The following is a 71,073-nucleotide window of genomic DNA, read 5'->3' on the forward strand; positions in this document are numbered from 1 at the left end:
ACGAGTGTCTGCCTGAGCAGCCCCACTGTGTGCCAGGCATGCCGAAGTGGAAAAGCCTCAGCCTCTGTCCTTGTAGAGCTCACCAGAGTCTCCCATCCCTGCCCCAGCACCACCTTACCTGGACCAGAAGTGATGGATGATAAGTAGTAGCTCACCCAGGCCCCCCATCAGAAGTAGAAGAGGGACCCAGGTGCCCTCTGGGGCAGAAGAACATGATCCAGGCCAGTGGTCATTTCACAGTGAGAAGGAAATTTGCTGTGGGTGGTGCCTGCAGTACACTTGGGTGCCCTCTCCAGCTTGATGTCTTGGTGGGAGAGGAGGTACGGTAGGGAAGGCTCATCCCCGCCCAGCCATCTGCTTGAGGCATCCAACACACATACCAGCACCTGGACGATGCGTCCTTTGCCAAACCTTGTTAATAGAGGAGACATGACTGCCAGCTGGAAGCCACTCCTGTCATGAAGGAGAATGTGGCGATCTTGTCTCGGAGGAAGGCAGCTTAAATGGGGTCGGAGTTGGAACAGTTGTGGCAAACTGGAGTTCCTGGGGTGTTTGGGGAGAAGTATGTGTTTCACCCCCGCTGTTCCCACTGTATTGGCCTTTGCACTGTCCTGGAGGATTTCTCGTGCTCTTAGTCAGGAGGGTTCTGCCGGGTGATCACCCCAGTGATAACGATGATTATCATAGTGGCCAACGTATTTTGACTGTTTACTCCCTGCTAGGCACTGGGCTTAGGGCTTTATAGGTATTATCTTATTGCAGCTTCATACCTGCTCTATGAGAGAGTTACCATTGTTCCATTTTAAAGATGAGAAATGTGAAACACAGACTGAACAGCTTGCCAGTAAGCCACGGAAACAGGACTCAAACCCAGGCAAGCTGGCCTCAGTGCACGATCGTGACCACCATATGATGATCGTGGCTCGTGCTTGGGCCTTTATATCAACTTGATTTGGGTCCTTACAGATGAGTAGGATTGAAATCAAACGACCTTTTGGATCCTTCAGTAATCTGGGTGATTTGTACATATGGGCTCGGTCTGCATCCTGGTTGACAGGGTGACGTGGATTGACCATTTGCTCCTTGACTACCAAGCCACCGAACAGATCACTTTTCGGACATCCAAATGTGGGCAACATCTGGCAGACTGGCAGGGCTTTTCTGGCTTTCATCCAGAAGTTTCCCCTTTTCATCCCATGTAGATACAGCTGGGACTTGGCATACCTCTGGACATAATCATATGTGAGAACTTTCTGTTTGAAATATTATTTGCTGGTTTTGTAATATCATCTTGTGACTTCACAGAGGCAGGATGCTGGTTTTGGTTCCTCTCTGCAATCCAGGCCTGGGAGACATTCAGCTAAGCTAGAGAGAAATCAGGCTTTGATCTCTCCGCAGCCAGAAGAAAAATAACCCCCTTCCCTTCTCCAACCAGCGAAGCTGGGAGGAGGCTGGCTGGTGAAGAGCATTGTAGGTTAGTAGCTGCTGCATGTTCCCTGCAAGGGTTCCTGACTTGGTGACCTGGTCTTCCAGAGGCTTTGAGTGGATGATCCCAGAGTAACAGAGCCAGAAATTTGTGATAAACAGGGACGAGTCAGCCAAGAGGCACTCTTGGGCATTAATGCTCATGAGAATAGATCTGGGATGTGAAGGTTCATGGAGCCTTACAGAGGAAAGGAGTTCAAGACACCACAAAGTTAAGATACTGATGATTTAACAGAAAGTCCTTATTTTATATAGCAAGCACCAAGAAGTGAATGAATGAAGATGAATGAATGAGTGAATGGACGCATAAACGTAGAATTGGTGAATGGGGCCGAGAGACTTTGACAGCCAGGGCCTGGGTTTGGCCACACCTGACCCCAAGTACTGACAAGGCCAAGGATTCTGTTCTTGTCCGCTGGAACACCCTTCAGCTCACAGTCAGGGAGACAGAGTCTGAATCCTTGAACCTTGCCCTCTCACTGCATATCCCATCCCCACCCCGTTGTGCAGAGCCCTCTGGCCACCGGGCTTCTCTGGCTCCTGGCCGTGGCAGGGATTGGAACCCAAGAGACTGCAAAGCTGATGGAGGCTGCAGCCCCAGCACCCTGAAAAATCTGCAACCCTCTTCACCTTCCCAGCTGCTTCCCTAGCCCCAAGCCACCCCGTCTTCTCTGTTATCACACTTCTGTGTCCTGGCTTTTTGAGCACTCCAAATGACAGAACTAGGACATACCTGAAATCTCATTGAGTCCAGCCCTCCCATTTTACAGAAGGGCAAACTGAGGCCCAGGAAGGAAGAACGACTAGCCCAAGGTCATGAGCAGATAGGAGACTGAGCCCTATCATTGTGGGAGGATTTGAGGGAAGTTCCTATGAGGCCTTGGATAACACTGCATCACAGAGCAGGGTGGGGGTAGGACAGAAGGGGCCCGACATTCTGGAGCCCAGGTGGCTTCATTGGGTCTTTCCTGGCGTCTGAAGAAGGGCCAGGAGCAACAGTTCTGAGTTCCTGGGGCCTTGAATCTCCCAAGCATTGCATGGGAAAGGCAGCAGAGTTGGGGAGGGGGGCTACTTGGGGTCTGTTCTTCCTCTTGGACCCTCTGCTCCAGCAGCTGAGCTCCAGCCCTCTGTTCTGTCTCTGTAGGCAGCTACACCATCATGGAGGGTGGGCTGAGGGCCAGGGTCAGACTCCCCACCCTGCCAGGGGCCTCTCTGCTGGCCCCGGCTGTGGAAGGGCTCCGAGTGCACCTCCTGGACTGACCCCTCCCTCCCCACTATACGCACCTGCACTGCCAATCAGCAGGGTAGCCAGGAAGCACTTCCCCATGCAGGCACGGAAGGTGTGTTTCCACCCGGCCAACCAAGGTGATGAAGTTGGATGTCACCCCCTGGTGCTTTTTCTCTCCTCCCTTCCCAGGAGCCAGGGTTGTGCCTGTGGCCAGAATGACTCCTGGGGGCAGAGGCTGGGTGGGGGGATGGGGGGCAACATGTGCGCACACCAGTGGGGATTGGGAAGGCAGACTCTAGCACTGTGAGAGTTGTCCAACACGTGAGACTCAAATAAAACCTAGTATAATGAGACGAGTACTGAGCTTATCAGAAGTCAGGTTCAAATAAATCCCTTTACTTCTTTTAGCCTCAGTTTTCTTGCTTGCAAATTGGAAATACTTCCTAAGACTAGAAAACCTATATGAAAATCACCTACAAGCTGTAAGTTGCTGCAGAGATGAAGCATCATTCAGTCCCTCAGGATGAGAGGATCAAGGACAGGATCAAGGCTATGGCTTAGGGACACGAGAGCCCCAGCAGTCGCCAACATCTCCTTGCTGTGCTGCTTCCATCTGGGGCTGGCCTCCTTGGCCTTCCACGAGCCCAGGCAGCAGGGGCTGGGGGAGCCCCAGGTTCTCAGAAGGGGAGATTTGTCCTAAGGCTTCTCACTTTCTTTCTGGGCAGTGAGGCTGGGGATGCAGCCCCTTTCTACAGCTCCATCTCAAACCAGTCATGGTGGCCCGTCGGTGTGTCTGAGCACTTTGCGTGTCTGCTTTCTATCTTTCAGCTTCCAATTAGCCCTCAAGCTTTGCTTTTGTGGTATGGGGCCAAGAAGAGTCTTGGAACGTCCCCAGACCCACAGATGTGGTCTGGGTATGTGGGGGGAGAGGAGGGCTAGTGAGTGGTCTCCAAAGCTTTCCTCAGAGCTAAGGACTGGCAGGTTACCACCTGCTATGTCCCAGCGAAGCCGATGGCACCCAGCCAGCACACTTTATTTGGCTGTTCCTGCTTCTTGGCTTGATGATACATCAGGACCCAGCCTGGGTGTCCCTACCCCCATCCAGTTATATGTTGGCTTCTGAATAGGGATGAAGGGGAACCCCTCCCCTTCCCCTGCCCCGCCCCCTCTTGGGCAGCAGCTAACAATCAGAGGAGGACAGTTTAGAGGGCATCTCTCCCAACCCACCATCTGACAGATGGGGAACCACCCATCCAGAGAGGTTAAGTGACTTGTTCTAGGTAACACAGCAGGCTGGTGGCAGGGCAGGTCCCTACTCCCAGCCTCCAGGGCCACTGCTGCTGCCCCAGGACCCCTCCCCCACTGACGCCTCCTTTCTTGCCCCTGAGCTTGAGCTCGCAGGAAGAGGAGACGCAAGGGGAATTGTTTTACATATTTGTTAATTGGGTCTCAGAGAGAGAGAAGGGCTCTGAGCTCATCAGCCAGGAAGGAATCCAATTTGGCTTTTATGGCCATTGTTACTGGTTGTATTTTGTGGGGATCTTTTTATTTTTTATTAATCCAGCGGTCTGGGGGCTGGGGAGCTGACCAGCTGCTGGGCCCCGTGGGCCTTCCTGCTCCCACGAGTTCCAGGCTGCAGCCAGGACTTGGGACTGGGGGTGGGGGAGAGGTGGTGGGAAGGGGCGGCCTGGACAGGTTGACCAAGGTATGCAGTGAGGGTTTTCAGGAACCTTCTGATCCTTCGGGCGAGGGGTGTCTGGGGCTGTATTTCACAGGCTCTGTAAGTATCGCTGGGTTTATTAAGCTTTTTTTTTTTTTAATTTATTTATTTTTGGCTGCATTGGGTCTTCGTTGCTGCGCGTGGGTTTTCTCTAGTTGCAGCGCGTGGGGGCCACTCTTCGTTGCGGTGTGCGGGCTTCTCATTGCGGTGGCTTCTCTTGTTGTGGAGCACGGGCTCTAGGCACGCGGGCTCAGTAGTTGTGGCTTGTGCTCTAGAGCGCAGGCTCAGTAGTTGTGGTGCACGGGCTTAGTTGCTCCGCAGCATGTGGGATCTTCCCGGACCAGGGCTCGAACCCGTGTCCCCTGCATTGGCAGGAGGATTCTTAACCACTGCACCACCAGGGAAGTCCCCTATTAAGCTTTTATTGGCTTTTTCTCAGAAATGCAAGACTGCTTGGCAGGCAGGCCTGATGGGTCTGGGCTGTGAGGCCTGAGTTGTGCAGGCGAACAGGGTGGGGAGGGAGGGACAAGAGTGGGTCAGTGAGTGGAATCCCCTTGGGCAGTGAGGCAGAGTGGCTAAAAGGATGGGCTCTGATTCAGGCCTGCAGAGGCTCAGATTCCAGCCCCACTCCTGCTGCCTTGTAGAGCTGAGGCAGGATCAGACAAGGCGTAAACAAGTAAAGCACCAGTGACAGCACACAGCAGTGCTCGGTGGATGGGAAGCCCCTTTTCTTTCGCTGCCTGCCCCAACAGAAAGAGCTGGATGGCAGAACTGGATGGCTTGTGTGTGTCCTTTCTCTGGACATAAAGTACTATTCCTGGCCCAGATGACATCATTTCTCCCCTCCCCATGGCTGAAGGAAGGGGTGCTTGGAGGAGTGAGCCCTGGCCAGAAATCCAGGAGCCTGAGTCCATCCCTAGAGCCGGGGGTAGGACAAGCCTGAGGAGAGGCTAGTGTGAGCCTCAGCAAGGGGAAGGCCAAAGGCAAGGTCACCTGCTGGAGAAAGCCACTGGGAATAGGGGAGGGTGGCCAGGGCAGCAGGGTCTTTCACAGAATAGTCCGGGAGTACCTGCAAAAGAATCACCTGGGGAGGTGGTGTAAATACAGATTCCTGGGCCCCATCCCCTGAGCATCTGATTGATGGGATCTAGTGTCTGGCCCAGGAGTTTGCCTTTTAACAAGTGCACCTGGTGACTGATCCATATTAAAGTGTGAGGGCCGATGTAGCAGAGAATAGAAAAGTCAGCTCCAGCCGACTTGTAGACCTGGCTACGAGCAGGGGCCAGGTTTGGGGCTCTTCCCATCTTTGAAGCTCATCATGACTGTACTAGCTACTGTGACTCAGCCAGCAGGGTGTCACCACCCCATTTTTCAGATCAGGAAACTGAGACTTGCCCAAGGCACCCAGTTAGTGGCAGAGCCAGGGTTTGAACCCAGGGCTGTCTCTCCCCCTTCCCCCCAAAATCAGGCCCTGGTGCTCTTAACACCTGACACCCCTCTTAGTGTTGGGGGACCAGTTCTGTTCCACTGAGCCCACCAGAGAGAGAACACACAGACTGGGGGAAGCTTAGGTCCTGACCATGAATGTTGGGTTCCTCTGGCGCTGGCTGGGATGTTTCCCTGCGTGATATATTGATGAGATCAAAGCTGGTTTGCCTGATATATATCGAGCTGTTGGGCTTCTGAGTCAGTGCCCACAGTTTCCTCGCCGGCTGTCCACCTGGGGAGGCCAACCGTCCTTCATGTGCTCCATCTCCGCAGCCTGTCCTTCTCTGAGAAGTGAGGCTCCTGGACGGGCTCACCACGGAGCCCCTCTCCCAGATCCCTTCCCTCTCCCACCCGCCCTGGGCTCCCAATAAATAAGCCCAGACTTTCTTTGGGGGGAGAAGTGGTCATGTACATCCCTCTTCCTGCCCGCTGTTGGCAGATTTAGCCGATAGAATGGTCTTTCTTAGGGGGCAGGGGGGCTAATGGGGAGTAGGTGCACGTGTTTGCTTCAGCTGCAGCTGTGAAGCCAGATTTCTTCAGGGCTGGGGCAGGGAGGATGGGGGTGACAGGTTTAGGGTCTTCTTGTTGGGGAAAAGGCTCAGAAAGCCACCCAGCCACACTCCTTCCTCTGTGGATTTGAAGGGCATTCACTGTCTCTGTTGCCCTTTTCATCTGAGATTCTGGATAGGACTTGGGGCTTCTTGAGAGAAGAGTCCAGGAGGATCCTAGGATCCAGCTGCTGGGATGGGGCTCCCTGCTTCACCCCCACTTTCCCTCTGGGGGAATTATATTAGTCGGGGTCCTCCAGAGAAACAGAACCAATAGGATGTTGGTTAGGTAGAGAGAGAGAGAGATTGAGACGAGTTGAGGCATCCCGACATCTGCAGTTGGCAAGCTGGGACCCACGAGAGCTAATGGTGTAGCTCCAGTCTGTGTCCAAAGGCCTGAGATTCAGGAGAGCTGATTATGTAAGTTCCCGTCTGAAAGCCAGCAGGCTCGAGACCCAGGAAGAGCCAATGTTTCAGTCCGAGTCTGAAGACTGGAAAAGACCAGTGTTCCAGCTCAGGCAGTCAGCAGAAAGCATTCCCTCTTACTCAGCCTTTTTGTTCCATTCAGGCCTTTACCTGATTGGATGAGGCCCACCCACACTAGGGGAGGCCATCTGCTTTACTCAGTCTGCACATCCAGAATCATGTTTGGTCAAATGTCTGGCATCCCATGGGCCAGTCAAGCTGACACATACTATTAACCGTCACATCCATGCTTTCCTTGAAGGGAAGGCCAAGCATCCAAGGCTGGTGGAGACTTCCTTTGCATCATGCCCTGAGCTGCCTGTCACCTACGAAAAGCAGAATTGCTGAGACCTGCGTGCTTTCAGGTCTTACGGGGATGCTACAGGCTTGCTAAAGGGCAGTGGGTTTCCTCAGTGAGTATTTACATCTCAGCTCGCAAGGAACTCAAAGGCTGCTTGGAATGGTGAAAAGAACATGGGCTTCGGGATTAGTAGACCTGAGGTTCAAATGCTAGTTCCATGCCTTATTAGCTGTGTGACCACAAGAGAGTCCCTTAACCTCTCTGATGGTTTATTACTCTGTAAGATGGGGATGCTTATAAAGCCTCCCTTGCAGGGCTGATATATGAGAGAAGGTGCTTGCACATGGTAGGTGCACAGCTAATTATTATGTTATGATTCTCTTCCTGGGTGTCAGTTTCTGCATTGAGCTAGTTGGGTTTCCGGCTTCATCCCATCTGTGTGATTTTGACCCGGTTTTATGACCATGTCTCCAATGTATCTGCAGCCTCCTGGCCTGAGATGGAGTACTCAGGTATCCAAGAAGAATTTGGAATTCTGGATAGCAGGCACATAGCTGGGGCATATGGAGGCTGGCAGACTCTTAGAAGATGGGGTATTAGGATTTAGGGCAGTGACGCCTAGTAGGGACCAAGCCCTCGTCTTTCCTTTCCTCTCTTCTCCACCTCTGATGAGCTAAATTCACCAAAGTGGTAGATCCATAACCAGAGAGTGGAGAAGGGCACAATGTCCCCACTGCAGCACATCAGGAGGAAATGGAGCTGTTTGACTCAAAATATCTCATTTTGAATTTCTGCCCAAATCTCTCATCCCAAGAGTAGGAAAATCAAAGACCCCAAGATGTTTCCAAGAACCAGAGCTGAACCAGGGAGGCAAAACACCCCTAGACGGGAAGAAAAAGCTGATTAGCTCCTAATTACCATTAAATTATACATACATATACGTGCTTTAAGCCGAATCTGCAAGGCTAATGTGATTTTTTATTACATTTTAATAGTCTGGCTGGGATGGGGAAATGAAGAAGGAAGGGTTCTGTTACCCTTCGTCAGAAGGAGGCAAGTTGTAAACAGGGATACAGGCAGCTCAGGCATGGGGCCACATCCCTTGGAGCCTTTCTGGAGAAGAGCAGGGCCCAGTGAGGGGCTGAGGGTGTCTGAGACAATACCGCCTCCCACCAAAGCCCCGTTCTGTCTGGATGGGGAAGTCCGTCTGGCTTGTGACTTGAAGAATGCCTCTTTCCTCGACCTTAAAAATAGCTTCCCTATGTTGGCTCTTTGGGTACCCACGTTATCTTCTGTCAAAGAGTTGAAGGCTGTTAACAAAATCCCTTCTACACACATACACACATGTTCTATTTTTAAATAACAGCATTATCCCAACCCTAGGGCTGCCAAAAACTGCCTCCAGAATCTGGTGATGGAGCAGATGGAGCACTCCTTTGAGCCAAGTGTCCCGGCTCTGCCACTGAAATATGACCTTGGGTAAGACCCTTTGCTGGGCTTAGTTTCTAAGCTGTGAAATGAAGGAGTGGGATCAGGTGTGCTCTGACGTCCCTTCTGAGTCTGATAAGACAGGATCTACTTCCTGGTCATTTTAAAGACTCCTCTGTCCATCTCAGGGGAATAGAAGATTCCACACTCACTCACTCATTGGGCATTTGCCACCTCCTGCTCTCCCCAGGTCCTTCTGCTTTCTAACCAGGATCTCTCTTGCTGCAACTCTCCATGTTGCCTCTCCTTGGAGGACAGAACCCTCCCCCCTCCCATGCCTATTATAGTAACTCCTCAAAGAGTTGAAGGCTGTTAACAAAATCCCTTCTACACACATACACACATGTTCTATTTTTAAATAACGTTTATTTCTGATTCTAAAAGTCCAGCTGTACCCGATCATTGTAGAAAAATTGGAAATAGACAAGTATAAAGAAGAAAATAAAAGTCACCCATAATCCTCCCAGAGAGATAACCACTATTAATGTGTGGGGGTTTTTTTGTTTTTTTTTTTGCGGTATGCGGGCCTCTCACTGTTGTGGCCTCTCCCCTTGCGGAGCACAGGCTCCGGACGCACAGGCGCTGAGTGGCCATAGCTCACGGGCCCAGCCGCTCCGTGGCATGTGGGATCTTCCCGGACCGGGACACAAACCCGTGTCCCCTGCATCGGCAGGCGGACTCTCAACCACTGCGCCACCAGGGAAGCCCCATTAATAGGGTTTTTTAATGCATATATATGTAGATTTTGTTTTTCCGTTATAAAATTGGGATAATGCTGCAAATGTGGCCTTGGGTTGCCCCAAGCCTGGCCCTTGAAATTGGGCCAGGTTCTTTCTTCTGAGGCTCCTCAGGGTCTGCTGTTCCCTTGTAGGCTGCTGTCTCATTTGCTTTTCTCAAGAGGAGGGAAACCATGGGAAACCACGTTCCATGAACCTTGGTTCACGGGCACGCGGGAGGCCCAGAGTTTTGACTGTCTCTGAGTGTGTGTGTGTGTGTGTGTGTGTGTGTGTGTGTGTGTGTGTGTGTGTGTGTGTCAGAGACAGATGGGGAGGGAGGGAGAGAGCAAACATGTCGGTCACTGAGCAGGGGCGCCCTAGGGGAGATCACAAAGGCAGATGACAGTCCCTCGTGACCACAGCCCTACTTTGGGCTCTTTGTCTGAGTCAATGAGAGGTATTGAAGGAACCATCCTTATCTCCTTTCCATGGTGCAGCTGGAGCTCTTCACTAAGCTAATCAATTCCCATAATTGGAGAAAGGAAAACACATTTGCGATTTGCTGCCCACCCTGGGAGGGGCCGCTGAGGACAGGGTTGCCAGCTGAGGCATTGGTGTCAGACCCCAGCTGCCAGCCGGGCCTCCCTTGGTTTGGTGGAATCTCTCAGACTGCACCCACCCTCCCCTTGGCCTGCAGACGAGGGCTTCTCAGAGAGTCTGGAGGTGTCACAGCTGGAGGGACCTGGGCTTTTACCATCCCACTGCCAGATGGGAGAGACAGGGTACCAAGAAGGGATGGGACATGCCCAGGGCATGAAACTTTCCAACACAGAAAGTTGGAGGCTGAGCTGGGTCTGGAGCCATGTGTAATTTCCCACCTGGCAACTTTCCTTTTCAGGGGTAGACTGAGAAGGCGGGCATGGTGGTGGAGGCGGGGAGGGGAGTGCTAGACAACTCATCAGGTCCACTTCCACCTCATCCATCTCATCCTCTCCAAGATCCTTCCCACCCCAGGCAGAAGAAACCATACTCTCTGCCCTATGCTTATACTGTTTGGTGTCTGACTGTCCTCTGTCCAGGGGAAAGTTCTACCTAATATCAAACCTAGCTTCTTCAGAGATTCCCTTTCCTTCCTTCATTTAACAAATATCTGCTAGGCACTAACCTCCCTCCCCAGAGTATTTTAGGCCACAGGAACACAGCAGGGAACATGACAGCGAAGTCCCTGCTCCCTTGGAGTTCATGTCCACCGAGCTGTGGGGCTCTCACTGGGAGGCAGAATGGGTCACTTAAATCTAGCAAGTATAGTCTGCAGGGCACAGAGTCATACATATGCAACAGGGCTCCATTGCAATTGTTCAGTTACTGTTGCTATGGGACAAACTATCCCAACACTTAGTGATGTATGACAGCTGATATATTATGTTCATGGATTCTGTGGGTCAGGATAGGGCAGGCACAGGAGAGGGTGGCTTAGCTCGACTCCACAGTACCTGGTCCTCAGCTGGGAAGACTAGAAGGCTGGGGGTAATTTGATGGCAGGGGGTCCAGAATCACTGGAGGCATTTTCATTCATATGTCTGGTGGTTGATGCTGGCTGTCAGCCAGGTTGTCAGCAGGAGCTCCCACATGTGGTCTCTCTGCATGGGCTAATTTGGGCTTCCTCACAGCATGGTGGCAGGGTTCAAGGATGAGTGTCCCAAGACAGCCAGGTGGAAGGTGCATCTCCCGTTTTACCTAGCCTCAGAAGTCACAGAGCATCACTCTGCTGTGGCCACAGCCCACCCAGATTCAAGGCAAGGAATGCAGACATTACTTCTTGATGGGAGAAGTCTTAAAGTCACATCATGAGAAGAACATGTGAGGTGGGAGATATTGTTGTGGCCATCTTTGGCAAATACAATGGGCCCCATGGGTGTTTTAGGAGTTCACAGCCTTTGGGGAGAAGCAGAGTGTAAAAGAATAGTAGCTGTCATTTCCTAAGCACTTATACCTACCAGGCACTGTGGTCAGCCTGCTCTGTATATCATCTAGCAACCTCGATGGTGAGTACTGTTAGCCCGTTTTGAAGATGGAAACACTGAGGCTCAGAAATGCTACACTGTCTGCCCTAAGTCATGCAGCTGGGATTTGCACCCAAATCTGTCTGCCTCCAAAACCATGGCTCTTAACAATCTGCTACACTGCCTCTCCCTCCCTGTCCCTAAGTAGTTTTTACCCCCAAAGCGTGGTGAGAAGCTTAGACAAGTAGCTTGGGGGTGGGGGGTGCGGGGTGTTCAGATCTGGGAAGGCTTCTTGGCAGAGGTGACACTTGAGCAAGGCCTTGAAAGATGTTTTAAACTTGGACATCTGGGGAAGGGAGTAGCATTCCTGATGGAGTAGCAATGGGATAGAGGGATCACCCAGGGAGTGCTGACATGACTCGGAATCCTGGTCTTAGACCCGCTCACACACCAACACATTGTAAACTGTACCCTGGGCAAGGCAGGCTGAGGCTGGCGGCCAGTGGATGAACTTAGTCCCCAGAAAAAAAATGCAGAATTGGCCCCTGTCCCTTTCTACCATATTACCATCAACTTCCTCCTTCAGCGGCTGGGAATGGGGTGGAGGTTCCCCCATTCCCCCACCTCCACATGCAGACCTGGGTTTGCCCTTTGGAGATGGGGTGAGTCTGAGCTGCCTCTGGTTCACTTCCACAAGTTTCTGCTAAAGCAAATTGGGCCTCAGTGCAGGTAGCATCCCCTTGGCAGGCTTGTGTTAGGGCCTCAGAAATGGGAAGTTAAATGTTTGCATCCATAGGAATCTCGAATATTACAGAAGCAGTTCCCGCCCCTTCCAGGCCTCTCTCCCTTTCAAGTCTTCCTCTCCCACCCACCCTCGGCACCCCCTCCCTCCTCTTCTGTCCCCTAACTCCACTCTCCTGTCCCTCTCCAGTTTTCATCTTTCTCTGTCTCGCATCTCTCCCGTGTCCTGTCTCTCAGTCTCTGTTTCCCTCCTTCTCCTTGCCCTCTCTTCTTCACTTTCTTTGGGCTGAGGGCAGCCCCCTCTCTTCCTGGACAGACAGTCTAATTGAAATGGAGCATTCTAGAGAATGTTAATAGGAAAGACAGCATTAATTAGCCAGCGCTGGCATAATTAGCTTCCCCTTCTCACTGCCTGGCCTCTAACTGGATAATGAGTCTCTCTCCGTCCAGAGGGCAGGCAGGACAAGGGGACAGGCCATGCCCGGGGATGCCGGAAGGCATCTTGCCTTTGGACCACCCTGCTGGAGTCCTCAGGCTGCCCTCTCCTGCCAGGCCCTCCTGCTGCTTGGGCCCACGTCTTGGGGAGACAGATGCCCGGCCCCTGTCTGTGCCTAAAGGTTTGACATCCCTGGAGCTGCATATTAAGTGGTCTGAGCCTGACAAACAGTGGCCACAGCTGCAGTGTCCCAAAGAGGGGGTGGGGAGCTATTGAGAGTTCTTGAGCAGAACTATGACAGGCATCTAGCCCTGGCAGAGCCGCATGGGCAATGGCTGAGCACATTACAGTCCCCAGAGAGAAGCAAAGAAATCTGTTCAAGTGACAGATAATATACTACACAGACTGAAAGTGCTTTCACCCTTGACACTCCCCACAGCCACGTGAGGCAGGAATGGCCACCTCTGTTTTATAGATGAAGACTCTGAGGTTCAGGATGCAAACTAGGGTCTGACTCCGAACAGCATGCTCTTTCCCTTCTACCCTGATACTTTTGGATGCCTTTACAGTTGCTCGTTAAATGAAAGTGATTGCAGCAAAGTCACACCTCACACTGGCTTTGAGTTCTAAAATCAGAGGATGCAGCAAAAATTGGGAAATCATACATCGTCAAAATTCCCCTCGAATATCCCTTACACGGGGAGGAATATCTCTTCTGTTTGCAACTGGGCTATGAGTCTCCTTTTTCTGTGACCTTGAAAGCCCTGATCTAGTTGGGAGATGTGATGGGCAAATAATAGGATTTTTCTTTCTGTTTTGTACACGTGGTTGAATTCAGTTAAGTGCCTGCTTGATGCAATTCCATTGTAGTATTTGTCTTGGTTATGAGTGGGCAGGGTTAACGCAGGGTGGACGACTGCAGCTACAGGGCACCATCCTCTCCTTCTCTGCAGCCTGCTGACCCTCTCCCTCTCCTGTAGGCTATGGACTCGGAGGATGACCCCTTGCTGCAGGATGTGTGGCTAGAAGAGGCGCAGGAAGAGGAGGAGGAAGCAGCGGGTGAGGCCTTTAGGAGGGCCCAGAAGCCGGGGCCCCAAGCTGGGGCAGGGGGGCAGTGTTGCTGGCGGCACTGGACCTTGCCCTCCCGACCCCCAGCGTCAGGCTTCTGGAATACACTGGGCTGGGCCTTCACCAATCCGTGCTGTGCGGGGCTGGTGCTCTTCCTCGGCTGCAGCATCCCCATGGCTCTTTCAGCCTTCATGTTCCTCTACTACCCGCCGCTGGACATTGACATCTCCTACAATGCCTTTGAGATCCGCAACCATGAGGCCTCCCAGCGTTTCGACGCCCTCGCGCTGGCGCTCAAATCCCAGTTTGGGTCCTGGGGGCGCAACCGGCGCGACCTGGCCGACTTCACTTCTGAGACGCTCCAACGCCTCATCACAGAGCAGTTGCAGCAGCTACATCTAGGCAATCGCTCGCGGCCGGCCGCCCGGGTCCCGTACCAAGACCCTGCCGCGCTAGAGCTTGGCCCAGGATTGTGGGACACCTCCACCGCTCAGAAGCCAGCAGCCAATCGGAGCGGGCGTCTTCGGCGAGAGACTCCACCCCTGAGGAGCCTGGCAGCCAACCAGAGTGAAGCCCAGGTGAACCAGGGGCTGGACAAGAATGGGCAGCGCCAACCCAGCGCCCCTCCCCCCGTGGCGGCTGCGGCCAATCAGAGCCGTGCCCGCCGAGGCACCTCGCGTTGGGACTACTCACACTCCTATGTGAGCGCCAACACCCAGACGCACGCGCACTGGCGCATCGAGCTCATTTTCCTGGCGCGTGGCGACGCAGAGCGCAACATTTTCACGAGTGAGCGGCTGGTCACAATCCACGAGATTGAGCGCAAGATCATGGACCACCCGGGCTTCCGGGAGTTCTGCTGGAAGCCCCATGAAGTGCTGAAAGACCTGCCGCTCGGCTCCTACTCTTACTGCTCCCCGCCCAGCTCGCTCATGACCTACTTCTTCCCCACTGAGAGGGGTGGCAAGATTTACTATGATGGCATGGGCCAGGACCTGGCCGACATCCGGGGTGAGCAGCCCTGGGGGTGGGTGGGGCGGGGCCTGTAGGGACCAGGTCTGAAGGCTGGAGGCGGGGCTTGTAAGGGGTGGAGGCTGAGGGTAGGTGGGGCTTGTAAGGGAAGGGTGGTTAATGAGTCTGGGAGCGGGGCTTGGAGGTTAAGGGAAGGCTTGATTCTTGACTCAGTACTTCACAGACTGGTCGGAGGATGGGGTCAGAATTGGCTTTGAGGTGGAGTCAGGCTGGAGCTGAGTGCTGGGCAGGCCTGGGGGCCATCACTGAGGAAGGGCAGGGAACTGGGGTTGGTTGCAAGATGGGATCTGAGGGAGGCAAGGAAGGAGGTTTGTGTGCACACCTGGATTGAGGGAGACTGGGAGTTATGCTGTGGCTAGAGTTAGGCTTGGGGTGGGGCTTGGGCGTGAGGTTGGTTAGAGGGAAGGTGGGGTGTGGTTACAGAGAACTGGGCATCTGGAGAGAGGCTGGGGTTGATCAAGGTGCATTAGTTTGAAGTACGTTAGGGATGGGACTTGAGAAAGGATGGGGAGGGGCCAGAGGCTGGCTGTGGAGGCGGGGCTTGGGTTTGCCTTTTAAGGGGCACATGGGCGGGGTTCTAAGCAGATGGAGGCGGGACTGGGATGGGAAGGAGTTACAGGACTGCAGAGACTGAGCCTTGGAATTAGGTGAGGTTCAAACTGAAATGAAGGTGTAAACTTAGTGGGAGCCGCCTGAGCATATCTGGGGGGCTGCTCCCCTCGGACAGCTGTGATTTCTCTAAACCATCCGTTCTGTTAGAGACAGTTGGAGGTAGCCCAAGCTGGGACAGTTTTCCATTTCCTTAGAAAGGGGGTGAGGTGTTGAGGAGGGCAGGATGACCCTGATGGAGGGTTGTTGGGAGCTGACCCACTGAGCTCCTTGGACCCCTTGACCTCTGCCCCTGCAGGCTCCCTAGAGCTGGCCATGACTCACCCGGAGTTCTACTGGTATGTGGACGAGGGCCTCTCTGCAGAAAACCTCAAGAGCTCCCTCCTGCGCAGCGAGATCCTCTTTGGAGCACCCCTGCCCAACTACTACTCGGTGGACGATCGCTGGGAGGAGCAGCGGGCTAAGTTTCAGAGCTTTGTGGTCACCTATGTGGCCATGCTGGCCAAGCAGTCCACTAGGTAGGCAGTCCAGCTGCACCCGGTGTGTGCCTGGCCTGTCCTTGTTTGTACCAGGAAAGGGCTGTATTAGCGTAGGGAGTTGGTTTCCAGGTGGTTCTTTTCTCATAAACCCCAGATCCCCTTACCTGCAACCTTTTCCCCAGGAGATCTTTCTTCTCAGATCAGGGGCAGAGCCAGATACATCCTCATCATCACCCTGACAGATGAAAGGACGCTTTTCCTGATCAGTGCTGATGGTTTAGTGAACATGACAGCTTTGGAGGAACTTCTGCCCTCGGGGTCTTTGGTATTGATTTTCTCCTGAGGTGGTGCTAGAAGGCCTCTGGAAAGAGTATTGACCAGGGCAAGGAGTTCCTCTCTGCTTCTACTATCCAGGGAGATAGTGGGCAAGTCACTTCACTTCTCTGGGCCTCTGATACTGGTAAAACGGGGATGATGACTCCTGCTGCCCTTCTGCAGTTATTAGGAGGAGACGAACTAAGAGATGTGAAAGAGCTTTTGGGCAGTGGGTGCTTTGATCGTCCTCCAGCCCTTGGGATGTGTGTCTGAGTATACAACTGGGCCTCTCCCCACCAGGAAAGAGCATTGGATAGCTCATCTGTCAGTCCTGCAGGGCAGTAGCTCCAGTGCCTCTTGCTCCTCTGCCCTGACAAGTCAGCCCCCGGCACAGGTGGAATGAATCTGACTGAAATACCCTCATTCCTTTATTGAGCAACTACTGTAATAATCAGAGCTAACATTTATTGAGTGCTTACCCTGTGCCACACACTGTTCTGAGCCCCTTATACACACCATAAGCATCTTAAGCATATCAAGTTATTAGGTTATTTTGGATAACTTGTGGATTTGTTTCTGTGGTCTGTTCTTTCACTTGGTTTTTGGTCATGGGGTCCTGCCTGTGGGTATGCCTGGTAGTTTTTACTGAGTGATGAACATTGTATATAAAAACATAGAGGTCCAGATGATGTTATTTCTTCCAGAGAAAGTTTATCCTTCCCTCCACTAGGCAGATGGAGTTGTGACTGATCACCTTAAATAGTCAGCAGTCACACGAAGTCGAGGCAGGTTTGCAATACTGAAAATTCTCAGCCTACCTCTAGTTTGCCCTTGGTTCTCTAAGATATTCAACTGAGAGCCTGGAGTATTCTGCAGAGCCCCTTCCCCTGACAGGTTTCAGACCCTAATCTTTGTCTCTCAAAACTGCTAAAAATATCTCTACTCTGGTTTTTCAGAGCCTTTCTGCTTAGCTTTGTAGCCTCATACTCCACACGGCCCCAGTATTTGGCAGAAGTGCTGAGGAAGAAACTGGCTTTATGCTATGCTGCTCTGCAAGTCTCTGCCCAAAGCTCTGCTAGTTTTTCTGACTCCGCGCCTAGACTTTTAGCCTCATGCCTGTGTTCAGAATCAGCAAATACCTCTAGGGTAAACGCAGCTGTAGAAGGGAAGCTTACCTTTTGTAGGTTCTTTGCTTTCTGGAGTCTTAGCCCTCTAGTTCTTATTGCTTCAGGAAGTCTCTAATGTCATTAAACAGATGATTTCTCAATTTTATGTGACTTTTTAGTAGTTCTAGGCAAGAATATTGTTCTTGCATGAGCTATTCCTTTCTACTTGAGAGTAAAAGTTTGGGCCCATGTGTTTTATAGCCAGTAACTAAGACAGGACCTGGAACCTAGAAGGCATTCTATCAAAGCTATACAAATGAATGAATGAATAAACAATTGATTGAACTTTCAGTTTTCTACTCTAATGAAAGATCAATTAATCCATTTAGTTCAACAAAGTAGATAATCCAAAGATCTTTTCTACTTGGTTTTTAAATGTCCTGTTTGGTTTTTTAAACAGCTTTATTGAGGTATAATTGATATACAACCAGTTGCATATACTTAAAGTTTACAATTTGATTAGTTTTGACCCATGTATACACCATGAAACCTTCACCACAATCAAGATAATGAAAAGACCCGTCACCCCCAGAAGTTTATTCATGTCCCCTTGATAATCACTCCATCCTGCCTCACCTTGCCTTCCCACTGCCACCCCAGGACCACTTTCTGTTTTTTATCACTGTATATTCATTTTCATTTTCTAGAGTTTTATATACATGGCATCATATAGTATGCACAATTTTGATTGCTCTCTTTCACTCAGCCTAATTATTTTGAATTGTATCCATGTTGTTGCATGTGTAGATGGTTTATTCTTTTTAAATGCTGAGTAGTATCCATTGTGTGGAGATGCCACCTTTTGTTCATCCACTCACCTGTTTATGGGTATTTGGGTTGTTTCCAGGTTTGGCTATTGCAGATAGAGCTGCTATGAACAAGCCTTTGTGTGAACAAGTGCTTTCATATGTCTTAGATAAATACCTAGGAGTGAAATGACTAGATCATATGGTAGGTGTGTGTTTAACTTTTTAAGAAACTGCCAAGTTGTTTTCCAGATTGGTTGTACCATTTTGCATTCCCACCCAGTGTATAAGAATTCCAGTTCCTCCACAACCTCTCTAACACTTGGTATGGTCAGTGTAAAAAGTTTTAGCCGTTCTACTAGGTGTGTGGTGATATCTCATTGCAATTTGAATTTGAATTTCCCTAATTACCAGTGATGTTCACGTGCTGATTTGACATCCATTTATCTTCATTGGTGACTATTTAGATCTTTTGATCACTTTAAAACTGGTTTTACATTTAGATCTGTGATATTCCATTTTTAATTAATCTTTGTATATGGTGCAAGGCATACACTATAAACACTTTGTATATATTGTAACGTGCCGATATTTATTTATTATTTTTATATGACTATCCAGATGTTCCAGCATCATTTGTTGAAAAGATCATTCTTTCTTCACTGAATTGCCTTTGCATCTTGGACAAAAATCTTTTGTCCGTATATATGTGAGTCTGTTTCTGGATGCTCTGTTCTGTTCCATTGATCTATTTTTTATTTGCACACCAGTATTACACTGTCTTGATTATGGTAGCTTTATACTATGTCTTGTCCAAGTGTTAGTCTTCCAGCTTTGTTGTTCTTTTTCAAAGTTGTTTTAGTTATTCTAGGTCCTTTGCATTTCCCTATGAATTTGAGAATCAGCTTGTCCAATTCTCCAAATAAAAGTCTGCTGGGGGCTTCCCTGGTGGCGCAGTGGTTGAGAATCCGCCTGCCAATGCAGGATACACGGGTTCGAGCCCTGGTCTGGGAAGATCCCACATGCCAGGGAGCGGCTGGCCCCGTGAGCCACAATTACTGAGCCTGTGCGTCTGGAGCCTGTGCTCCGCAACAAGGGAGGCCGCGATAGCGAGAGGCCCGCGCACCGCGATGAGGAGTGGCCCCCACTTGCCATAACTGGAGAAAGCCCTCGCACAGAAACGAAGACCCAACACAGCCATAAATAAATAAATAAAAATTAAAAAAAAAAAAAGTCTGCTGGGATCTTGATTATGATTGTGTCAAATACACAGATCAATTTGAGGGGAACTGACATCTTAACAGTATTAGTCTTATGACTAATGAATGTGGTGTATATGATGTCTTTTGTCAGATTTATCCCTATTTCATATTCTTATACTATTGTAAATGGTATTTTTAAAAAAATTTCATTTGTCAATTGTTAGTTGCTAGTATATAGAAATATAATTGACTTTGGGTCCTGCAACCTTGCTAAGCTCCCTTATAAGTTCTAGAAGATTTTTGGTAGATTACATTTGATTTTCTACATAGTTAATTATGTCTTTTGCTAATAAAGACAGTTTTACTTCTTGCTTTCCAATTTGAATGCCTTTTATTTCTTTCTCTTGCCTGAATGCACTGGCTAGAACATCCAGTACAATGTTGAATAAGTGATGAGAATGGACAACACTGTATTATCCCTGACCAAAGTATGTAGGTTTTTTGTAGATGTCCTTCACCAGGTTAAGGAAGTTCCCTTCTATTCCTAATTTGCTGGTGTCTTTTTTTTTTTTAATCAGTAAGGAATATTCAGTTTTCTCAAATGTTTTTTCTGCATCTAGAGAGAGATCATACAGTATTTCTTTTTTAATTTAATATGGTGAATTACATTGATTGAGTTTTTAATTTTAAGCCATCCTTGCATTCTTAGGGTAAATCCCCCTTGGTCATGATATATCATCCTTTTTATATAGTGTTAGATTCTATTTGTATTCTTTGTTCATTGGTATATGTTCATGATGGATACTAGGCTGTAGTTTTCTTGTAATATCTCTGTTTGATTTTGGTATCAAAATGTTTTTCTTAATTAATTTATTTATTTATTTTAGTTTTGGCTGTGTTGGGTCTTCGTTTCTGTGTGAGGGCTTTCTCTAGTTGCGGCAAGCAGGGGCCACTCTTCATCGCAGTGCGCGGGCCTCTCACTGTCACGGCCTCTCTTGTTGCGGAGCACAGGCTCCAGACGCACAGGCTCAGTAGTTGTGGCTCACAGGCCCAGTTGCTCCGCAGCATGTGGGATCTTCCCAGACCAGGGCTCGAACCCGTGTCCCCGGTATTGGCAGGCAGATTCTCAACCACTGCACCACCAGGGAAGCCCTATCAAAATGTTTTACAGAATGAGGTGGAAAGTATTCTCCTCTCTTCAGTTGTCTGGAGAGTTTGTAGAGAACTGGCATTATTCTTCCTTAAATGTTTGATAGAATTCACCAATGAAACTGTCTGGATCTGGAGTTTTCTTTATGGGAAGGTTTTAACTACAAATTCAATTCTTAAATATACATATAGGGCTATTAAAGTTATTTCTATATTCTTGCACAAGCTTTGGTAGTATATTTCATGAAATTTGTCCATTTCATTTAAATTGTCAAATGAAATTGTCAAACTGTCAAATGACATTTCATTAAAATGTCAAAGTGATTCATAATATTCCCTTATTATCTTTGAATATTTATAAAAACTGTAGTGATATCCCTTCTTTCATGTGTGTTTTATCTCCTTTTTTCATGATTAGTCTGGCTAGAAGTTTATCAATCTTATTGATCTTCTCAAAGGACTAGCTTTTGGTTTCATTGATTTTTCTTTACTATCTTTCTGTTTGTTTATTTATATATTTATATATTTATGCTCTGATCTTCATTATTTCCTTTCTTACACCTACTTTATATATAATTTTCTCTTGTTCTTCTTTCTTGCAGTAGAAGCTGAGGTCATTGATTTGAAAGCTTTCTCCTTTTCTTAAATAAGTGTTTATTGCTATAAAATTACCATTGAGCATTGTTTTAGCTCATGTCACACATTTTGACATATGCTTTCATTTTCATTCAATTCAGAATACTTTCAATTTTCCCTTTTGATCTCTTCTTTGACCCTTGTATTATTTAAAAATGTGTTAGTCTCCAAATATTTATGAATTTCCCAGATAGTGTGTTGTTGCTAATTTTGAATTTAATTCTATCATGGTCAGAGAACATGCTTTGCATGACTTAAGTTATTCTAAATTTATTGAGTTTTGTTTTATGGTCCAGAATATCGTCTGTCTTGCTAAATGTTCCCTGTGCACTTGAAAAGAATGTATATTTTGCTGTTGTTTGGTGGGGTAGTCTATAAATGTCAATTAAGTCAAGTTGGTTGATTATGTTGTTCAAGTCTTCTATATCCTTACTGATCTTCTGTCTAATTGTTCTAGCAATCATTGAGAAAAGGGGTTTTGAAATGTTCAACTATAATTGCAGGTTTGTCTATTTCTTTTTTCATTTCTATCAGTTTTTGCTTCATGTATTTTAAAGCTCTGTTGTTAAGTCCAAAACATGTAGTATTGTTGTATTCTTTTAATGAACTGAGCCCTTTATCATTTTTAAATTACTTTCTTTATCCCTAGTAATATTCTTTGCTCTGAAATTGATTTCATTTGTTATTAATGTAACCACTCCAACTTTCTTTTGATTCATGTCAGCGTGGTATATTTTTTTCTGCACTTTTGTTTTTAACCGTTTGTGTCTATATTTAAAGTGAGTTTCTTGTAGGTAGCTGGGTCTTGATTTTTTTTAAATCTAATCTGACTGTCTCTGCCTTTTAATTGGGGTGTTTAGACCATTTACAGTTAATGCATTGCTAATATGGTTAGACTTAAGACTATTTTATTTTATTCTCTTTGTCCCATATATTCTTAGTTCCCTTTTTCCTCTCTTCAGCCTTCTTTTAGACTGAGAAGTTTTTATTATTCCATTTTATTTCCTTTGTTGTTTTTTTAGCTATAAATATTTAGTTTAGTGGTTGCTTCAAGGTTTATAGTATACATCCTTAAATTATCAGTGTATCTTCAAATGATGTTAAACCACTTCATGTATAGTGTATACTATACATGAATAGTATACCACCATTTCCTTCTTCCTGGCCTTTATGCTATTGTTATCATATATTTTATTTTCATATATGTTATAAACCCCATACCACATTATTATTATTTCTGTTTAAACGGTCAGTTATCTTTTTAAAAGATTTACATAAGAATAAGAAAATTTTGTACATTTATTCATGTTGTTACCATTTCCGGTCCTCTTTATTCCTTTGTGTAGACGTATATTTCCATCTGTAATCATTTTCCTTCTGCCTGAAGGACTTCCTTTAACATCTCTTGTAGTGCAGGTGTACTGGAGATGAATTCTTTCAGCTTCTTAAAAAATTTATTTATTTTTGGCTGCATTGGGTCTTAGTTGCTGTGTGTGGGCTTTCTCTAGTTGTGGTGAGTGAGGGCTATTCTTCGTTGCGGTGCGCAGGCTTCTCATTGCGGTGGCTTCTCCTGTTGCAGAGCACAGGCTCTAGGTGTGCAGGCTTCAGTAGTTGTGGCATGCAGGCTCGGTAGTTGTGGCTCCTGGGCTCTAGAGTGCAGGCTCAGTAGTTGTGGCACACGGGCTTAGTTGCTCCACGGCATGTGGGATCTTCCAGGACCAGGGCTCGAACCCATGTCCCCTGCATCGGCAGGCGGATTCTTAACCACTGTGCCACCAGGGAAGCCCCCTTTCAGCTTTTGTATACTGAAGAAGTCTTTATTTTGCCTTTGTTTTTGAAATATATTTTTCAAGATATAGAATTCTGGGTTGACTTTTTCCCCAGTTGGTAAAGGACCTTGATCCATCGTCTTCTCACTTGCATTGTTTCTGAAGAGAAATCTGCTGTCATCCTTATTTTTGTTCCTCTGTGTAATGCATCTTTTATCTCAGGCTGCTTTTAAGATTTTATCTTGGTCACTGATTTTGAGCAATTTGATTATGATGTGCATTGTTTTTGTTTTATTCATGGTTTGGGGGGGCTTGGGGTCCATTGCTTGAGCCTTTTGAATCAATGGGTTTATAGTTTTCATCAAGTCTGGAAAACTTTCAGCCTCTTTTGAGAAGTCACTAACCCATATATTAGGCTGCAGTGAAGCCTGGAAACTCTCTCAAGCCAGTAAGTCAGGGTAAGCATAGGGTCCATTTTGTTTCTCACCTCTCAGAGATCACCATTCTTTGTTATCTCATGTCTCATGTATTTTCTTATGTTTTTCATTAGTTTCACTGGGAAGGTAAATCTAGATTTCATCTTGTTACTCCATCTTGGCCAGAAGCAGATCTCATTTTTGTTTGTATTTTAAAACTCAACTTGACCAGCTTGGTTAAGTTTTTCTTATTAAGAATAACTGCTGTTAAATGCACACTAGCAGTGTAAAACAGTATCTGGAAGCTGGTTTGAATTTAGAATTTTGCTGTGAATAATTTAGAATTGGAAGATGACATAGAATTTGGCTATAATTGATTATTATTTGTGTAGAGCAGTGGTCTCAACCTCACTGATAATTCAGTCCCACCCCAGACATTCTGATTTCATTTGTCAAGAGTATGGCCTAGACATCAGGACTTTTGGAAGTCCCCCAGGTGATCATAATGTAGAGCCAAGGTGAAGAGACACTAGGTGGATGGCTCCCAGACCTCCTCTGTCTCTGATCCACTCCATCTTTCCTCTCTCTGTGTCCTCCCTTCTTCAGCAAAGTGCAGGTTCTGTATGGGGGGACGGACCTCTTTGACTATGAGGTTCGCAGAACCTTCAACAATGACATGCTCCTGGCCTTCATCAGCAGCAGCTGCATTGCCGCCCTCGTCTACATTCTCACCTCCTGCTCAGGTAGGGTTTCTTCAAAAGCCCCGCGTGGAGCCAGCCCCTTCTTTTCTTCCAGTGTGCTTCTCTCTGGACAAAGCCTTCCTGCTCAGGAATGCCAGAAATGGTCTTGAATCCACTATGTCAGAACTGGTGGGGGGAGGGGTGCTCAGACATCACCTTCTAACCCCAGGCAGGTAGACTGAGGTTCAGAGGCAGGTTGGGCCATGCCCAAGGGCCCCCATCCCCATGACCTCCCACAGTTGAACTTTTTTCCCTTTGACCATCTTTTTCTTGCCGATAAACTTGCTGATAAGTTTTGGGGAGTCTGGAGTATTGGACACCTTATGAATTATTCTGTAGCCTGTGCTATAGTCCCAGTCAGCTGCCCTTAATCCCCCAGTTTACTTTTCCACCACCATCTCCCCATATACCCTAGCTGCTTCTTTCTGCATATACAGTAGGTACTCTCTATTGCTCAAGTGAATGAGAGATTGGTCATACCTTCAAAAATGGAAAAGACCTTCATTCATCCATGTAACAGATATTAATTGGGCACCAACTATGTTCCAGATGCTCTAAGGTGCCAGGGATCCAGGCACATGGGGAACATCACAGACACACTTCCTACCCCCATGGAACCTCTAGTTTACTGGGGTGACAGATGTAAATATATAATAATTCCCCACTAGCACTTGAAACAAGTTCTGCAAAGATGAGGGCCCATAAACAACTTGACTTACTCAAAAATGGCTTCATTTGCCACTCAGACCTCCTGCCCAGCCCTTTCTCTGGGTGCAGAAAACTGTGCTGGGCTCAGACAGGGGTGGTAGAGATACTCCCTGGGGTTGGGGGGGCGCTGTGAGGCAGGACCCAGCAGGGGCCAGGGACACTGAAGAGGTGTGTTCCTCTGGGTCCACCCACTCTCTCCGTCCCCTGTGCCTCTTGCCCTGCCTAGTGTTCCTGTCCTTCTTCGGAATTGCCAGCATCGGCCTCAGCTGCCTGGTGGCACTCTTCCTGTACCATGTGGTCTTTGGTATCCAGTACTTGGGCATCCTCAATGGGGTGGCTGCCTTTGTGATAGTGGGCATTGGTGAGTTGCCTCTGTTGCCATGGTAATGGGCCCTGGGAACTTGGGAACTCTGTCCCCAAAAGGGCCTTCTTCCAGGAGGCAAAGCCTGGCTCCCATGGGGGCTCCAAAAAGTCCCCTTTCAGACCTCGGAGCCTTGGAATTGGGGTGGTGGGGGGGTAGAATATGAGTGGTGGGTGATCTTTGACATATGATGGGTGGAGCCCCCAAGGGGTGGAAGGAATGGGTAGATATTCTGGGTGGAGGTTAAGAATGGTGGGAAAGGTGGGAAGGGGGCTAAGATTTGGAGGAAAGGGCCTGGTTCTGGTGGGGGCGGGGGTGAGGACCGAGGAGCATGGAGGGTGGGGCTTGGGTTCCTGGCCCAGATTGGGTCTGGCTGTGGACACGGCAGAGTGATCCTGAGCCCTGCTGGCCGGGGCTCCCTCCCGTAGGCGTGGACGATGTCTTTGTATTCATCAACACCTACCGCCAGGCCACCCACCTGGAAGACCCGCAGCTGCGGATGATCCATACCATCCAGACGGCGGGCAAGGCCACCTTCTTCACCTCCCTGACCACGGCTGCCGCCTATGCAGCTAACGTCTTCTCCCAGGTGGGAGCCCGCCCTCCCCACCCCGACCTGACCTCCCCGTCCCTCCCGTGCACAACTGGCCCCTGGTCTCTGCTCTTCCTACCCGCCCCTTCTCTTGGGGCCACGCAGCCTCTGCCTCAAGGTTCCTGCCACGTCCCTAGAGTCCATTCTTTTCTCATTTTAAAAAAAATTTTTAATGGAGTATCGTGGATTTACAGTGTGGTGTTAGTTGCTGGTGTACAGCAAAGTGAATCAGTTATACATTTACATATGTCCACTCTTTTTAAGATTCTTTTCCCATATAGGCCATTACAGAGTATTCAGTAGAGTTCCCTGTGCTGTACAGTAGGTCCTTATTAGTTATCTATTTTACATATAGTTGTGTGTATATGTCAATCCCAATCTCCCAATTTACCCCTCCCCCGCTTAGAGTCCATTTTTGCTACTAGTCATCATTACCAGAACTTAACAAATGGGAGAATTATAATAATACAAATAGTGTTTCTCATTGATGCTCATTAATGCTAATCCAACCTCTGTCCTGAAGGGCGTTTGGCAGTTTCCAAAGGTCCCCCAGCTGGTAAGTGGTGAGCCTGCCCATGTCTCCTGACTGGGGTCCAGGGCCCTCTCCACCCACTGGCTTCACACCACGTGGTCATGCCTCACACTCACTTTTCTCTCGCTGACCCCACGCTCCTTCACGTCTGAGTTGGGCTCAGGAGAAGGATCTCAGGCCAGGTCCTTGGTGCCAACAGAGCCTATAGGACAGTGAGCCTTCCTGAATCTGAGAGGTTTTATGACCTGGGCTGGGGATCCCGTGTGGAAACCACTAGGTGCTTTGGGATTCTCCAGGCCTTCCTAGAGAACCACATCCAGAAAACAGGCAGAGCTGGGTTCACATCCCACCTCTGCCATTTTCTGGCTGTGTGACCTTCAGCAGGTTGTTTAAACTCTCTCAGAGCCTCACTTTCCTCATGTGTGGATCATCAGGGACTGACATGAGGTGATTGTGAAAGTGTTTCACAAACAGTGAAGGCCTGTCTGCTTGTTGGCTACAGTTTCCTTCTGACTGCCACGCCCTGTGCAGGTCCCTGTGACCCTGTGCAGGGCGCACACCCAGCCTCCCTATTCCCATCACAGCAGCTTTTCCTCCCTTCCCCCTTGCTGACACGTGGCCTGCTCCAACAGGGCATGTCTTCCTCGGTCCTTCATGTAATGACAGTTATGGAGCGCTTGCTCTGTGCTGAGCACTATTCCGGGCAGAGGGCTGCAGTGTGGACCAGAGGTGGGACTCTTCCTCCCCTGCCCCGCCCCTGGCACCAGCCCGGCCCTCTGACGACCTCCTAGGCCAGTGCCTCTGTGCCAGCAGCCCCGGCCTCCTCATCCTGCCTCCGTCTGAGGGTGGTCGGGGGTCCTGAGTGCCTCACTGCAGAGTCCCCAGGCTCCCTGGGCTCCAGGCCTGATAGTCCCACATCCCCCCTCTACTTCCCCATTGCCAGATCCCGGCCGTCCACGACTTCGGCCTGTTCATGTCTCTCATCGTGTCCTGCTGCTGGCTGGCTGTGCTCTTCACCATGCCTGCTGCCCTGGGCATCTGGAGCCTTTATATGGCGCCACTGGAGAGTGCCTGCCAGACCAGGTGAGCCAGGCAGGGGGTCGTGTCCTCCTCTCACAGAATATCCACAGCAGGCCCTTGGGGGGCCATTCAGCACACCCTCCTGTCTCCCAAGAGCCTCGTGATTCACCATTGAGCACCTTCCATATGCCCAGTCCTATGCCGGGCACTCCTGGGGGAGCAGAAGAAGAAGAGAATCCTGTCCAGTAGTTACATCTGATCACCTGCTATGTGCCAGGAAGTGGGCAATGAGCTTTTGTACGAGATTTTACTGCCACCCTCCCCAAGGACCCTGGCAGCTGGGTCCTCTTATTTCACCCATTTTATAGACAAGGAAACAGAGGCTTGGAGCAGTTGGGCAACTTTCTCAAGGTTACCCATTTAATAGGCAGTGGAGCTGAGATTTAGACCACATAATCCGACTCCGGATCCCATGCTCTTAGCCGCCACGTTGAGTGTCCTCAAGGTTCTCATCTTGGGGGAGGAACCATATTTAGGTGCAGTGAGTGGTGTGCAGAGTTGAATGGATCAACCCAGAGCCGCTGCTGAAGGTCTAGGGGTTGGGGTCTCATGGGCCAGGTGGTCAGTGGCGGGGGGCGGGGACAGTGACCAAATGGAATCCAGCCTGGGTGGCTGCCTGGGTTGGGAGTCCTGAGGAATGATGGGGGGTCTGGGCTTGGGGCAGGGCGTGCAAGGGCAGGACTGCCAGGGGTCCATGACAGTGTCCACCTGACCATGGTGGGCCAAGGAGGGGCAGCGAGGTGCTCAGACTCGGGCCTGGGACGCACTCCGCTCTCCCACACACACCCCCTGCTTCAGGGCCACCATGTATGGTGGTACAGGTTGGGCACTGGACAAGGGCACTCTGGCTGAGGCACAGCGGTCTGCACTATAGACGTTCAGATTTGACTATTTCTATGGCAGTTTTGTGACATAGAAGCAAAGTGTCTTGGGTAAAGGGCTCCTTGTTTCTAATCTCTACAGAGACACCAACTAAACCCACCCTGTCCCGCCCCCAAGTCTGGGGCAGTGGACACAGCAGTCTTCCCAGTCCTGGGCTCCAGCCTCCGCCTCTGCCTGGCGGCTGTGGAACCTTGGACATGTTACCTAACCTCTCTGCATCTCAGCTTCCTGTTCTATAAAATGGGTGCATGGAACCCCGTGAGGATTAATGAGAGAATCTTACTGCCTGGCACGTAGTATTCCTGGCACATTCACCGTGTGCACTGTTCTTGTCCCCAGTCCCTAGGGTGAGCCTTGTGTCCCTCACATTCACTCCAGCCGAGGCCTCAGCTACGTCCTCAGCCCAGCCCCGCTTCCCCGTCCTCCTGGTGTCAGGGCCCTGGGCACACGATGGGGGAGACATGATTCCCCTGCTTTGGTCACCTTGATGCTTGGGCAGCTGCGAGTCATCATCCCCTCTCCCTGGGTAATGGCTGCTGTCACCATTTGTGTCCCCAGAGGAAGAGTGGCACCCAAGGGCCCCAGGGGAGATGGCGCTAGAGAGAACTCAGGTGCAGGCCCCTGGAAACCTGTGATGCGTGTCCTGTGTGAGCTGTCGGCAGCGGTGTGATACCTGGGTTCACCTTCCCCCACTTCTCTGGACACCCAGGACTCACCCCCTCCTCCCACTGTCTCCACAGCTGCCACCAGAAGTGCGGCTGCAGGAGCTCCCTGCACTTCCCCGGGGACGTGTTTGCTGCTGCTGAGCGGGCTGGGGGCAGCCCTGCTCAGGGCCCCATGCCCTACCTGGATGATGACATCCCCTTGCTCAATGTGGAGGAGGAGCCAGGTGAGAGCTGGTGCGGGCCTCCCGCTGAGCCTGCTGGGACCCAGGAGCTGCCTCGGCCAGGGGAAGTAGCCCTTGGCGAGCTGGTATGCGGACAGGCTGGTCCTGAGGAGGGGGCAGGACGAGATCCCCATCAAGCGTTTGGGCTTCCCTGGAGAGGGCAGGGACCAGGGTGGGCTCTGACCCGCTTCTGGGCCTGCCCTCTGACAGGCCGCTGCTCTGCCCCGGCAGTGTCGCTGGAGCTGGGAGACGCGTCCCTGGTGTCTGTGCCCCCCAAGGGCCTGCAGCCAGTCCCCGATGGGGGCAGCCGGGGGCAGCTCATCGCCCAGCTGCAGGAGCTGCTGCACCACTGGGTACTGTGGTCTGCCGTCAAGAGCCGTTGGGTGATTGTGGGTAAGTGGGCTCTCCACTCTCCTTTCCCCCATCTTGCAGCTTCTCCCAGTGCCTAAGGCGTGGGGTCAGACCCCACCCCATGCAAACAACATGCAGGCATTGGGAACCTGCCCCTGTTCCCCAAATGAGCTAGAGGTCAGAAACCTGGGCTGGTGTCCCTCACTCTCGGAGCTTTACCCCCTTCCTGCGTAGAATAAAGCTGGTTCCACGGTAGCTGTTGCTTATTGAGCACCTACTATGTGCCAGTCATGAGGCTGGGCAGCAGAGCAGAGCGCCCAGTGCTTGGGCTCTGGATTTAGACCAGCTTGGCTAAGTTGGAATCCTAATTCTGCCGTGTACTAGCAGTGTCTCCTTGACTGTGCCAGTTAGTCTGAGCCTCCGTTTCCTGTCCTGTAAGTGAGGATAAGAATAGTATCTATCTACTAAGGCAGTTGTGAGGAAAGCCACAGTGTATGTAAAGAACTTAGCCCAGTGCAAGGCATGTAGTAAGTGCTCAGTGAAAGTTAAGTGCTACTATTATTAATTATCATTATTATAATCACTGACTGTATTTAGGTCTGTGTAAGATCAAGTGGAGATGCTGGCTGTTTATAAACTCTTAAGGGCTCTAAGATGGTGGCTGGTTCTTGTCCAGGAACATGAGCTTATAGCTTATAGTCTGACCACCAATGACACATGTAACAACCGGCCCCTACCTCCAAGGGACGGACCCCTAGCAGCCTCACCCACAGGCTGGCACGCTGGGCCTTTGCCTGCTCCCTTGGGATACCTGCCCCCCCTTCCCCCGCCGTCCCCATAGAGGGAGCAGCTCTTTCCCAGGGCTCTGGAAGCCCCGGCTGTGAATGCCCCCACCCCACCCCACCCCCGGCCCCAGCCCTGCCTAGCGCAGCGTCCTTTCCTCGCAGGGCTCTTCGTCTCCATCCTCATCCTGTCCCTGGTGTTCGCCAGCCGGCTCCGCCCCGCCAGCCGGGCCCCGCTGCTCTTCCGGCCGGATACCAACATCCAGGTGCTGCTGGATCTCAAGTACAACTTGAGCGCCGAGGGCATCTCCTGTATCACCTGTTCAGGTGAGGGTTTCCCGCCAGGCTGTCCCCTGTGGGCCCCTGCCCCTTTTGGAGTCCACGTCTCCAAGACGAGAGATGTGAGATCCAGGCTCCCCATCACAGTATGACCTCAGGCCAGTCACTCCACCTCTAAGCCTCCATGTTTTCACATTTCATTAAACGAATACTTACTGGCTGCCAGCTGTGCTGGTGCTGGGGAGGCCGTAGTGGGCAGGACAGGCTTCTTGAGCTCAGGGCGTTCATTCCACTGCTGGGGCAGGCCATATAATAGTAGATCTGAGCTGTGGTGGACTAAAAGGAGGGTGACTGGGGAGCTCAGCATCATGGAAGCCTTCTTCCTGGAGGAGGGAATGTCTAAGGCAAGACTTAGCCTGCCTGGGTCGGGGGGAGGGAGGGAAGGAGTTGACCAAGCTGGGAGAGGAGAGGAGAGAAGCGGTCTAGGCAGAGGGGAGCACCAGAGTGGGAAAGACCAGGGCCAGGTTTGATGGAGGTAGTTGCAGGAGCTAAGGCTGGCCAGGTGGGCTGGGCCAGGGCCTGCTGGGGTACAGTGAGGAGTCTGGATTGTATTGTAATTGGCACTGGAAGCTAGTGGAGGGCTTTAAGCAGAGAAGGACCAGCTGCTGTGTGGTCGGAGGGCCAGCGTGAGCGTGGCTGGGAGCCCAGGTGGGAGTCTCGTGCAGTCATCTAGACAAGAGACAGTGGGGGCTGGAGCCGGTGTGGCCGATGGTGACAGTGAAGACAAGAGGTTTTCAGGAGGTGAAACCCACAGGACTTGGTGATGGAGTGCGTGCCGGGGATGAGCTAAGAGGTGAGATAAAGATGTCTGCTTGCCTTAGAGTTAGTCTGATCCAGGCTCTCGTCTTACAGAGGGGAGCCTGAGGTTGGAGTTGGGGCGGGGGAAGTCGACCCAAGGTCATACAGCTTTGCCGGGTGGTTAGAAACCAAATGAGGAGACGCTTGGGTGAGTGATTCCAGCTCCTGGGGGAAGACCCGCTGACTGCTGTAATTGCCTTCATGTAATTAGGGTGGTGTTCAGATTAACCTGGCCTTCCCCTCGGTAAATGGCATTAGCCAAATGCATGATAATTGGCTGCAGCTCAGAGAGGTGCCCGAGGAGCCCCTCCTAAATTGGCCACGTCCCTGCTCCTCTCCCACCTGCCTGGGCAGCGAATTTCGCTCCAATGTCACTGCCGCTGCAAGGCCTCCCACCATCCCTCAGGGCCTGTCTGCTCCCACTTCACAGGTGGAGAAACCCTGGGATGATCCCGAAGTTCCTGGAAACATCTGGAGAAGGGCCAGGACCCCAGCCAGAGTCCAGCCCCAGCCCCTTGTATCTCTTAGCCTCTGAACTGCCTCTTAAAGGGGCCCCTCAGGCTGTAGCATAAAGATGTCCGGCTTTAGGGGCAGACAAGCCCGATCCTGGCGGGGCTCTGCCTCTAGCTTCCCTGAAGGTCATGTACCCTTCCTGAACCTCTGCTTGCTTGGGGCAAAGCAGGAGGTCTCCCCTATCTCTGCTAGTTGATAACATGCCATTTCTAATTATTCCTATTTATCAAGCATTCATCGCAAGCCAGACACATTGCTAAGCGCATGAGATGCAGCATCCCCTTTTGTCCCTCAGCCACCCTCTGGAGGTACCCTCTGGGTGTCATCCCACTTGACAGAGGAGGGAAGGGAGACGTGGTGAGGATGAGTAGGGTAAGCTGCGAGTTCTTTCTCCGGATGGGGCTGGCAGGTTCCTTTCCTTTGCCTTAAGATTCTTGTAAATTCAGCATTTGGCCTTTCTTCAGTTCCATCTAGTTTCTTTCAGACCCCTGATACCACCCCCTTCCCAAGCTGAGGGCCCTGGGGCCCATGTCCCTCGGGTCGTCTCTGTCCCAGCCTTGGCCGGGCCCAGCCAGGGAGGCCCTGCTGTCTGACACGGTGCGGGGGGTGGGGGGGTAGGTCTGTTCCAGGAGAAGCCCCACAGCCTGCAGAACAACATCCGGACGTCCCTGGAGAAGAAGAAGCGAGGTTCAGGGGTGTCCTGGGCCAGCCGGCCTGAGGCCGCCCTACAGGGTCAGTGGGGAGTGTGCACTGGCTGGTGGGGCAGTGGGAGGTCCTGGTACAAGGGTGCAGGGGCCCTGTGGGGAGAGCACATTAAATCCATGGTTTGATTCTCCTTCGGGAACAAAAGTCTGTGTCCTTGGGTCACCGTGGAAGGGTCGGTGCGGGGGTGAACCTGAGGCCCTTGTCCGTCGTCCCACCAGCTCTCTTCAGCCAACAGGGTGGTCCCTTCTTGCCACCACCCCAGCCTGGCTTGTGGTGCTCTGTGAACCTGCCTTGTGTGCCAAATCCTGAGTGTCTGGCGGTGGCGGGGGGGGCGGGGGGCAGGGGCGTCCTGAACACCGGAGGCTGGCTTATCCCTGCTGGGGTCTCCATCAGATGTCGGATGCCAGGATGCATGTGGGAATAAACCCCCCACATGGGGCAGTTCTGCGTGTCCTTGTCACACGGCCATCGTCACCCCTCTGTGCCCACCATCCTCACCAGCAACACTCCCCCACCGTTCACGCCATGCCTGGGGCATCGCTGTTGGCGTCACTTCCACTACCCTAGTTCCTACTGGCACATCACACCATGGCTCCCACCATCACTGTCATTCCCTCTACCCATGCTGCCACCCCATCCACTGTCCACCACCACCTCCCCTCCATCTATACCTCCACCCCAGCCAGTGTCCACCACCACCTCCCCTCCATCTATACCTCCACCCCATCCAGTGTCCACCACCACCTCCCCTCCATCTATACCTCCACCCCAGCCAGTGTCCACCACCACCTTCCCTCCATCTATACCTCCACCCCAGCCAGTGTCCACCACCACCTCCCATCCATCTATACCTCCACCCCAGCCAGTGTCCACCACCACCTCCCCTCCATCTATACCTCCACCCCAGCCAGTGTCCACCACCACCTCCGCTCCATCTATACCTCCACCCCAGCCAGTGTCCACCACCACCTCCCCTCCATCTATACCTCCACCCCAGCCAGTGTCCACCACCACCTCCCCTCCATCTATACCTCCACCCCAGCCAGTGTCCACCACCACCTCCCCTCCATCTATACCTCCACCCCAGCCAGTGTCCACCACCAACTCCCCTCCATCTATACCTCCACCCCATCCAGTGTCCACCACCAACAACCAGTCCCCCATCATTGCCATGGGCTCGGTCCAGTAGAGAGGAACAGAGCCACCATTCAGAGATGACCCCAAGGTCAGGCTCAGCTCCTCAGTCAACAGAGCCGAGGCTGGGCTGTTGCAGGGTTAGGGGAAGCCAGTCGAGGTGATTGTCCCTCCTCCTCCACCCCTCGTTTGTCCCTAGACTCCCCAGGCACTGTGTACGTCTCCAAGGTGAAGAGCAAAGGCCACCCGGCTGTCTACAGGTTCTCCCTCAACGCCAGCCTGCCTGGCCCTTGGCAGACCCTGTCTTCTGGGGACGGGGAGGTGCCCTCCTTCCAGGTGAGCCTGGCTGTCACTAAGTGAGCTGCCACTACCAGGGGAGGGGGCCCTCAATGCCACACTGGTGGGCACTGGCCACATGGGGGTGGGGGCAGGGCCTGCGAGGATGGAGCTGCTGCAGGCAGGTGAGGACCCTCTCCCACCGTCAGCCAGGCCTGCGGCAGGGACCTGCAGAGTGGTGAGAGCACGGGCTGCCGAGTCAGCCAGGCCTGGGTTCGAGTCCTGGCTCTGCCATTTATAATCTGTATGTCTTTGGGAAGATTATGTAATCTCTCTGAGCCTCAGTTTCCTCATCTGTGATACGGGGACATGAAAGGTACCAGCCAGGGATGTTGGAGGTACATGAGGCAAGGCCTGTGCGTTCTGTAACATCTGGAACGTAGTAAGTGCCCAGTAAAATGGGAGCTGTTAGTTGGATTGTTGTTCTCAGCCGTCTGTTCTAGCGCCCCAGAAAAGGGGCTCCCAGGGCCAACCCAGGCCTCTGATTTTTCCCTCTCAGGAATCATTTGTGTTTCTTTAACATGTTACACCTGCAGGGTGACAGTTACATATGTCAGCTCATTTGTTCGGGGTTTATATTTCCATTCAAAAGATGGGGTGTGAGAGGCGTTCCCTGGCTCTGACCTTTGCACTGCAGTTCTCACCGCCTTGTCACCTCCTCCTAGGACCCTGTCCTGGCCATCCTTATCAGTTTGGCCTCCTCTTCCACTGCCCCATTCATCCTGTGCCTTATCGTCCTAATATTTAATTCAAGGCCCTTAAAAGAATCTGAAGCCATCGTAATTGGCAGCTCCAGGAGGGCAGGGACCAAGCCCGTCTGGCTCACAGCCGTATCCTCAGAGCCCAGCTCAGGGCCTGGCTTGGAGTAGATCCTCAGTTGAAGGAAGGACTGAGGCTCAGAGAGGTAGGGAAGGATTTGCTCCATCTTTAAACTTGAACCCAGGCCTCCTGCGCCTCTGCCCAAGGCTCTACCCCCTGACTCTGGGGGCTGGAATGGGGGCAGGGGGCGGGGAGCACTCCAAGGAGGGAGGGGACCGAGCCTGAGGCTGGGCCCAGGCCGAGGCAGCCTCCCAGAGTCACCTGTCTTGTCTCTGTCAATCCACTGCTTAGGTGTATAGAGCGCCTTTTGGTAACTTCACCAAGAAGCTGACCGCTTGTATGTCTACAGTAGGGCTGCTCCAGGCGGCGAGCCCCTCCGGCAAGTGGATGGTGACGACCTTGGCCTGCGACACCAAGCGGGGCTGGAAGTTTGACTTCAGCTTCTACGTGGCCGCCAAGGAGCAGCAGCACAGCCGGTAACAGAGCCTCGCAGATAAGTCGGTTTCCACCGGCCCGGCCCACTTGTTTGCCCCTCTCACGACACCTTTAAGAAACCCCAGTCCGGGCTTCCCTGGTGGCGCAGTGGTTGGGAGTCCGCCTGCCGATGCAGGGGACACGGGTTCGTGCCCTGGCCCAGGAGGATCCCACATGCCGCGGAGCGGCTGGGCCCGTGAGCCATGGCCGCTGAGCCTGCATGTCCGGAGCCTGTGCTCTGCAACGGGAGAGGCCACGGCAGTGAGAGGCCTGCATGCTGCAAAAAAAAAAAAAAAAAAAAAAAAAAGAAACCCCAGTCCATTTCTACCCATCTGTTCAGATGTTTCTCGCCCAGGACTGGGGGTTGGGGGACACCAAGACGCCAGGCCCGCAGTTCGTTCCCCCATCTGCTGCCTTCCCTCTGGATGGCTCCCACGGGAGGCGCAGCGGCTGTCTGGCCCCTCAGCATGTCAGGCAGTTCCCAACTCAGAGCTTTTGCATTTGCTGTTCCCTGGGCCTAGGATGCTTTTCCGTAGCTCCTCCTGGGATTGACTTGTTCTCAAGATTCAGGCCCTTACCCAGATGCCTACCCACCCCCAACAAGGTTTCCCTGACCAGACCGCCCTCCCCGGCGAAAATAGCCACACCCGCCTCTCCCCATACGTCACCCCGCTGCTCTCTTTCTGGCTTCTACCACCACCTGGAATCATACTGACCTACTGGTTTATTACCTGTCCTTGCTCAGGAGCACGCAGGCATCCTGCGTGAGCAGCTTACTGTTCTGTGCTGTATCCCCTCACGTAGTGCTATGTAGCGGGTGCTCAGGAAACACTTGCTGAGTGAATGAATGGATGAGTACACACTGCATTCCTCTCCAAGGCACTATCCACACTCTCAATACCTACAGTTAATTCAGAAAAAAAATGTTTAATGTTCCCCCTCCCTCAGACTGTAAGGTGATGGGAGAGAGCCCGTGTCTGTTGTCTTTACCTACTGTATACACACGCCCTACCTAGTGCCTGGCCTGAAGTAAGTGCCCATGAACACCTAATGATCAACTGCACTCTGTGCCTCGGGGGTCTCTGAGCCAGCTGGGGCCATCTTTTCCCAAGTTCCACCCGCCACGTTCTGATCATTGAGGCTGTGTCAGCCGAGGGCCTGTCTCTCATCCACTCATTCATTTAACACTGAGCACTGACTGTGAACAGGCACGGGGGTAGTGCTGGGGATGGGAAACAAGACAGATGTGACTCCTGCCCTCGGGAGACAGCAGCTAACAAGTCAAGCACAGTGTCACTGCAAATTACAATACGTGCTCTGAAAGGAAGAGCCCACTGCTGCTGTGGTCCAGAGAACAGCAGCGCGGGGCCTGCACTGGTGACACCAGGGACCCATGGTCTCTGACAGGGCCTGGCCTCAGGACATTGAACACCCACACGAGGCTGATGCTTGGGGCAGGGGGATGACCAAGATGGGCTCACTGGGCCCTTCTGGCCTGGCACACCTCGGCTCGGGGGATGAGGGGGTCCCTCTGCTTCCCCTCCAGGGTCGGGCTCACACTGCGCATATACAGTAGCCACTGGGGTCAGGCTGCCTGGCTGAGCTTAGAACATTCTAGAAAGAGCCTTGAGCTACATCAAGTCCAGTGGTGAATAAGCTAACCATGGAATCCTTTCTTCAAACAGAATCTTGAGGCTCTGTCACTGTTCAGATTAAAGTGGGGCAGGGGGCTTCTGAGCACCGACCCCCAAGGCTAGCCCTGGGGCCCCTTGAGGACCGTTTGGAAGCTGCTGGTCTCTTCCACCCCTCCTGCCACAGGCGAGGAGACACATGCAGAGAGGGGAAGTGCTTTGAGCAGGACCACAGGGTGGGCCTTGGCAGGGGCGGGACTCGAACAGGTGTCCAAACCCCAGGCCTGAACCTAAGATTAAACCCCTGTGCTGGGGGAGCCCGAGCCCGTCCCCTGCACTCTTCCAGCCCCTGCGCACGGCCGCCTGTGCCTCTCCTCCCCCACTGCTCCTGGCCTTCCTGGCCTCAGTCCTGGCCTCGCCTCCTTTGCCTCCACAGGAAGCTGTACTTTGCCCAGTCCCACAAGCCCCCTTTCCACGGGCGTGTGTGTGCAGCCCCTCCTGGCTGCCTGCTCGGCTCCAGCCCCGATGGGCCGACCAAAGGCTTCTTCTACGTGCCCAGCGAGAAAGGTACACGCGGGGCGGCCGCGGCGGGGCCTTGGGAGGCTGGGCCCCGCCTTCCCATACAGCTGTGACTCCCTCCACAGCGCCCAAGGCCCGCCCCTCTGCCACCTTCGGCTTCAACCCCTGCGTGAACACGGGCTGCGGGAAGCCGGCGGTGCGGCCGCTCGTGGACACGGGGGCCATGGTCTTCGTGGTCTTTGGCATCGTTGGCATCAACCGCACGCGGCAGGTGGACAACCATGTCATCGGAGACCCGGTACGGGTGCCCACGTTGGGCAGATGCCAGAGGGCCCGGCCACACCAGGCTTGCAAGCTAGCGCCAGCCCAGGGCCCGCCGGCCCGGCTCCGCACACCCCCTCTCGGCTCCTCGGCTGCTCACCTGGCCCACAGGCTCCGCTACGCAGCACCATTTCTCTTGAGGACTGAGCAGCGTTGAGCTCTTAGAATCGCCCAGGGATCTGGGTACAGTGGGGCCTGAGCCAGCGGCCCCGCATCATTAGGGGTGGAACGGAGATGAGGGCAGTACAGGTGTGCAAAGCCTCCCTGCCCTCCTCCTCCTGCACGGGGCCCTACCTGTGCCCACAGCCCTTGCTGCGTGCCTCGGCCATGGTGCCCTCGCTCGGGGTGGTCTCCCCCCTTGTACATGTTTGTGTCAGGGCTGGGCTCTTGGGCGTTGGAGGGGAGAGGAACTGACACGGAGGTGTGACTAGGTCTGTGCCTGGCCCTTGGTGGGTGCTGAGACATGGTGGAAAGGACCATGGACGTCGGTACCCTTGGTCATGACCCCTGCCTTGGGAAGTCAGCCTGGCTGGGTGTACAGGGTTTCAGACAGAAAGTAATTCGGGAGCCAGGTGGGGTCAGAGGACATCTGTCCAGTCTGGACCGGGAGTCCACAGGTGTTCAGAGGAGGGGTGGGGAGGCAGGGAGGAGAGGAGGCCCACGCTGGAGGACAGGTGGGACTCGGCTGTGCCGAGGGAGAGGGAAAGGCAGGGAGCCCAGGTGAGTGCGTTGTAAGATCAAGGAGGGGAGGCTGAGGGGGCCCGTGCGGGTGGGCAGCAGTGGCAGCAGAGGTGCTGCCGGGGGCAGGGCAGAGCAGGCTCGGGCAGGACCGCGGGTGACCAGGCAGAGGGCTCCAAGTGCTGGCGGTGACGGTAGCAGGAGCTGCCGGAGGTTCCTCCCCAGGAGTGGGGCCCAGGATTGAGTTCCCGACTCACTGAGCAGTCGCACTGGCTTGTGTCTCCTTGGGAAAGGGCAGCGTCATCTACGACAGCAGCTTTGACCTCTTCAAAGAAATCGGGCACCTGTGTCGCCTCTGCAAGGCCATCGCGGGGAACTCGGAGCTGGTGAAGCCGGGCGGCGCCCAGTGCCTGCCCTCAGGTGCGTGCGGAGGACCCGAGGGTGGACAACCCCGAGGGCGCATGTGCCTGGCGTTAGGGCGGCTGCAGACATGTGTCCAAGCTTATGTGTGTCCACGCTAGGGTGGGGGGCGTGCGAATCTTCCAGATGAGAGCGGGCTCGTGCCTAAAGGTGAACCGGCACAGAGCCGCACGGGCGTGGGGAGGTGTGCGGTGTGCAGGGCGCACTGCAGGAGGAGCTTTTCCAGAAATGGGAGCAAGGCCAGGGGCCGGCACAGGTAATAACCCGGGTCAGGCCAGGGCTCTTCCTGAGAAGGCACAAGATGTCAGTTTCTGCCCTGCCCGCTAATGGGTGTTGTAGGTTTCCCGATGGCATTGCCAGTGGTTCCAGACACTTTTTAAACTAGGAGGTTGGGGGAAGGGTGCGTGCCCCTGTGCATACACACCCAGATGGGTAAGTACACGTGCGCAGGCAGGATGGGGGGCAGACGTGCTCCCTTCCCGGGTCCCCGCCCCGACCCACCTCTCCCCTCTCCCCACAGGCTACAGCATCTCCTCCTTCCTGCAGATGTTGCACCCCGAGTGCAAGGAGCTGCCTGAGCCCCACCTGCTCCCAGGGCAGCTGTCACACGGGGCCGTGGGCGTCAAGGATGGCCGAGTGCAGTGGATCTCCATGGCCTTCGAGTCGGTGAGCCCTGGGTGGGCCGCCGGGTGCAGGGCAGTGTGCTGACCTCACAGAGTGCAGTGTCACCATGGATTCCCGGACCTCATCCCAGAGCAGAGCAGAGTGGTTGTTCTTCAGAGGGGAGGCTGAGGCCAAGAGGGGTGAAGTTGCTTGCTCAAGGTCACGGGGTTAGTGAGCGTCAGCATCAAGTGCTAAACCAGGCCGTCTGACCGCCAAGCTCGGCCTTTCTGCCACACGGGACGCCACCCACCTCCCACCACCCTCCCTCCCCGACAGCCCGAGGTCCACGTCGTTTTCCGGGGGCAGGTGACAGTCCAAGACACTCCCCTCTGCCACTGTGAGGGGGCAGGTTTGGGACCACAGAGCCCCCATGCTGGGCCCCCCCAGGAGAGCTCGGAAGACAGGGAACCAGCCATTCGACACTTCACTGCTTCCTCGCTCACCCCCTAGGCTCTGCCAAGGAGACACCCATGCACACACACCCATGCACACACATGTGCACACACATGTGCACACACGCACATCCCCGACCTGGACATTGCAGGCCTGGCCCTTGACACTGTGCACTTGACACTGTGAGACTTGCCAGGTCTGCCCCTGCTGCCTCCGTGCTGAGCCCCGGGGTCCAGTCCTGGCTCTGATCCTGCTGTGCTCTGTGTCCTTGAGCAAAACACTTGTCCCCTCTAGCCTCCAGTTCCTCCTCTAAAGGTTAGGGTTACGGCTCCCTGCCCGCCCTCTGGCGTCATCCAGAAGCTAGGGTAGGTCAGTCACGTGAAGGTGTTGGGGAACGAGAATTCATATGACAAGGGCGATTCTTTTTTTTTTTTTTGGCGGTACGCGGGCCTCCCACCGCTGTGGCCTCTCCCGTCACGGAGCACAGGCTCCGGACGCGCAGGCCCAGCGGCCATGGCTCACGGGCCCAGCCGCTCCGCGGCATGTGGGATCTTCCCGGACCGGGGCACGAACCCGCGCCCCCCGCATCGGCAGGCGGACTCCCAACCACTGCGCCACCAGGGAAGCCCAAGGGCGATTCTTGTTCTTCGGCCCCGGCCCTACTTTCTGTCCCACCGCCTGTGCCACTCACTGCACGAGCAGCCAAAACCCTGGCCACCGCGAGGAGGGCCCACACCCCCTCCAAGCCCTCAGTGAGCCCCAGGCTAACGCAGACACCACTTCAAAGCCCCACGTAGTTTTTTTAAATTGTGGTAAAATATACATAATAAAATTGGCCATTTAAACCATTTTTAAGTGTATAGTTCAGTAATATTAAGCATAGTCACAATGTTGTGCACCCGTCACCGCCATCCATCTATAAAACTTCTCATCTTGCAACACTGACACTGTCCCCATTAAACACGGACTCCCCAGGCACCCCCTCCAGCCACCACTCTGCTTTCTGCCCCCATGGATTTGACTACAGAGGCGGAAGCCCACAGCCCTGTTCTTTTTGTGATTGGTTCGTTTCACTTAGCACAGCGTTCTTCACATCCATCCATGTTGTAGCCGGCGTCTGAATTTCCCTCCTTTTTAAAAAAGGCCGAAGCCGCAGACAGTTGGAGGAGAGAATCCCTGCTCAGGCTCCCCCACCAGCACGCAGACACACACGTGCACACAGACACGCTGTAAACTGGTTTCTGCTCAGGGAGGGCAGAACTGGACCAGCGAGGTAACATACATGAACGTTCCAGAGCTGGCGGCCGTGAACCAGGCAGGTCACCTGCCCTCCCGGACTCACAGTCCAGCCAGGAGAGGAGGGACAGGTTGCCGGGCAGTGACGGGAACTGTGATGGGGAAGCACCGAGGACTTGCAGAGCCCAGAAGATGACCGTCTTGGGGCATCTAGGAGGGCTTCCTAGAGGAGACGGAATCCTCATGAGGCTTGAAGGACGGGTGGGAGCAAGCTGGGCAGAGGGCAGAGGGACAGCGTGGGCCGAGGGTGGGACGCGGAGCTGGGGGGCTCTGGAAGTTGGAGGTGGTTCTGTTGGAAAGGGATGGGGACCTGCCGCCGCTGTGAGAGTCACACATGCACCCAGAGGCTGGTGGGAAGTGATCTCAGATGGGCTCACGCTTCATACAGCTCACTCTCTTTGCAAGTGGCCAGAGGCCAGCTGCAGCTGTCACAGAGCAGACCAGCTATCACCAGGGCAGCAGCACGGGCCACAGCCGCCCGCCTGTCTCACTGGCTCATGTCCCCGCAGACCACGTACAAGGGCAAGTCCTCCTTCCAGACCTACTCGGACTACCTGCGCTGGGAGAGCTTCCTGCAGCAGCAGCTGAAGACGCTCCCCGAGGGCTCAGCCCTGCACCGCGGCTTCCAGACCTGTGAGCACTGGAAGCAGATTTTCATGGAGATCATAGGCAAGTGGCAGCCCAGCCCGCCCCCCCCCACAGGGTCCCGGTGGGGTGGGCGGTGGCAGCAGGGACACGGGGAGGTGACCTACAGCAGGAAGGGCACAACCTGGCCCGTCTGAGCCACACTTGTCTTCTCAGTTCTGGCCGAGAGCCCTGGAGAAACTGGGATGACACAGTGGCCAGGAACACTGATCAGAGACCAGAGTTTGGGTCCCCTCCTGCTTGGGGGCCTCTGGCCACATTCTCTGATCCTGAATTTGGCCACCTAAAAAGTAGTGGTAATGACCCTCATGGCAGTGGTCTCTCATTAGGAGCCCTTATTTTTTTTGTTTTGTTTTGTTTTTGCGGTACGCGGGCCTCTCACTGTTGTGGCCTCTCCTGTTGCGGAGCACAGGCTCCGGACGCTTAGGCTCAGCGGCCATGGCTCACGGGCCCAGCCGCTCCACGGCATGTGGGATCTTCCCGGACTGGGGCACGAACCCACGTCCCCTGCATCGGCAGGCGGACTCTCAGCCACTGCGCCACCAGGGAAGCCCTAGGAGCCCTTCTTGATGCCAAGCCCTGGCTGAGGCCTGACCTATGTTATCTCTTTATCTTTTTTTTTGTTTTTTTTGTTTTTTGTTTTTTTGCGGTATGTGGGCCTCTCACTGTTGTGGCCTCTCCCGTTGCGGAGCACAGGCTCCGGACACGCAGGCTCAATGGCCATGGCTCATGGGCCAAGCCGCTCCACGGCATGTGGGATCCTCCCAGACCGGGGCACGAACCCGTGTCCCCTGCATCGGCAGGCGGACTCTCAACCACTGCGCCACCAGGGAAGCCCTGTTATCTCTTTAAACTCCAAACGAGGCCTAGGGAGTAGGTACTATCATTACCCCATTTTACAGATGAAGAGATGGGGGCTCAGAGAAGTCAAGTGGCTCACCCAGAGTGACACAGCTAGCTGTGACGGTGCCCATCTGCATACCCCAGTACCTCTGGTCCATGAGGGTGAGGGGGCTGCGGGTGCCCCACGGCGCAGCCCAGCTGAGGGCCCTCTCCTCTCCCGTCCAGGGGTGCAGAGCGCCCTGTACGGCCTGGCGCTCTCCTTGCTCATCTGCGTGGCCGCGGTGGCCGTGTTCACCACCCACGTGCTGCTCCTGCTGCCCGTGCTGCTGAGCATCTTGGGTAAGTGGCCCGGGGGCCAGGAGCGGGCAGGGGGCTCGCTGCTGGCTTCCGGTCAGCAGGTTTCTCTCCACCCTTAACTGTCCCGTCTTTTCAGCGAAGGTTTCCCGACTCCCCACCCCAAGCAAAAAGAGCCTCTGTGACAGTCCTTCATCGGACCACGTGCTCCCCGAGGGGAGCCAGGTGTCACCAGGTGGTAGCTCTCGTCCCGGGGACATGTTGCTGCACTTGTCCCCTCTTTCAGCAGCCCCGCCCCCCCAACCCAGCTCTCTCTGGCCCCGTCCCTACTCATCGCTCCTGTCCCCAGAGCCGGGGGCTCCACCGTACACTTTACCACCTTCCCCGGGGGCCCTTAGAATTTGTCCAGCAACCTCCAGGACTGTATGGGTGGGAGCAGGTCCCAGCCGCCTCCCCGCCGCCTCCCGCGCCCCGCAGGCAGCGTCTGCCTCGTGGTGACCATCATGTACTGGAGCGGCTGGGAGATGGGCGCCGTGGAAGCCATCTCGCTGTCCATCCTTGTCGGCTCCTCGGTGGATTACTGCGTGCATCTGGTCGAGGGCTATCTGCTGGCCGGAGAGAACCTGCCCCCGCAGCAGGCCGAGGTGAGCACCCTGCCTGCCCCACCGCTCCCCAGCAAATCTTCTCCTGCCTCGGTGCCAGTGAGGACCTCCAAGGGTAGCTGGACACCCCTGGTGCCCAATGCCCAGCCAGGACGCATTCCAGGAGGCTCAGTTTCCAGGGCCATTCTCCACGCCCAGGGGACTCAAGTTCTAAGGCAGCTCCACCCAAGCATCGCTGTGGGTGGTGGGTGGTGGGTGGGCCCACTCCCCCCAGCCTCTGTCTCCCTAAGTGAGCACGAGGAGTTGAACCAGGCGATGTCCAGGGGCCCTTCCTGCTTCTCGGTTCCCTGAGTGTAAGTCTCATTCTGTAGCCCGGGAAGCAAGTCTGAGCCCTTCTAGTCGTGACCTTGAGGCCACGAACCCCTGCCCCCGCTGGACCTCGTGGCATAGGGAAGACATGCCCGCGTACCAGTGCCAAAACTAGCTCTGGGTCTCGTAATGTTTTTGGCTTTTCTTACTTTGGAATTGTGTTGGTGTGAAACATTCATAAATATGTAAATTAAATCGGTTATACATTTAGCTGCTCTTGGTCAAAAGAAGGAAATCAGTTCCAATCACGGCTCACATGTTTGAGGACCTACTGTGTGATCATCAATGCTCTGGTTGTCACAGCCACATTTAACACGCCCCTACTGTGTGCTGTGCACCGTGAGCTGCTGCAGGGGAACCGCTTCAGCTTCACGCCAACCCCAGGGAGCAGGTGCTGTTATCACCCCCCGTTCACGGAGGTGGAATGGGGAGCCCGTGAGAGCCAGGCTGGCCTTGGACAGCGATGCGTGTTTATCCCGGGTCCAAGCCCCCATTCCAAAGCCCCAGGCAGGGAGGCACCCCCTCCTGCGTCTGGGGCCCCAGCTTTCTCTCACCCACACCCAGGATGCCCACTCGCAGCGCCAGTGGCGGACGCTGGAGGCTGTGCGGCATGTGGGCGTGGCCATCGTCTCCAGCGCCCTCACCACAGTCATCGCCACGGTGCCCCTCTTCTTCTGCATCATCGCCCCGTTTGCCAAGTTTGGCAAGATCGTCGCACTCAACACTGGAGTCTCCATCCTGTACACGCTCACGGTCAGCACAGCCCTGCTCGGCATCATGGCGCCTGGCTCCTTCACCCGGACCAGGACTTCCTTCCTCAAAGCCCTGGGTGCCGTGCTCCTGGCAGGGGCCCTGGGGCTGGGCGCCTGCCTGCTGCTCCTCCAGAGCGGCTATAAGATCCCCCTGCCCGATGGGACCTCCCTATAGCCCTGGCACTACGTCCGGCCTTGCACACCTTTGGTCCAGTGGGTGGGGGACGAGACGCTCATTCTCTGACCCCAGAGGCACTTTGTTCCCAGCTTGGCTACAACTAGTTATGTTCCCAGGCCTGGGCCAGACGTCACTCACCTGTGTGACCCACACTGCCTTCATCACGGTGCCGGCCACCGCTGGGTGGTCAAGCTGGCGGCCGCCCTGGACTATGCCTGGTGGTGGAAGAGACCAGCCTTCCTCCTGTGCCTGGTCACCATGAGGGTCCGGTGATTTTTGCAGGGGGCTTCCCTCTCACACTGCCTCGGTGCTCACAAGAACTTTCTGCTGTGGGTGTTACAGTTCCCCCATTCTACAGATGTGAAAACTGAGGCATCAGGGGGCAAAGTGACTGACCTGTGGCGGCACAGCCAGAGCTGCCTCCCTCGGGGACTTTGCAGGAAGAGTACAGTGGGCTCAAGGGCGGGGCCTCGCACTCCCTGCCCCCTCCTCCCCATCAGTTTTACAGCGGCCGATGCTGGGTGGTCCTGTGATCTTCCCCAGGGCTTTTAGTCCTGGCCGGGGAGCACAGAGGAACTGGCCTGGGGTACTGCATGTCCCGCCCCTGGCCCCAGCCTCAAGGGGCGCCTGCTCTTTGGAAGCCATGGGGCCCCAGCACAGCCTTCCTTACAGATCTGAGCCCCTACCTCCCCCACCTGACTCTGGGGGTGGAATTTGGGGGAAGGGGGCAGCCCCTGGGAGGGGGAGCTGGCCGTGCCTGCCGCCTGCTCACAGCAGATGGTTCGTATTAAAGTGAAATGACACTGCAGACCGCTGCCATTAACACGAGCATTTTAAGCATCGCTGGCTCCATCGCATTCTTAAAATTGAAATAACAGTGTTCGCCTGCCGCCCGGCTGGAACCTGGCACGAGGGGTGGGGCCGGGCCTGGAAGGAGATGGAGGTGGGCTGGAAGGGGCCAGACCCTCTGGGGAGCAGGGTCACAGAGTGCTGTGCAGGCTCGGGAGGCTGGGTACCGCTGGGGGAGCACCGTGGGAGGGGGCCCATCTGGCTCCCCGCAGGGACGTCCGTCAGCACCTTCAGCGCGTCTGGTATCGTGCTGTGACCTTCTTCCTCGGGACAGACGTTGGCCCCTGGGCTTTAGGAAGCTGGACACAGACTGAGCTGGGACTAAACCCTTAGGGCGGGGAAGACATACCTGAGGGTTGTCTCCAGGTCAGCTCGCCTGGTCACCTGTGAATATTGACCAGGGTCGGGGGGTGCTGGGCGTGCACGACAGACACGCAGCACCGTGTCCCCGCCCGGTGCATGCCTGGCGCCCAGCAGCTGCTCAGGATTTGCTGAGGGAGCATCAGACAGACACCGAACACATGATTAATGGTACAAGTTGACACATAGCACTTACTGTGCCAGACGCCCTTCTCAGGGTTTGTATTAGTCTGCTTGGGCTGCCGTAACAGAGTGCCCTAAACTGGGTGGCTTATAACAGGAATTTATTCTCTCACAGTTCTGGAGGCTGGAATTCCAAAGCAAGGTGTTGGCAGCATGGGTCCTTCTGGAGGTTGGTCCTTTCTTTCTTTCTTTCTCTCTTTCTCTCTCTCTCTTCCTTCCTTCCTTTCTCTGTCTCTCTCTCTTCTTTCTTCATTCATTCACTTATTTATGGCTGGGTTGGGTCTTCGTTGCTGTGCGCGGGCTTTCTCTAGTTGTGGCGAGCGGGGGCTACTCTTCGTTGCGGTGCGCAGGCTTCTCATTGCGGTGGCTTCTCGTGTTGCGGAGCACGGGCTCTAGGCATGCGGGCTCAGTAGTTGTGGCTCACGGGCTCTAGAGCACAGGCTCAGTAGTTGTGGCACACGGGCTTAGTTGCTCCATGGCATGTGGGATCTTCCCGGACCAGGGCTCGAACCCATGTCCCCTGCAGTGGCAGGCGGATACTCAACCACTGCACCACCAGGGAAGTCCACAGCTCATGGTTCTTAATGAGCTTTTGCCAAGCGTTAATGAGATGCCCTTCATTAGCTCAGGCACAGCAGTTAGCTTGGGGTCTGTGAGGATGTGCAGGCATTTGGTGGGCTAAGGCGGGACAGAGGACAATGAGGGCAGCCCATGGAGAGGGACCCCTGTCACCTACAAAGGTTCCCTGAGCCCTTGCTTCTTTCTCCTTCACTTGGAAGCCAGGAAATCAATGAGAGCCGGGTGCTTTGAAGTGCTGGCCGTGTCCCAGGCCCCATCCATGCATTCTTGGGAATTCTCACAGGGAGTGTTTTTGTCCCATTTCACTGCTAACAAAACTGAAGCCCAGAGACGTGAAGTAACTGGCCTGAGGTCACACAGCTTGTGCGAGATAGAGCTGGAATTCCCACCCAAGGCTGATGGCTCCTGAGTATATGCTCGCTCTCTGATACAGCCTCTCCTGCAAGCAGATTTGACTCACAGAAGCAGCCAGCCCCAGGCCAGCTGGGCAACCAGGGTCCTCCCTCCTTCACAGCCACCCACCTGTGTGCTACTTGGAGAGGAAGGAGCACCAGGCCTAGAGGGGAGAGTGCAGCGTCCAAGTCTGGGTTCCAGCCCTGCCTGGGTGACCTAGAGCAAACCACTGCACACTGATTCAATGCCCTGGAAAGTGGGGCAGGGGACAGCGTGATGTCCAGGGCTCTGCCTCCTCCCAGTGCTATGCTGCCAGGATTTGAGTCTCCTTAAATCAAGCTGCCCCAGTGCCCACCATCGGTGGCCGTCTTCTCCTGTGAGTCTCTCCTGTTGTCGTCATGTTCACATCCAATAAGCAGGAGGATGCCCACTGGAGCTGTCGTCTGCTCAACAACAATTTATTGAACACCTACTATGTGCCCGGCACTGTTCCAGGCCTCAGCCATCCAAGAAAACGCAAAAACAGACCCAGACCTGACCACATGGACCTTACAGTCGAGGTGGGGAAAATCTTTAATAAAAGAACCCCTCAGATATTTAACCACAAACCAGAGAGCTGTGAGGGAGAAGAGTGAGGGGTAGGGGCACAAAGCCCTGTGTCTGGGGCTGGCAGAGGGGTCCCTGCCCTGGGATTGAAAGGATGAGGACCACGTATACTTACAGCTGATTCACTTTGTTGTACAGCAGAAACTAACACAACATTGTAAAGCAATTATACTCCAATAAAGATGTATAAAAAAAATAAACAGAAGGTTAATGCTTTAAAATAAATAAATAAAATAAAGGATGAGGACCAGTTCCCTTGCCTCTGGGGGGTTGGTCCTATCAGACACAGGCCTTCTTGAGCCACAGGACAGCCTACCACAGGCTGATGCTAAGGCATAAAAGGAGGGATTCCATTGTATCTTAGGGGACAAGGCTGGAGCTTCTGGGGGCAGCAGACAGGGAAAGTGGCGACACACTGGGTCAGGAGAGAACATCTGGCTGTTCTAGAAGCTCAGAGTCACACACACACCCCACCCAGTGACCTGAGAGAGAGGCATGGAATGGCCTCTACACACAGTTCTCAGTCCTGCCTCGGTCACTGCAGAGAAAGTTGCCCAGATAGAACCGGGTCTCCTTTTCCTCCTGGGGCCTCCAGAGGAGTTCAGAGTGGCATTCATGTCCTCTCCAGCAGGCTAAATACCATTGCCTTTGGCATTCAAGGCTCAGTAGAGTCATGTGAAAACCCAGCCACTCCAAACGGACTTAAAATAGGAGCCCAGCAGCTGGAGGCCATGGGTCCACACATCACCGTACCTGGAGGTCTCGGGCTGGCATAGGGCCTGATGTCTTTACCCAGCCCTGCCCGCCAAGGCTGCCTGGATTTGCCTGAGACTAGCTCTGCAGTTTTCACCTTGGGACCCGGTTGCAGCAGCGGGTGGGGTGCACCTCCCGGCCACAAGGAGGCGCTCAGGCCCCCGCACCACACCTCCAAGGGAGGAGCACAAAGGAAGCCTCTTCTAGTTCCTCATCCTCTTCCTGAGCTTTACAGCCTCTGCTTGGGTTTCCCCACCTTTAATTGCCTCCGATATAAGCCCATCCTTCCCTTTTCTGGACACTGCACCTTGATTTTTCTTTGGGGATCCTCCCGCAATCCAGACCTTGTGATGCAGGTGAAGCTGAGGCACCCTCGCCATACACACTCCTCCCATTACCCCCTTACGTTATTCCTACCCCCCTCCTCCACCAGGTGGGTAGGTAGGTGACCCAGACCCAGCCAATCAGTGCATTCCATCCTCCTGGCCATAGTGATTGGTTGAGGAATTGACACCTGACCCAAATCAGTCCCATGAGCCCATGAGCCTCTTCTTGGGAAAGATACACTCTCTTTTGACCTATATTTCTAGGCTGTGGAAGGAAAGACTGGAGCCTGCCTGGGAACGAGGCAACACAGAGGAAAGCAGAGCCAAGGGTGAAAGACAGATTTCTGATGACATCACTTAAGCCCCTAGATCCAGCCATGCCTGAAGCTAATGTATCCCTAGATTATTTTCATAAATAAGCCAATAAATTCCCCTTCTCCTTAAGCCACTTTGAGTAAGATTCGCTCTGACTTTAAGTCAAAAGTCCTAACTAAACAGTCCCTCCACCCACCCACTTCACACACCCTCTCAAAAGCCTTCATTGTGCTCCTATCGCTTACAGGTTAAATCCCCAACTCTCTCTCACGTGACATTCAAGGTCCATCGTGACCTGGCCCTGACCCCTCTCCAGGCTTCTCTCCTTCTAGGTCCTCCAGCCATCCTGGGCTCTTCACCCCAGACATTCCCCATCTCCCTTGTGGTCTACACCCACACATCCCCCTGTCTTTTCCCCCACTGACACCTGTCAAACTCTGACCTGTCCCTGAAGGCTCAGCTTAGATGCTACCTCCTCCCTGAAGCCTCCCTCTTCTTTCTCACTGCTCTTTGCTGGAACACTGAGTCCCATGCTCTGGTTGAGCTGTGTCTACATCCATCTCCCTGGCTGGGAAAGAGCCCTTGAGAAAGGACAGGGCTGTGCTCACCCCTACACTGTCCAAGGAAGCTGGACTCTATGCAAGGGGGATGGGGATACAGTGAAGGGTTTTTAAAGCAGAAGACCATCTTATGCCTGTTCAGTGGTAAAAATCTAAACGTTTGGTAACACACTCTGTTGACAAGGCTACATATGCAAACAGGCTCTCGTATGCATTGCTGGTGGGAGTTTAAACTGGTTCAACCATCGTGGAGGGGAATTTGGCAGTAACTATCACAATGGCACGATCCTTTTGATTCAGCAGTGCCACTGCTGAGCATTTATCCTGCAGATAAACTTCCACTGGGCAAGTTATTCACTGAAGCCTTGTCTAGTATATCAAAGGATTGGGAGCTCCTAAATGTCCATCAGTGCAGTGACCGATGAAATAAGTTACGATCAGTCCATTGAGACAATAGGATACTCTGTGTCTATAAACGAAGAATAAGGAAGCTCTGTAAGTGCTGATATGCGAAAAACCACCAAGCTATATTAAAAGAGAGGAAAGTTGCAAAACTGTGTGTAAAATATGTTGAAAAAATGGGTGGGAGAGAGAATGTATGCTCATTTTGCTTGTATATGCATAAAAATAACTGAAGGAAACGCAAGAAAAACTAAGGCAGTAGTTACCTGTGGGAATTGGGGGCGGGGGGCGGGGACTAGGCAGATGGCAGACAGCCACGGGAGGAAGATTTTTATTACAAATCTTTTCACACTCTTGGATTTTTTGACAGTAGGAATATATTATATGGATGGGTTTTTTTTTAAAGCAGAAACGAGACATGGTTTTTGTTTACTCCTTAGAAAGCTCACTCTGGCTGCGGGGCAGAGGATGCACTCAGGAGGGTGGAGTGGGGCAGGGAGAGCAGTGAGGAAGGAAGGAGGGAAGGAAGGGGTGCCCCCACCCCGAGAAGGCATCAACAAACATCATCTGAAGTGCTCTAAACCCAGGCGCTGCCAGCATCCTGTGGGGCTAGCAACAGCCTCCCTGCCACCGTGTCTGAGTAGAGATGTGGACCATCACCCTCTCTGGAGCCAAGGAGACCAAGAGCCTTTGGAGTGATCAGGAGTGTGGCATTGCTCGATGCCGCTCCCTCGCCTCTTTGTAGTTGAGCAGGCAGAGGGCACACTTGGAAGAGGGCAGCACAGGGTAATAGAAAGAGGCTGCAGTTGGGCTCTGTGACCCTCCTGCAGTGTGGAGTGTGGAGTTCCAGAAACTGGGGGTTAGCATCCTTACTCTGCCTCCATAAACTGTGAATTAGGGCAAGTCATTTCCTCTATTTTAACCCGTTTTCTCATCTGTTAAATAGAATAACAATATCTATCATGAATGGTTGTTGTGGTTTTTTGTTTGTTTGCTTTTTTGTTTTGTTTTTTTGGCCGCACCGCACGGCATGCAGGATCTTAGTTCTCTGACCAGGGATCGGACCTGCACCCCCAACAGTGGAAGCGCGGCGTCTTAACCACTGGACCACCAGGGAAGTCCCTGGTGGTTGTGTTTTATTAATAAATGAGGTAATATATGCCAAATGCTTGGCCATAGCGAGAGCTGCTAAACTATCATAATTTCTCTTATCATCGTTATTAAAACAGAGTTCTCCTAACTCAGGATAGCCTTTAGGTGCTTGGAGTAGCAAAGCGCTTCAATAAATAGGAACTACTCCCTCTCGGACTAGTTCCTCTCTGACCATGGGTGGCATATGTCTTCGTGTCCCATCGATGTCGGGTCTGGCCATGTGACTTGCATTGTCCATTGAGATGTCAGCAGGAGTGGAGCAAACAAAGGCTTGAAATGTGCCTGTCCAAGGGGATTTGCCCTCTGAGCTTCTTCCTCTCCATGGGAAGCGCACGTCCCAGGGAGCCCACTGGTTCCAGGAGGTTGAGAGACAGACACATGGCGCAGACTTGACCCACACGGTAGCCTGGAGCCAGGCCCAGGGGGTCTTGGCCCAGCCCACTGAACTCTCAGCTGACATCCGTTAATGATTGTTTTAAGCCACTGAGTTTGGGGAGATTTGTTATGCAGCATTACTGCCGCAATAGCTGATAGAAGCATTGTTCATTACATCCTGTGCCCTGTATGTTTAATGACCTCCTACTTGTCTCTCTCCCCACGAAGGCACACCCCGTGAAGGCAAAGGCCGGGGATCCCCAGTTCCTGGCGTAGAGTGTAAATGCTTATTGACTGAATGGACTTCCTACCCCTTCAAGCCTCCATCTGCCCACCTGTTAAATGGGGATAATCACATCAGAACTGGGGCAGAGAGATGACCGTGCCTTGTTTCACTGCAGGGAAGGAGTTAGCAGGTACCTCATACTCTCCAGCCACCTGCATCCCCTCCTTGCTTTCAGGCTCTTCCCCTGCCTCTTCTCAAAGGGACTCGAGGTGAAAGACATGTTTTGTCAGCGGAAGATCAATGGAGCCTTTGTTCCGCACAAGTCTATCTACCTGCAGAGATGCTGCTTGCACTCACTTGGCTTGCTCAGGAAGAGGAGACGGGTTTCTGCCTGGGCTGTGCCCACTCACTCCGCTCTGCCTGCTTGAGCGCCTTCAGGACTGACCTGCCTTGTCCTGGTGAGGACAGGCAGAAACAGGGCAGGGGAGGGAAGGATGGGGGGAAGGAAGCTGCGATGTAACTGGGTCTCTTCCACATGCTTTCTCTCCACCCATGAGCTCACTTCAAGCCCACCACCCACCTTGGAAGGAAGGTGTGTCCCCATTTCTCAGAAGAGAAAGTGACTCGCCCACCTTCACCCGGCATTGGGAGTCTGACCCAGGCTGTCTGACTCCCAAGGTCAATTTCTACTACCTGTAACTGCCTCCACAGGGAGCAGTGATCCCGAGCACCTGGGTGTTGCAGGTAGTATCAGAGGGGACAGAGAGCATCCATGACATTATTACAGTAAAAACAGAGACCCCCTAAAATGTGTACAACCCTATGCAATTCACAGAATCTCATGGGTCCCTCGCAACTTTGCAAGGCAGGCTTATGACCACCACATTTTACAGAGTAGAAAACCGAGGCTCAGCAGGGTGAAGTGACTTCTCCCAGGGTCTCAAAGCAAATGGGGTAGCTGATGTAAGACTCCTCCCACCTTGTCTCCTGGGTCACTGAATTCCAGAGGTCCCACCTAGTGGGGCTCTTGTCCCAGGGAGACTTTGAGGAATCTGATACCTTGGGACATATCCTTTCCCCGTGGTGTGGTAATCAGACCATCAGCCTGCCTGGTGCCACCTACAGCTGCTGCATAACCTTGTGCAAGCCATACGATCTCTCTGAGCCTCAATATACCAGTTATCTTTTGCCATCTAATAAACCACTTCAAAATCTAGTGGCTTAAAACAACAACAATTTATTTAGCTCATGATTCTGTGAGCTAAATAAATTAAGCTGGGCTCAGCTGGGTGGTTCTTCTGATCCTAGAGAGCTATGACATGTGTGTACAGTCAGCTGTGGCTTAGCTGAGTGGATTTGCTTCGGGGGCTGGGCTGGCTGGCAGGCTGAGGGAACAAGGGTCACAGGGCCATGTGTCACTCACCAGGCTTGTTTACAAGGCGGTGTCCGCTTCCTGGAGGATGAGTGGCCATGCACAAGGCCTCCTGTTATGACCTGAATTGTGTTCAACCCTCCTGTTATGGGTCAAATCCCAGAAGACAGGATGATTAAGCTTTGTTTTAGAAAAAGAGAGAAAGCAAGGGGGGGAGGGAGGAGGAAGGATACACACATTTGCCAACCCCAAAATGCAATTTATAAAATGAAAATCTAGTGTGACATTCAACTAAATTAACAAGTTATAGATAATTCACAATGCTCATACCATTAAGCAAATGCACTTTAAATTGATTTCAAATTAGTAGGCTAATGATTTCCCCCAGGTCCAGTCTCTGCCAGCCCCCAGTGCAGTGTTTTTAATAAGAGGTAGGTGTTCAGTAACAGCCTCTTTATTCCATAACTGAAGCCATAATTGAACTTGAGGTCATATTCAAGGGCCCTATTGATCTACATAAAGAAGGAAAGTGCTGACAGTGACCATCTTCAGGCCAGAGGGGTGGAGTTGGCCATGGCAAAATCCTGCAACTGTGGCAGATTTGGAGCTCACTTCCTGTATGACTTGCAGGTAGCTTAGATGGCTGATGGGAATGTTAAATAAACTTGAGACAGACAGAGCTCTCCATCCCAGTCCTGCAGGGACTCCCTAAAGCCATGTCAAGGATCTGTGTGACCCTCCAAGATTCCTAGAGCCCCAAGGTGAACGCTGCACCCTCTCTTGTCCCATGATGCCTATCTGACTCCCAGCTCTCCAGGCCAAGGGAATTCAAGTCAAGGTACAACCACATGTGTGTTCTACTTTCCCTCTTCATTCCAAGTGTCAAGTCCTTTAACCCTCAGCCCAACCAAGAGCTCCCAACCCCAACTCCGAAAGGCAGGGTGGAGGGTCTTCCATTCTTGTTGGCATAGCCCTGACTGCTGTCATTTCATGAGGCACAAACCGTTACCCATCTCTACTGCTGTCTCTAAAGGGGCCATGAGAAGCTTTGACTCCATCTCCAAAGAACACTGTTCTGAATCCAGAGACCTTTTCTCCAAAGAGTATGCCAAACAAGTGGAGGGTGGAGGAGAAAGAGACAGAGAGAGAGAGAGAGAAATTGATTTTACAGGGGAGTAAGTGTGGATTGGGAAATCTCATGACCCCAGAGTCAGAGAGAACAGTCAGGAGGGTGAACAGACTGTGGGCACTTAGTCTACTAATGGATGGATCAATGTTTAGAACAATCTGTAAAGTGCTCCATGTGTGCCCTTGAGGTTGTTGAGCTGTCTATAATACAGTCCAAATTTGAACCCTAAATTATCTAAACACTATATATTAGCAGTAGATATAATGCTCCAAAATCTCATAAAAACTCATAAAATTGGGAAAAGTCAAGAGGGGAGAAGAACAAAGGATGAGGAGCTTGCTCTTTTCCCTGCTACCCGTCCCCCTCCTATTCTTGGAGCACAAAGCTCCCTGCAGATTTTCAACTGGGCTTTGAATGTGTGGAGCTCCCAGGATTCCTCCACTGGTACTGGGGGTAAATACCATGCTTCTAGCTCTCCTTGGCCAGATTCTTCTCTCAGACATGTTGCAGCCGGGGGTGTGGAGGAAGGGAAGATTATTCATTCCAAACCCTGCATCATCTTATTCAGATTCCATTACGGGAATCGGTCATGGTGATAACCAAAAAGAAGAAAGGTCTGAGGGAAGAATGTCTCTCGTTTCTAGAAAGGGATTAGTCGGGAATAGTCATCTCATCAATATTGATCAATAAAGTGTCCCAGAAAAATCTAAAACCACATTACTTCAACAGACCCTCCCCAGAACATCTCTGTTGATCCAGAGAATGCAGAAAAGGCAACAACAGGAAGGAGGGATTAATTTTTTTTTAAATGACTGTAAAGTGAAACAACCACTTTGGAAACATGTGCATCCATTATGGCCAGCAGTTCCACTCCTGGGTACATACCCAACATACTGAGTGCTTTGTCCTCAAAGGGCGTGCACAAGAAAATTCATGGCTTTATTCATAACAGCCACAAACTGGAAACAATCCAGATGTCCATCAGCAGTAGAATGGATCAATAAGTGGTGTTTTATTCACACAAAAGATTACTATAAGCAGTAAAGGAGAATGAACTACTGACACGCAACAGCATGGATGAATCCCAAGACACAAGGCTGAATGAAAGAAGCCAGACACAGTAGAGTGCCTACTGAATGATCCAATTTATACGAAGTTCAAGAAAAAGAAAAACTGATCTATGCTGACAGCTGCCAGAAAAGGGGTTAGCCTTGGTGGGAGGTGGCACAGGAGGTGGTGCTGGAAATGTTATGTATTTTCACCTGGATGGTGGTACACACACACACACACACACACACACACACGCACACATGCACACACACACTTTTAAGTTGTATACTTCAGAGTTGTGTACTTTATATAACTCAAAATTTTTAACAAATATGTTTAATCTGTCACTACAAAATTTAAATCATCATGTGTCATTCACTTTTTGAGGGCCATGATAGGCACAGAGTTTGTGCTTTACTTTCTGTCTTGAGGAAAATGGAAACATATCTGCCCATAGCACAAATGAGGATACTGAGGCATGGAATGTCCAGGTCGAGGCACAATTACAGACCATGCTGTCTAAGGTTGGACGGACAGGTGTCATGGTGGGTGCAGACTGTTATCCGTGATCTGTGGCGCCCCTATCATTTCTCGTGGTATTATTGATGTGGTTCGCAATGCCTGAGGCTGGACACGCCCCTCCAAGTTACCAAAAGGGCTCATCATCCCATAGCCCTGCCACTCTCCCTAGAGCAGAATAGGATGGTTATTGCAGCAGCTCCAGGATGAACTTCAAGAGATGCCAAATGAAAATTGAATTAGAGACCAGCCTTGTGGTTTCCAGCAGCTGTTATTGCAGTGTGACCCAACTATGGCAGGACATGGTGACCACATGCTGCAGAGGCTGTTTCAACACCTCGGACAGAGATGCCCCTGCGTGAAGCTCAGGCTCCAGGCTGATTCTATCATTTCAGCACCAGGGACAGCGGTTCATGCATTAAATGGGCATAGAAATAGACTGGGAGAGCAAAATGTATTTGTGGAAAGCAATCTTCCCACGGTTTGCTATTTACACACAACACTATTGCTTCCAGCTTTGTATAACAAATTAAATTCTGACAGCATTAAAAACGTATGTGTGATGAGAAGATTGTTTTGGAAAACACGCAACATTTACCTCCTCTCCACCTCCACCTCCTTCCTCCGATCCAGGCGTTCCCCAGCGGACCTGCACTTCAGGGAATGCCCAGGTAAATGGGGTTTCTCATATTTAGAATTGTCAGTGGAGTACCTGAGTAGAACAGAACCCCTGGGACCCAGCTTATTTTCCTCTGAAATCTAGATGCAAGAATACCATCCACTCTGAGAGAGTGAAAAGGGAGGTTATTTAGAAATCTTTTCTTCAAAATACGGGCACCATGAGCTCATTCTGGTGGAAATGCTAATACTTGTGGAAAGCCTACTGTGTGCCAGGCCTTGTGCTAAGCACTGGAAATGCAATGATGAACCGAATAAATTCCCTGCCCTGTGGAGTCTACATTCTAGTGGGAGGGAACAACAATAGACACATACACATATCAATAACTAGGATAATTTCAGTTCGTTGTAAGTTCTGTGAAGAAAGCAAGTAGAGTAACAGACTGTATAGTGAGTGGGTGAGAACTGCTTTAGCGAGGATGGCCAGGAAAGGCCACTTTGAAGTGACGGTGTTTGAGCTGAAACTTGAACAATGAGAAGGAGCCAGACTTGTGCAGATCTAACAGAAATGCATTCCAGGGAAACGGTGTGGCATCTGCAAAGTGCTGAGGTGGAAACAAATGGGACATGTTCAAAAGATGGAAAGGAGACCAGCATGGCCAGGGTATAGAGCACGAGGGGAAGACATGGAGGGAATAAGCCTGGGGAAGTAGGAGAGGACCAGATTGCGTGGGCCTTGTAGGTCTAATAAGGAGTTTGGGTTTCAAGCAAAGGAGCGATATGGTATGATTTATGTTTAAAACAACTTGCTTTTTTAGCTGCCATGTGGAGAATGGACTAGCGAGGGATTTGGGAGGAGAAGCTGGAAGACCAAGTTAAGCTGCTACAACGGTCCCCTGAGAGATGATGGTGATGGTAGCCCCTCCTTACCTCCCTCCACATGTAATTTTATCTCCCAACTTAAGGATGCATTTCCCCGAGTCATCCAGGCTCCCTTCCTCCGGTCCCTCCTCTAACTGATGCCATATATTTGTGAGATATTATGAGAGAATATGCACAGGGTCACATGTTATGTCCTATTTACTGCTGAAAGAATGGATGAAATGATGACTTCAGAGCCACTTGGCTCATCTAGAAATGGCTCATCTAGAAATGGAATCTATGGCCTCCTTTATGTCAATTCTTCTCAAACTCTTTCAATTAACGGGCTACCACCTGGGGAGGAATGGCACGCAGAGCACTGAATCCACTCCTCATGGCTCATCATCCCAGAACCAAGCCTCACCTGATGGGATGCCAGTGGGGGAGGCTATACACTATGAATTATGCAGTGAACAAAAGCATCAACGTATATGATATTTAAAGCATTACTACAACAGGGACACCCCTTCCCAGACTAGCCAGAAGACCCAAAGAGACCACAAATGCATAGTGGGCAAGACCGTTTGCTACCCAACTAGGCTCACTAGCCATAAGTGCCTTGGAATTTGTACCTATATGACTACCAGGAAGGGAGCAAACTGAAAAATGAGTGGAAAAACAAAGGTCACTTGGCTTAGCACCATAGCCCCGGGTACTTGGTCTCACCTCATTCATTAACTCACTCAAGGATGTCAGGCAAATCTCTTCCTCTCCCTGGGTCTCGTTTTTCTCAACTGTAAGAGGAGGGGGTTTGTTTGAAGTCCATGATCCTCTGGCTCTAGCAGTCTGTAAATCTGTAAATGGCCTAGGACCTGCATTTCCCACATTTTCTGTATCTCCTTTGGTCCTCCCCAAACCCCAAAAAAGTATAGAAAATACATATCATTGTGCCCACTTTTCAGATGAGATCGGGCACACTCAGGGTGGTATGGCCATAGACTGTGCCCACTTTTCAGGATGGGAAAACTGAGACCTCAAGATCACAAGGACTAATCACACATTTACAAACTGAGCTAGAGGGGGTTAGATTCCATTACAACTCACTCAGGTAAAGCCTAACTCTTCCAGAAGCGTATTCTGCAAGGGTTTACTCCCCCACTCTCCAGATACCCCCTTACCCCACACACAGCCCTTTCAAGCCCCTGTTAGGCTCTGGCTCTCCTGCAGTCTCTCCAGTCATCATCAGGAGGTGTGTGCTGGGGCTACAAAGATGCCTGTGCTCCACACGGCCTCTCTGTATGTATGGCTATTTCAATTTCGAGGCCATTGGCAAATCCCATCATGGCCAAGCCCTTCCACTGGACTCATAATTGTAATCTGTCAGCTCATTAGCATGGGGAAGGAGAGGAAGACACACTCGGCTTTATCCACCAGTCCTGATTTAGCAGGTGTTCCCTTTGCAGCTCCAGAGCCTCGGAGGAATCTCTGTGTGCCTATGTTTGTTATGGAAATGACCACTCACCCATACATATACATCTGCAAGAGAGCCTCTTGTCATTTCTAATAGTTCCACAAGCTGCACTGAGAGAAGCCTGGGCAGAGCTGAGGCTATTTTGGAGATTTTGAGACCTCCATCCTTATACTAACATCAGAGAAATCTTGACCACCCGAAGAGCTCACGTCACAGTTTTCAGTCATCAAGAGTTTGCAATGTGCCCAGCACTGTGCTCAGGGTTTCCCATGTACCATTTCATTTAATCCTCACAATAACCCCATGATCTCCGTATTTTAGTTGAGAATACTGAGGCTAGGAGAGATCTAAGTGACTTGTTTTAAAAATCACAGGAATGGAAAGGAACTACGCTTAATTACCCAACTTCTAGGTCATCTCCATGATTCTTGGATTCTTTGGGATGAAATCAGGGTGGAAGGCGAGGAAGGAATGGAGGTGATATACTCCATGGAGGGTGGGGACCCCCCAAAGCAGTCTCCCAGTCTCCCACTATTTCTTCCCTGGAAGATGACTGCCCCTCTCTGGAGGAAGTTTCTCCCCCACAGAATGAGACTGGGGGCTCAAAATCTTGGCCACTATACCTTTGGGGTACAGTCGTCCCTCTCCCCATTGCTCTATTATTAAGAATTCTTTTAGTTGTGTCAGAAACATGAAAATCCTGGACAAGACCTGGTTGGAGGCACAACCCTACTCATAGCTCAGGCAATGTTGTGAGAACTCTGTCTCCCTCAGCTCTAAGCTCTGCAGGTGTGTTCTTGGAATCATTCTGCAAGTAGGCTTGCCCCAGCTGGCAGCAGACAAGGTCAGCACAGGCCTAGAATCTCATCCTTCCAGAAAATTCCTCTCCCAAATCCATAGATCAACACCTGGGAGAACTCTAACGGCTCTGCTTGGGTCGCATATTAACCCCTGAACGTTTCACTGTTGCCAGAGGGATGGGATATCTGATTGACCAGCATAGACATGGTGACCACTCCTGGGGGGACAAAAGGGACACCATAATCGGCACATGAAGACTGAACATATATGTATTGTGTTTTTCTATATATGGCCCTTGCAATGTCTCCCATCCCACACACTCTTTTAGAATGTGATACTGACACTCCTTCTATCTTAGGGTTGGGTTTATGGCCCTTCCCCTTGAATCTGGGCATACTTTGTGTCTGCCTTGACCAGTAGAATATGGCAAAAGTGACACTGTCCTCATTTCCAGGTCCAGCCCTTAGAGACTGGCAGCTTCCACTTCTTGCCTCTTGAGACACTCACCTCTGAAGCCCTAGGCCCCCATTTGAGAAGTTCAAGGCCGCCATGTTATGAGGAAGCCCAGGTCATGTGGAGAGGCCAAGAGCAGGTGTTCTGACTGCTCCAGGAGGGGTCTAAGTGGACAACCAACATCAACCATAGATACGTGAGTGGTGAGGCTTGGAGAAGATGCCTGCCCCTAGACTGGGTCCTCCTAGGTGAGACCCCAGACATCACGTAAGCCATCCTCCTGTGCCCTTTCCCAATTTCTGACCCAAAGAATCTGTAATCATAATAAAACAATTGTTTTAAGGTTGCTTATTGCTGATCTTAAATAGGGAGTATATCCTGGATTATCTGGGTGGGCCCAATGTAATCACAAGTGTCTTTAAAAGTGGAAGAGAGGGCTTCCCTGGTGGCGCAGTGGTTGAGAGTCCTCCTGCTGATGCAGGGGACACGGGTTCGTGCCCTGGTCCAGGAAGATCCCACATGCCGCGGAGCGGCTGGGCCCGTGAGCCGTGGCCGCTGAGCCTGCGCGTCCGGAGCCTGTGCTCCGCAACGGGAGAGGCCACAACAGTGAGAGCCCCGAGGGAATGGCTCAGAGGGAAATGTGACTCTGGAGGGTCAGAGTGTGGTGATGAGAAGGACTCAACTGGCCTTGGCTGACTTTGAAGATGGAGGAAAGGGCCACTGCCCAAGGAATGTGGCTGCCCTCTAGAGGTTGCAAAAGGCAAGGAAATGGATTCTCCAGTACAGTTTTCAGGAAAGAATGCCACCTTGAGGACTCCTTGATTTGAGCTCAGTAAAACCTACATGGAACTTCTAACCTCCCAAATTGTAAGATAAAAATATGAGTTATTTTAACCAGCTAAGAAAAACAAAAAACAATTGTTTTAAGTCCCTAAGTCTGGGGGTAATGGGTTATGCAGAAAAAGAAAACTAGAACACGTGTGTGTGTGTGTGTGTGCGCGCACACACACATGTTGAGGAGGTTGTTTCTCACAGGAATTAGAATAAGGGGGCTGGGCAAGCATGGTAGACACACAAGCAGTACATCTCACACCTGCAGGGCTGCCCGTGGTGCCCACCATTGTTAATAGACACAGGCAATGCACAAGCTGGTTCATTCCAGGTACTGAGCCTCACATTGCCCAGTTAGCTTGACAGAGTGTTAAAGCATTTATTAGGCTCTTCTGTATATTCTCTTGTCTTTTTCTGTCCAGTGAATTGGCTGCTCCTCTAAGCAAAGTGTCCCCAAGCACGGTCTCCATGCTGCCCAAGTCTAGGGTTTACCACTCACCTCATCTTTCTTGTAAATGGTACCCCTGAGTTACGCCACATCAGTGGCATTGACCTTGTGGTCCCTTTCCCTTTCACCCTTTCACTTTGCTGTACAACAGAAATTAACACAATGTTGTAAATCAACTATACTTCAATAAATAAATAGATAGAGAAAAACTGTTTACCATGGAGTATTGCAACCACCTCTGAAGTCAGGGTGCCACATAAAATTCTTTGGTTAGAAATAACACTTGCAAGCACAGGCTTCTGCTGCAGACTAGAGTCTGCTTTCCTATAGCTGCAGGGAAAGTGGAAAGGTTTTTGTGGGTTTTTTTTTTTTTTTTTTTTTTACATCTTACCTTGCTGAGACTTCTTCCACCAGTAGTTATAAGACATACAGTTTCAAGACCCAATATTGGAATGCTATTAGTCAGCATGGAGGGGAAAAAAAAAAGCAGGCTTGAGGAGGTCAAAACTTTGAATACGAAAGAGAAAAAGAATAGTGTTATTAAATGAAATGCAGCACTTGATAATTTTTATTCATACATAGCACATAATAACCTTCGGTACATGTTAGGTATTATGTTTTCTTTGTCCTTATGACGTGTACCCTATTCAAGCTCTCATCCAAACGGTTAGTGTCACCATGATGAAGACACACAGTCCAGCAACCAAAAATTGTTTTAAATTATTTAAAATTCTTCAGTTGCCTATCTCAAGCCTTTTGAAGTGGACATATGTCAGAAAAAGTTCCCTGTTTCCTTGTCTCTCCCACCTACACCCCTACATCCCTAGTGTCCTTGATTCCCCTTGTGCCTCCTTCCTCCTGAATCCCCCCGGCCCTGCCCCCAACTCCTGAGCTGCAGATTTTCTAGCTACTCCTCCCTATTCTCCATGATTCTATATCCCCAAAAGCCAACGAGCCAGTCTGATAACACTAGGGCCTTCCCCAGAGTGGGGACGGGGACTAACTGAGGTAGAAAAAACCCAGTAGACGACGACGACAGAACCCTCCTTAGCGAGCAGGGCAGGGACAAGCTGAAGACACTCCCAGGTGAATCCTTTTTGTCCTGTCACATCCTTATTCGTGTGATAAGGCCCCTCAGTGGCTAGTGTCTCTCTTCTTTCTAGCAGCATCAGCATTACTGACTTGACATTTATTATACATCACCCCAATTCCAATCCTCCAGGGACTGCAGCAAATCACAGAGGTGGAGGTGGGGTATGTGAGAAGAAAAAGGGTTTGCTTCTCCCAGCCCAGGCCGTTTGCAGCATCAGGCCTAGAACATTGGGAAACAGCCTGGTGATGTTTTTCATCTCAATTCAACAGTCATGGCACTGGCCCTGCCACCAACTCCAAGTACAAATTGGAGTGAGTCACTGGGGTCTCATCAGCCAGCCCTGCCTGGTCCAGATCCAGGTGAGGCTCAAACAAGGTAGCACCTTGGAAGTCTCTCTTCCCCCTTCCTCAGCTAGAGAGCTCTTCCCCACCCACCTACCTCAGCATCCAACACACTCCACTTGTTTCCACTCCACTTGTTTCTTTGCTTTAAGAAATTGCCACCACTTCCCTGGTGGTCCAGTGGTTAAGAATCCGCCTTCCAACGTAGGAGATGTGTGTTCGATCCCTGGCTGGGGAACTAAGATCCCACATGCTGCAACTACTAAGCCTACGCACTCTGGAGCCCGCACACCACAACTAGAGAGAAATCCGTGCACCACAACAAAAGATCCCGCATGCCGCAGCTAAGACCCAATGCGGCCAATTAAGTAAGTAAGTAAATAAATAAATAAATACTTTTTAAAAAAGAGAAATTGCCTCTGAAACCTCCCCTCCCCTGTGAGCAGAGAACCTTCAGCACTGGGGTGTGAGGTTTTTTTTTTTTTTTTTTTGCGGTACGCGGGCCTCTCACTGTTGTGGCCTCTCCCATTGCAGAGCACGGCCTCCGGACGCGCAGGCTCAGCAGCCATGGCTCACGGGCCCAGCTGCTCCGCGGCATGTGGGATCTTCCCAGACCGGGGCACGAACCCGTGCATCCCCTGCATTGGCAGGCGGACTCTCAACCACTGTGCCACCAGGGAAGCCCTGGGGTGTGAGCTTTTGACCACAGAAAATTTGCCTGGTACATAGTGGGTGCTCGATAACTACAGGCTGATTGAATTAAATTGGCGCCCACTAATACAAAGGCATAGGTTAATTTAGATCGTGTTACTTGCTGACACCTGTCAGAGAGCAAGTTTTTTAAGAACTCATGTATAACGGTTATTCATTCTTCCACTTGACAAATCCTGGCTGAGCCTGCATGCCAGGCACTGTGACGGGCACCAGGATACAGGTCAACAGGGCAGGAACTGTCCCCGTCCTTCCCTGGCCTGACGTCAGGACACCCCTGCCAAATCTCTGAGCAGAACTTCCTCGCCCCCAGGCCTCTTCTCCAGGGACCCAGCTGTCTTCAGGGCCTCCACCCCATCCTCCCGCCTCCCTGCAGGAACCTCACAAAATGAGGGACCAGAGGTGACGGAGAGAGTGTCACTGAAAATGGCCATTATCAGATCGGACAAACCCTGTGGCCTCCAGCCAGCACCGCCCTCAACGCCAGCTACCGAGTTACTAGAATGAAAAGGCTTGTTCATATTTCATTTCAGGCCCTCAGCCCCCTAAGCTGCCATCCCTTCCTTCCCTAGGCCCGCTTCACGCCTCTCTGCCCAAAGCCCTCCCCCACCCCACGCCCGCACATGCCACGTTCTGTGATGGGCTCTGGGCCCTCTCTGAGCCAAGCCCACACCTTCAATCCCTTCTCACGGGCCACAGAAGGACCCTCCACCACCTCACCAGGAAGGGCACCCCTTGCTCCTTCATGCCCCCCAGTCCGCAGTCCCCACCTCCCCCGAGGGACCTGGTCCTGTGCCTGCCACAAACCTGATGGCGTCAGCAAATCAGCACAGGGGTGGAGGAGCCCATCTTGAATCCCTGCGGGCGGATCTAGGACAAGATCAGGGATTTTCAAGCATGAAAAAGGCCTCAGAGACGAGAGCTGCTATTCATTTTCTCCCTTCACCAACAGAGTGATCAGCATTTGCCTTTTTTCTGCCTCCTTGCAGAACCAAGAAGAAACTAAAGCAGCCAGAGGGCTTGGCGGGACCCAACCATCTATGGAAAGTGCAGGATTTTATTAGCTTGGCTGTGGATAGACAGGGGGACGGGGGAGTCAACTGAACAGTGCAGGAGGTGGGAAGAAGCGGGGGGCGGGGCTCCCTCTATCTCTGTCCTGAAACACAGCCCAACTAGGGCTGCAGCAGCAGCAAAGAGGAGTGGAGGTCATGAGCCTCCAGGGACACAGGGCCATGAAGTAGGGGATGGGGGAGCCGTGTGCTAGGTCAGCTCCACTCTAGTGACCTTGGACAAGTCCCTTCCTCTCCCTGGACTAAGCTCACTGAGTTGTAAAGTGAAGGAATTGGATCAGATCAGTCGTTTGGGCCTCTTTAAGGCCCAAACGCCGTTTTCAAGACAGAGGGTGGAGGACACGCATCTCCCAGAGGGGAGTGATGTCGGGGCAGGAGACGAGGAGAGCGCTGGTGAGCAGAGCTTTGGGGGTGGTCCCAGCCTAACCCAGCAGTTCCCAAAGCAGCCGGATCATCAATCAAGGGGGCCCCACCCTACCTGCTGAGTCCCAGTCTTTAGGATGGGGAGCCTGGGAATCTGCATTTTCCATAAGCCCTCCTGGTGAGTCATGAACCAGGTTTGGAGACAGCTGAGCTGGGGATGGGGAGAGGTGGGGCGGGGACCCTCTGAAGTTTCCAAAGCAATGAGCAAAGGAGCGGGAGGGCCGGGGCTGTCTGGGGAGCCCCTCCACTGTCCCCCAGGGGAGGGCACAGGCAGGGACACGGGCTCCTGGGCTCGAGGGGAGCTGATGCGGGATGGGCATTATCTGCCTCCCCGAAGCCTTCTCTGCTGTACAGACACAGCGCCTGTGGGCTCCTTCGAGGGCTCCCCTGAAGCACTGGAGTGTCTGTTTACAGTTCATTAGGTACTTGACAGACAGGCTCCAGGAGTGAGAGACATGAAGAGGAAGTGTCAGGGGCGCCACAGATCTGTCAGAAATGAAGAGAAAGCTGCTGGGAGATGAGGAGGTCTGATGGTGGTGACAGGGGTTCCAGCCCTGTGCCTGGGCTCCCAGCTGGCCGGGGAATGCAGTTCAGGCCACCTTTCGGAGGCAGCGCCCCTCAACCCGCCCAGCTGGCCTGAGACCTTGTGCCTGGAGGCCCCAGAGAAACCAGCGGTCCCCAACCTTTTTGGCACCAGGGACTGGTTTCGTGGAAGACAGTTTTTCCACGGACCAGGGTGGAGCGGGCGGGGTGGGTGGGGAACGACTTTGGGATGACTCAAGCGCATTACATTTATTGTGCACTTTATTTCTATTATTATTACATTGTAATATATAATGAAATAATTATACCACTCACCATAGTGCTGACAGGAGGCGGAGCTCAGGCGGAAATGCGAGCGATGGGGAGCGGCTGTAAATACAGATGAAGCTTCGCTCGTTCGCCCGCCCACCGCTCACCTCCTGCTGTGCGGCCCAGTTCCTAACAGGCCTCGGACAGGGGACCCCTGGTATAAACGGTGTCAACCCTGTGAAGTGAAAAGTACGCATAGGAAAAAAACTGCTGGAAGGAAATACTCCCAAAAAAACATTGATGGTGGTGATGGCTGAGCGCACTCCTTTTCGACTTCCTTCTTTTCTACATTTCCCCAATTTTCCATACTGTGCATGATTGCTTTTGTAATGGTGACAACAAACTTTATGTTTAAAACAAGAAGACCTGAAGTCAATTCACCTTCTTAGCTGGTTCCAGGGCGAGGACAGGCCTGGGATGGGAACACGGGATTGATTCATGGAGTCCCAGCTTTCCCTGCCCAAGGCCCGGCCTCTTTAAGGCCCAAACGCACGTTTCCCGCCCTGAACTGGGGGCTTGAGCCCATCACTCACCTGGGAAGCCCATTTCTCACCCCAGGAGCCAAGGCAGAAGCTTGCATTTCCACACTCTCCCCTCCAGCCACACTCTGAGATCAAGGGGGGCTTCCTGAGCACTGGGCAGCCCCTCCCCGCCCATCACCTCACACCTGAGACAGCCCCGTATCCTCCCATACTCACCAACAGGGGGAACCTGTGCGGGATAATTGAAGGTGGCAGAGGATCTGTCCCTCTTTGGTCCCCGAGACCCAGGGATGGAGACACGAGAGATGGAACTCAGATCGGAGTTTTCAGGAACAGAAGTGGGGGTGGTGGGGCAGCTGCTATAGAGGTTTTCGGCAAGCCCTTCACGATGGTAACAGGAAACAACATTCCTGAGCCCTTTTATGGGCTGTAGTGGGGTTGAATGGTGGCCTCCCAAAAATATGCCCACCCGGAACCCATGAATATGAACTTATTTGGAGAAAGGCTCTTGACGGATGTAACTAAACTAAGAAGCTTGAGGTGTCATGGTCCTAGCTTAACTGGGTGGCCCTACATCCGATGACACGTGTCCTAATAGGAGACAGAAGAGACGCACAGGCACGCGGAGGTGAAGGTGATGTGAGGCTGGAGGCAGATCCAGGCCACGTTTCTACAAGCCCAGGAACACGAGGATAGCCGGCAGCCACCAGAACCTAGGACAGAAGCACAGAACAGATTCTCCCTCACAGCCTCCAGAAGGAACCAACCCTGCCGACACCTCGATTCCAAACTCCTGGACTTCAGAACTGTAAGACAATACATTTCTACTGTTTAAGCCACCCAGTGAGTGGTCATTTGTTTTGGCAGCCCTAGGAAACTAATACGTGGCTAAGCCCTTTCTACCCATCACTTGTCTGATGAGATAGGCTCTACAATCATCCCCATCTAACAGATAGGGAAAATGAGGTTCAGAGTGGTTAAGTAACTTTCCTAAGGTCACACAGCCGTGAGCAGGGAGGCTGGAACTGGGGCCCAGGTCTATCGTACTTCTGAGTCCCTAACAGTGCCGAGAACTGGGCTAAGGCTTTACACTTATGGTCGCCAGCTCTGGACTCAGGCCCTAGCTATATCATCTACGGGCTGTGTGACCCCCTATAAGTTACTTAATGTCTCTGATCCTCAGTTTCTCACTTGCAAATTGGAGGGACTATCAGGAACTATCCCCAAGGTTGTCATAAGGATCTGAAAACTAGTGTGAAGTTTTGCACCAGGTAACCTCCCCAGGTTGGGGATACCCTCAGTACCCTGTCTGCTCCCAAGAAACCTCTCCCCCCACACCATCCCCCCACCGCCCTGTTGTCAGTGGGAGCCCAGCGTCCCCCTGCTAGTGCACTCCAGATGCTCACAGCTTCCAGCAAGCCAGGGCAGCTCTGTTCTAACGGCAAAAGCAAATTATGCTCGTAAATTAGGCATTCCTTTAAACTCCCATCTGTAAACACGCAACGGCCCTGCTGAGCAAGTGCCTAGCTGTATAAAAACTCTTTTAGGCAGAAATATATGGGGGTGTGGTAGCCGAGTCTCCAGGACGGCATTCCATTCGCGGTTTTGTTTTCTCCTGCCTGTGATAAATGGCGCCGCAGGCAGCTAGTCCACCAGCCCGGCTCCCCCTCACGCCACCCCATAAATCCTTGTCTTGCAGGGGCCCCAAGCACACCCACCTGCCAACGGCACAATGACACAGCGGCAACTGGGTGGGGACTGCCCCTTGCCTGGTCCCTCCTTCTCAGAAAGCGGAAGGTCCTGACCGACTAAAGGGGTCACCTGGAGAAGGGGGGTGGGCAGTGTGGGAAAACATACTGTGGCCTGGGAGGCAAGACCCAGATACTTTTTAGTGCAGACCCCAGCCGCACTCCCCATGCCGCATCCTCACCAAGAGAAATCAGAGTTGAGCTGGAGGGTTCAACAGAAGCACATATACTTTTGAAGACGAATTGCATGCGAGTTGAGGGTGGAGGTCATTGAGGGCAGGTCCCTGGGGGAGGGGGCTGAGGCGAGTGACTTGGATGCTGGGGATGAGTCTCCTGCTTTGCTTCCCCACCTCCTACCTCCTTTAGGAGCCAGTGACCAGGAGGCCCCTCCAAGCTGGACAGGAGCTTCTTCGAGGGGGCAGTGATGGAGGGCTGCTGCCCCACCCATCTGCAGGAAGAAGAGCTCTGGCTTTGCAGTCGGACTGCCCGGGCTCACATCTGGGAGAGTTGGAGAGTGCCAACTACATGCCAGACACCTTGCTGGCCTTGCTCATTCCATACTCACTCATGCTGGGGGGTAGGTATGGTGGACATCCTCCCCATTCTGCAGATGAAGAAACTGAGGCACAAAGACGGTCTGAAATCTGCCCAGGGTCAGCTGATAAGTGGGGGAGACAGGAGTCAAATCCAAGCGCCCTCTCCTTGTTCTTTTGCACCATAATGTTTCCTCCGTTAAACCTGAAGATGGCAAGTCAATCATCCTGAACATTCACACGTCAAATCTAACCTGACGCCTGTTCTTGTAAATGAAGTTTTACTGGAACACAGTCGTGCCCATCTGTTTACACATCATCTATGACTGTTTTCACAGTACAAGGGACAGAGTCGAGCAGTTGCCTGCAAAGCCTAAACTATTTACTATCTGGCTTTTCTTAGAAAAGGTTTGTTAAGGCTGCTCCTGAGCCTCAGTTTTCTCATCTGATCAGTGGCGGCAGCACAAGGCTCCTCAGGAGGAGCTGCTGTGTGGATGAAATGAGATCCCCTGCACTCAGCACCCCGAACACAGCCAGGCTCGGGAGAGCTCACTCCCTTTCTTCTGCCTGGTCTCTCCATCTTCACCCCACATACGCATCCTTGGCTGCCACTGCCCCCAACGAAACCGGGCACCAGGGCTCCCCATCTCCTTCCCGCAGGGCCTGGATACAAGCCAGGGGAGGCTGGGCTGAGTTTAGCGAGTCCAGATCACAAGGGAATCCAGACCAAGGCTTCTGCTGTCCCCTTTCTTGCCCACACTACACCAGCAAGCCAATTATTCCTCGCCCCAGCCTCGGCTCAGTGGAAAATACTTTAAAAATCAAAAGCTATTTTTAAAAAGAAATGTTATTCTATTGAAACTAAATCTCCAAATGAGTTGTCTCCAACCTTGCAGCCATACACCATGGAGAAAAGTCTCTAAATAAACAGTCACTCATTTGCATAGGCTCTAGTCCTGACCCACTTCTGGGTCTTGCCTTTCTAGGGTGCCTCTTTATGGTTATCTATTTATCACCAACCCAGTTTCCTTCCCTGTGTTCCAAAGGTTGGACTCTTTTCAGCTCCAAGCAGACACTCAATTTGTTATTTAAAGTACATAGGTTACATATTTGAGCATTAGAATTCCATTTTATTTACAACTATAGTCATTTAACAAATATATGGGGCACCGAGGTTGCCATGTACAGCTGTATAGGCTGTGCACTGCCCAAGTCTACAAGGCTCATGCTTTGTGTTCTAATTTGTTTGTGAGCTAGGATGACTGTCTTCTCAGATGGCAGTAGATATCTTGAGGAAGGGGCTCCTTTTTTGAATCTGCCCAAAGGTCCTGAGCTAGGAATCAGCTAGGTGACAGTGGGGGAGGAGAGGGTGAGAGAATGTTCCAGGCAGAGAACATCATGTGAAAAGCCCTGGAGGCAGTACAGAGCAGGACATCCCTCTAAAGGAGAGTCCTAGCTGACTCACTTCCTCAGCGCAGCTAGTTTTCTGCCTCCTTAAAGGAGTGAAGGAGCTGCGTGTCCCGCCTTGGTGAAAGGAAAAGGGAGAACATTTCAGCTTGTTTTGTGGTAATGACCTGCAGGTAGAACAGGACCAGTTGGTAAGTACACTTGGTGCTTCAGGCTCAATCACAGGCACCCATGACCCAGAACACACTGTGTCTGAAGGATGGCCACGGGAAGCATGTGTGGCTCCACAGGCAGCTCAGCCACGCAGCCAGACGTGGACTGAACCAGACCCAGCCCAGGATCCTGGCCTCAGCAGGCTATGCCCACCTCCCCTCCCTGCATCCATAGGAGCTGGGGCAGGGACCCCAGGGTTCAGCACCATCTCGTCCTGGGCCTCTTCCCAGCTAAGCAGCAGAACTGGCCAGTACTTAAGAGCAGAGGCTGCCTGTGTTTGCTTCGTTTCTCCCACCTCTGAGCTGTGTGACCCTGGGCAAGTTACTAAACCTCTCTGAGCCTCTGTTTCCTCATCTGCCACAGGGCATAATAAGAGTACCCACTTCATAGAGTTGTTCATTCTTGCAGCAATTATTAATAGAGTGCAAGGTAACAGGAATCTGCCCTCACTGAACTCAAGTGTCTTGTGAAAATCCAGTAAGAAAGGCCACATTCGGAGTGCAACACAAAGCCAGGCTCATAGGAAGCTTTGTGATCTGCTTGACCATGTTCCTCTTCTATCACGTTATTGCCCAAAGGCAGGGGTGACAGCAAATCTGGACACAGCCAGTGTGAGCAGAAAGGAAGTTCCAGTGAATCATGGCCTTGAAGCATAGGGCTCGGGTGTCCTGTGCTGGGATTCTGAGGGTCTAAGGGAGGGCTGAGCGATGTCAGGACCTCGGTTCC

General features: G+C 52.2%; 1 protein-coding gene across 1 annotated transcript; it reads left to right on the forward strand.

Annotated features, from left to right (window-relative positions):
- Positions 1-13,602: 13,602 nt before the first annotated feature.
- DISP3 (dispatched RND transporter family member 3) lies at positions 13,603-44,839 on the forward strand (the record flags this gene model as incomplete). The annotated part of the gene is made up of 20 exons (XM_079698024.1): positions 13,603-14,698; positions 15,627-15,846; positions 23,813-23,949; positions 24,881-25,015; positions 25,444-25,604; positions 27,083-27,222; positions 28,842-28,990; positions 29,219-29,380; positions 30,286-30,447; positions 32,389-32,502; positions 33,809-33,945; positions 35,056-35,240; positions 37,306-37,436; positions 37,514-37,686; positions 38,681-38,807; positions 39,328-39,473; positions 41,669-41,828; positions 42,873-42,990; positions 43,423-43,585; positions 44,477-44,839. 20 exons carry the CDS (start codon positions 13,603-13,605, stop codon positions 44,837-44,839), a joined length of 4,179 nt encoding a protein of 1,392 aa, XP_079554150.1.
- Between the last annotated feature and the right edge of the window lie 26,234 nt (positions 44,840-71,073).

This window comes from Hyperoodon ampullatus, assembly GCF_949752795.1.
Source record: "Hyperoodon ampullatus genome assembly, chromosome: 2".
NCBI classification, from domain to species: Eukaryota; Metazoa; Chordata; class Mammalia; order Artiodactyla; family Ziphiidae; genus Hyperoodon; species Hyperoodon ampullatus.